The 72,089-nt window shown below is 35.1% G+C and overlaps 2 protein-coding genes across 2 annotated transcripts; both read right to left on the bottom strand.

Annotated features, from left to right (window-relative positions):
- Positions 1-38,240: 38,240 nt before the first annotated feature.
- LOC129232850 (zinc finger protein 239-like) lies at positions 38,241-39,190 on the bottom strand. The gene has a single exon (XM_054866949.1). It carries the CDS (start codon positions 39,188-39,190, stop codon positions 38,459-38,461), a length of 732 nt encoding a protein of 243 aa, XP_054722924.1. The 3' UTR covers positions 38,241-38,458.
- A 2,333-nt stretch (positions 39,191-41,523) lies between these two features.
- Positions 41,524-69,059, bottom strand: LOC129232849 (zinc finger protein 271-like). Its single transcript, XM_054866948.1, has 3 exons — positions 68,915-69,059; positions 68,122-68,186; positions 41,524-41,568 (listed from the first exon to the last, which is right to left on the bottom strand). Exons 1-3 carry the CDS (start codon positions 69,057-69,059, stop codon positions 41,524-41,526), a joined length of 255 nt encoding a protein of 84 aa, XP_054722923.1.
- Between the last annotated feature and the right edge of the window lie 3,030 nt (positions 69,060-72,089).

Genomic DNA, 72,089 nt, shown 5'->3' with positions numbered 1-72,089 from the left:
GTATAATTTTATATTTATATTCGTTTTCATAAAAGCTCAAGCTTCTCATTTTTTATATTTATTTAGTACATATTATTTCTTGTATCATTGTTCTTTGTTGAGTAAATTATAAAAAGCAATATCCGCAAAACAATACCCGCAATATTCTTTTGTGCAAATTGAAAACACAAATTAATTGAAATAAATTAAAATTATATTTGAATTGAAACTACTCTGGGCCTGGTTCCCTAGTTCCTCTGAAATTGAAAGCAGTATATAGCAAAATTAAAGCCATAATTAAATACTTTGCAATTAGAATAAGTTTGTAAACTGAAGAATGAATTGTTCGTCATAAGGATAATAAGGCTATTTTTTTCTCCTTAGCATACTGCCGTTTTATTCAATGTGCTAACTTACGCAAGTGCTTGCATTTTCTATTTCGCTTTTTAACGCTAACGTTAATAATTAAGTAGTTTTAAACAAACTGAATAATGAAATTTCAGGTTTTATTGATTCCCTAAACCGTTAAATAATTTTAAAAAAGAACTTATCTTTGAAAATAAAGCTTTTCGTATTTTATTCAAAATTCTTGCATGGCTGCTAAAAAAGGAATTTTAATTAAAAACCAACAAAGTTAAGACCATAAACATATTTAGGTTTTTCAAGCCCTTGTTCTGTTGCATCTTTTGCCACTTTTTTCAGTGTTTTATTTCAAATAGTTCGTGAGTTATGAGTGTTTTAGCAAACAGCTCCCCCCACTGCTTTCCCCCCTCCCCCGGAGTTGTCGACCATCCAGGGGGGCGAAGACATGTGGTTTCATATTGACTATAGTGCCTGTGACATTAATCAGAAATAATTTTGCATCAGGCCTTCCATGCATGCTCAAAATACCCCTTCAGATCTTGAACTACAATGCAAATCGTGTTCGAGCTTGCTACTCTCATTTTGTTTTTCAACGCGTTAACAGTACTTAAATGATTTTAACAAACTGAATAATGATATTTTGGACATTATTTGAAGAAAAAATCAAACAATTTTGATTTGGAATTTTTTTTGGTCAAAAAAAGTTTGTTTTGCGCATTTTATTCAAAAATTTTGCTTGTTTGCGAAAAATGGAATTTTACTCAGAAACCAACGAAGATAGGTCCATAATTATATTTAGCTTTTATGAAGCCCTTGTTTTGTTGCGTCGATTGCCACTTTTTTCAGTGTTTTATCTCAAATAGTTCGCGAGTTATGAGTGTTTTAGAAAACGGCTCCCCCACTGCTTTCCCCCCTCCCCCGGGGTTGTCGACCACCCAGGGGGGCGACGACATGTGGTTTCATAATCACCATCGTGCCTGTAACAATAATCAGAAATAATATTGCGTCAGCCTTTTCATGCATGCTCAACCCCCTTCAGATCCTGGACTATGACGGGGAATGGCATTCATTTCGCGCTAAGCGAAATTTCGCGTTAAGGGAGTTCATGTTAACGGGATTTGACTGTATTGTTCAAGACAGATTTTACAATCAATAAAAAAGTGCAAGCATATAATATACTGCAATCATTTACAATTCAGATTTAAATTTTGAGAATAATGAAGTTCGTTACGCTTCAATAGAGAATTTATTTTAATGTCTCCAATGTTAATAAAACTTATTTATTACAAATCAGGTAAAAAAAGTAAGTATAGGAAATATGAAACTTTTATATTATTAAATGGATTCTTGCTACAAACAAATTTTTTTTATAAGAAATATAAAAATACCTTTGCTTAAAAAATGAAAGCAATTAAAACAACGTTAAAAGCACAAATGTGCAGGAACACTGCAGACATGTGTTTTGGCATCAAAAGGAATGCCTTTCCCAATGCACAAAATGTTAGCGCATGGATTTAAAGACATCTAATAAAATCCAGATTTTTTTTTTGTCAGGTGTTACATTCATTAGCTCACATTTTATGCACTGGAAAATATGTTCCTTGTAATGCAGAAATATGTGTCTGTAGTGTTCCTGCACATCTGTGCTTTTAGTGTTGTTTTATTAGCTTTTAAAAATTAATTATGTTTGGTGAACTAGAACTATAATAGATTGATATAATTGTTTTAATTGTATCATACCTTTTATTTACTTGTTTATTTTTAATTTTAAAAGTAACTTTTTTGTAAAATTTTTGACACAAACAAAATCTTTGAAATTATACATAATTAAATTTCTGGTGGAACTTTGTTTTAAAAACTATCATACGGACCTGGAGGTCTATGATACAATTCGAATGAGTTCAAAATTCATCACGTGTGTGTTGGTGGTTCTTCTCAAAACATAATTGGTACTTGATACTCGGTACTTGGCCAAGTAATGAAAGGTCGAGTACTTGGCCAAAGTGCTACTTGGTATGTCTCTATCATCAGTCAATTCATTTCAGAGGGGCTCCCAAACCTGCCACTGGAAATCTATCACTCATTGGCTTATCAAATGTTACAGTGTCGCAGAAATTCAATTAAATGCTCAATTTTTAAACCAAACAGGTCACTGAACAAGACTTAGATCCATTAAAATGAAAAAAAAAGTGAAATAAATAAATTTTGTCATAAAAAGAATAACAACACATGCATATCTATACGAAAAATAAAAAAAGAAGAAAGCAATTTATGTTGGAAAACAACAAAAACATTAATTTTCATGAAAAATATTGGGGATATTTCGCTAACAGGGAATTTGGCGCGGTCGTCTTACCTTTGGCGTTATAATTTTATTTGGGTAACCCTGCTGATTTAGAGTAACCCTATGTAAACGTATATATATAGATGTTTCTGCTCTCTTTGTGTAGTTTTGCAACCAAAAATACCTCTTGCGCAGGCATTGAAGTCGAAAATTTACACCAATGACAAAAGATTGCCAGATTCCCAATCATCGAAATATTCCCAAAATTATTTTATGTTTGAAAGCTGAAGAGATATGAATTGACTCCCCCCCCCCCCCTTTGTATGCTTGGTCCGAATAAATGTTCCATCAAATTCCAAATTAAAGCACAAGGATTAAAAAAAAAAAAAAAATGGCAGCATAATTTTAATTAATATTTTTTTTTGTCAATGTGACATATTCCACGGGGATATTTCGATAATTGGGAATCTGGCGCGGTCGTCTCATTTTTGGCGTAAATAATTTTATTTTGGTAACCCTGCTGATTTATAGTAACCCTATGTGAATAGATGTTTCCTATCTCTTTATTTTGATTTGCAAATTAAAATACTTCTCGCGCAGGCGCTGGAGCCAAAAATTAACGCCAATGAAGAAAGATCGCCAGATTCCCAATTATCGAAATCTCCCCTATTAAACGTTAACGTTAATTCCCCCCCCCCCCCCTTTAGCTCTCAACTCGTTCAGGAGTTGGCTGATGAAAAAACAGAAGTGAAATATCGTACAAATTGCACGTTTTTGAGAGTAAGTATTCAAAAAGAAGCGTAACATACAAAATAATAATAGCAATAACAGTAATAAAACAAAACTTACTGTCTTCTGAACTTCACTAAGATGCTGAACAAGTAGCAAGTTCACTGTCACTTCAAACTTGAAGCAATTCCCCAGTCTTAAACAATATTATTTTAACGCCTCAAATGCCACTAAATCTATTCATTTCCTTGTTCAGATCGTCCAAAAGAACTTGCGAAAATTAGAAATGCAAATCTTACACGGTATTTATCTGCGTACAGAAACAATTTTAATATTTTTTCCGGATTATGAAAATCTACACGCTTCTAGTAAACAGAACTTACATTAAAACCCGCGGTCGCAGCTTAAAGGTGAATCAAAAAGGAGGGAGACAAACCTGGAGGATGCTGTCCTCGTTTTTTGGAACAGCATTGCTTTTGTCACACGCTTTTTCATGCATAATCTCCATTTTTAAATTTAAATAGAGTTCTACTGGGACCCTGAAACACGTTTTTTCAGCGATTTATAAATTCGTAATTTTAAATGGTCAAAAATTCATTCTCTTAATTAACCTTGCGTTCGACGAACCTCACCGGTCGACCGGTTAGTAACCATTTACTAACCGCAGCGGTCTATGATCAACCGGTTAGCATTCTAAGCTGTTGATTGGACTAAGTGATCATTAGCTGTCACGTGATAAACTAACCGGTCGCTACCAGTTGAGCTACTCAAACGTAAGCTAAAAGGCAACTTTTGAACTTACTCGAACTATTACACAAGTTATTTTTTAAACAATATGCTTTTGCATTGGCGAAATATATATATATATATATATATATATATATATATATATATATATATATATATATATATATATATATATATATATATATATATATTAAAAGTCTTAGAATATGCATTTCAAAACAGTCACATGAATACCGCTAATCATCTGCTTAAACGCTCAAAGCTTAGTTCAATTCAGAAGAACAAGAAAATGTTTCTTTTCCCTTGCTTTCTAACGATACTCCTATGAATAACGTTTTACGTCAGAATGGACAGTGAAACACTGCTTTAAACCTAATGCAGCATGAAATGACTCAAAAATGCATTTAAAACATTAGAGTTTTTCTTTATTATGGTCCTTTAAATGTCTCTTTAAACTTGAAGCGTCAGAACAATAGTAGAATAGTAGTATGTAGAAGCTTTTAAACAATATTTACATGAGTAGGGCTTTTCGCCCGTATGAACTCGCAAGTGTCTCTTGAAATCAGAAGCGTGAGAAAATGACTTCAAACAATATTCACAGGAATACTGTTTTTCACCAGTATGGATGCTCGAATGTCTCTTTAAACCTGAAACCTCCTCCTCCATTTTTGGTAGGAAGTTAAAAAATAACCGAGATAAAAATTTAATTCAGAGGAAGAATTTTGAAGAAAAAGTAAAATAGCGATAAAATGAAAAAGAAGACACAGTACCACTACATTACTTTATTTCAACTAATAAAACATACACTTTATATCAATAAATTTTTGTTTCATTACAAATGTGTTTTAAATTACTTTCCTTTTTTTTTGGATAGTAAAAAGATCTAAAATTTTAGACACATTTCAAAATTTTGATTACGCGTTTCCTGATAAAAAAAATAATAAGGCACGATTGAAATCACTGAACCCAGGCAGCGGTTTGCAATCTTTGGACGGCTAGGAATATATAGAATTCTTATAATGGGACACGCAGCAGCTATCAGACTTGATAATACTAATAAAGTCAACTAGTTTTCGGAAGAAAAGAAAAAGGACTCAGCAAAATGCCATCACTTCGATGTTCTAGTGCGAGTCTTACGGCATTCTGCTTTTGTATAATAAGAGTTCTAAATCTGAATATTAGAGTTTTTCTGCATTATGGTTCTTTAAATGTCTCTTTAAACTCGAAGCTTCGGAATAGGCTTTTAAACAATGTTCACATGAGTAGGGCTTTTCGCCCGTATGAAGTCGCAAGTGTATTTTTAAAGTTGAAAGGAGAGAAAATGACTTCAAACAATATTCACATGAGTAGGGCTTTTCGCCCGTATGAACTCGCAAGTGTCTCTTCAAATCAGAAGCGTGAGAAAATGACTTCAAACAATATTCACAGGAATGCTGTCTTTCACCAGTATGGACGTTTGAATGTTTCCTTAAATTTGAAGAGTCAGAAAATGCTTTTAAACAATATTCACATGAGTAGGGCTTTTCGCCCGTATGAGCTCGCAAGTGTTTCCGTAACTCAGAAGCGTAAGAAAATGACTTCAAACAATATTCACAGGAATACTGTTTTTCACCAGTATGGACTTTTAAATGTGGCTTCATTTCTAAAGAGCGAGAATGCTTTTGCATTGGCGAATTTTTTTTTTTTCTTTTTAAAGTCTTAGATTATGCATTTCAAAACAGTCATATGAATACCGCTAATCATCTGCTTAAACGCTCAAAGCTTAGTTCAATTCAGAAGAACAAGAAAATGTTCCTTTTTCCTTTTTTTTCTAACAATACTCCTACGAATAAGGCTTTACGTCAGAATGGACAGTGAAACACTATTTTAAACTTAATGCAGCATGAAATGAATCAAAAACCATTTAAAAGATTAGAGTTTTTCTTTGTTATGGTTCTTTAAATGTCTTTTTAATCTTGAAGCGTCAAAATATGCTTTTGAACAATATTCACATGAGTAGGGCTTTTCGCCCGTATGAAGTCGCAAGTGTATTTTTAAAGTTGCAGACAGAGAAAATGACTTCAAACAATATCCTCATGTGTAGGGCTTTTCGCCCGTATGAATTCGTAAGTGTCTCTTCAAATCAGAAGCGTGAGAAAATTGATTTCAAACAATATTCACAGGAATGCTGTTTTTCACCAGTATGAACTTTCGAATGTCTCCTTAAATTTGAAGCGAAAGAAAATGCTTTTAAACAATATTCACACGAGTAGGGCTTTTCGCCCGTATGAGCTCGCAAGTGTCTCTGTAAATCAGAAGCGTAAGAAAATAACTTCAAACAATATTCACAGGAATACTGTTTTTCACCAGTATGGACTTTTAAATGTGGCTTCATTTCTAAAGAGCGAGAATGCTTTTGCATTGGCGAAATATTTTTTTTTATTTTTAAAATCTTAGATTATGCATTTCAAAACAGTCACATGAATACCGCTAATCATCTGCTTAAACGCTCAAAGCTTAGTTCAATTCAAAAGAACAAGAAAATGTTCCTTTTTCCTTTTTTTTCCAACAATACTCCTATGAATAAGGCTTTACGTCAGAATGGACAGTGAAACACTACTTTAAACTTAATGCAGCATGAAATGAATCAAAAATGCATTTGAAAGATTACAGTTTTGCTTTATTATGGTTCTTTAAATGTCTCTTTAAACTCGAAGCGTCAGAATATGCTTTTAAACAATGTTCACATGAGTAGGGCTTTTCGCCCGTATGAAGTCGCAAGTGTGTTTTTAAAGTTGTAAGGAAAGAAAATGACTTCAAACAATATTCACATGAGTAGGGCTTTTCGCCCGTATGCACTCGCAAGTGTCTCTTCAAATCAGAAGCGTAAGAAAATGACTTCAAACAATATTCACAGGAATGCTGTTTTTCTCCAGTATGAATGCTCAAATGTCTCTTTAAACCTGAAGGCTCAGAAAATGCTTTTAAACAATATTCACATGAATAGGGCTTTTCGCCCGTATGAGCTCGCAAGTGTATTTTTAAAGTTGTAGGGAGTGAAAATGACTTCCAACAATATTCACACGAGAAGGGCTTTTCGCCCGTATGAACTCGTAAGTGTCTCTTCAAATCAGAAGCGTGAGAAAATGACTTCAAAACAATGCTCACAGGAATGCTGTTTTTCATCAGTATGGTTTCTTAAATGTCTCTTTAAATTTGAAGCGTCATTAAATGCTTTTAAACAATATTCACAGGAGTAGGGCTTTTCGCCCGTATGAACTCGCAAGTGTCTCTGTAAATCAGAAGCGTCAGAAAATGACTTCAAACAATTTCCACAGGAATGTTGTTTTTGGTCATCAGAGTGTCTCTTTAAATGTCTCTTTAAGGTTGAAGCGCCAGAAAATGCTCTTAAACAATATTCACATGAGTAGGACTTTTCCCGTTTGAGCTTTTGGCCTGTATGAACTGGCAAATGTCTCTTTAAATGAGAAGGGTCAGCAAATGACTTCAAACAATATTCACAGGAATGCTGTTTTTCTCCGGTATGTACTCTCAGGTGGTTCTTTAAATCTGAAACGTTGGTAAATGCTTTTGAGCAATATTCACAAGAATTAAGTTTTTCACCAGTATGGACTTTTAAATGTTTCTTTAAATCTGAAGCTGCCATTAAAAAACGTTTCACCGAAATAAGTCTTTGTTGTTGTAAGAGTTTTTTAAAGTCTCTTAAGTCTGTGCCGTCGGAAAAAGTCTCAGAACACTTACTACATTAATACATTTCTCCAGAGACACTGATCATTAAAGAGATTTGAAATTCAGAAGAATATGAACATTTTCTGAAAATGATTCACAAATTTCCTTTCAGTCATTAAGATTTTAAAGTGTATTGAGTTCGTTTTTTTGAAAAATATGATTTTTCTGAAAGTACTGAATGAATTTCAATTTTATAAAAACTGGCTTGTTCTATTTAACTTTAAGTGAGTCAATGGCGCCCACGCTCGTTTAAACGAAGTGAAAAGAAATACAGAAAGCAATAAGAATACATTTTAGTCTCATGGCATCAATGATGATTCAATTCGTCGGCGAATGGCGTCGATAATGACTCAATTCTTCGGCGAATGGCATCTATGATGAATCAATTTTTCGGCGAATGGCATCGGTGATGACTCAATTCTTCGGCGAATGGCAACGATGATGACTCAATTCTTCGGCGAATGGCAACGATGATGACTCAATTCTTCGGCGAATGGCAAAGATGATGAATCAATTCTTCGGCGAATGGCATCGATGATGAATCAATTCTTCGGCGAATGGCATCGATGATGACTCAATTCCTCGGCGAATGGCATCGATGATGAATATATTCTTCGGCGAAAGTTTCTCAGAAATCAAATGACGGGCATCCTGCCAGTGGCTGCAGCTTTTCCCCCACTTTTGTTTAGCAGAAAAAAATCTACGAAATGCGTATGGTCCTCGCGATCATAAATGCTTTTGCTGTAACCTTTTTTCCCGAGTAGGAAGAATACAATAAGAGTTTGAAAGCCGAATGACTACTTCAACTGCTGTTATTTCCTCCTACCAGCACTATTCATAATAAAGTAGAATAAATTACACGCGTCTCCATAAAAAGGTACTAACTAATGGCGGATTCGGTATTGAAATAGGCGATTGGAAAATGTTGCCTTCAATGATAGCTCTCGCAATGATGATTTAGCTGCACTCTCTGTCTAAACAAGAATCACTACCTAATTAATTTCAAGTTCGGTACATGCATTTCGAAATGAGTAACGATTTCTGCTATAGTTTCATGGATTGGCTAAGTTACGTCACACAAATCTTCATTTAATCTCAATGTCACTTAATTTTCCGACTTCATAGATGAAAGTGCGTACAGAAGTGTCCATTAGTGCGCAACGACTGGCATCGTACTTGTTCAATCCAACGCCAAGTAGTCCTGCTTATTGCTAAAAAAGAAATGGGACAAATTAGAGCAAACTAAAAAATATGTATCTATGTATACATATATACACAGGGTGTCCAGCAAAAGACTCCTTGGTTTCGAAATTAAATATCTCGAAAACTAAGGACGATATTGGAACAAAATAAACGGTATGTTTATTGTGAAACCCATAAAAATGATATAAAGGAACTTGTAAATTAGTTTTAAAAAGTTCCAACAGGTGGCGCTGCACGCTGTAATTGCAAACAAATCTCCATAAATAGTGCTGCGAAGATGTTGGACGATAATTTCTAGCGTATATAAAAGCATATCTGAGAGACTAAACTACTGCTGAAGCAACAAACCTCTTCACAGCACTATTTATGGAGACTTCTACTGCAATTACAGCGTGCAGCGCCACCTGTTGGCAATTTTTTAAGTTAATTTCCGAGTCCTTTGTATATGATTTTTATGGATTTCATAATAAACATACCGTTTATTTTATTTCAACATCGTCCTTTGTTTTCGAGATATCTAATTTTGAAATCAGGGAGTCCTTTGCTGGACACCCTGAACATACACACACACACTCATATACAGTCAAACCTCGTTATCGCGACACCCGGATTTCACGACACTCCGGATGTCACGTCACTTTTTCAAAGTCCCGAACCTATGCCACATAATTTTAACGTTAAGTAGCTCCGGATTTTACGACAGTCTTTTTGGTGCACCTCCGGTTACGACGACACTTCGAACAGCGCCGACTGGAGCAAATATTTCTTTGCAATTGTTAACTTTTCTGTAAAATAATGAAAACATCAGGAAATGTTTGTTGTAGGAACTTCGGACTCTGCAAGAGATTTGACCAGGCATGACACCTCAAGAATGGGGGGGGGGGGGCAAGTAGATAAGTTCTGAAAGGTACAGGTTTCATACTTTGACAAGAGGGACAATAGAAAGGAACTCAAAGCAGGTGGAGAGTCTTGAATTAGTTTCTTTCTTGCTGATACTTTCGTGGAAAAGAGTGTTAAAAATGCTATAGAAAAGTTATTTAGTTAGAAAAGTTTTTAGTTACACAAAAAATAATAATAATAAGTGAAGATTTCTTTAAGAAATAAATATTTTTTTTATATCTACCAATACTTCAAATTTACATTAGTTAAATCTAATTTAAAATGTATATATACATACTACTATTTTCTTCATTAAATCTAATTTTAATGTTAACAAATGTATAATTATGAATTTTTAAATATTCCGGTTATGACGTCGCTCCGGCTATGACGACACTTTGTTGACAGTCCCAAAGGTGTCGTGATAACGAGGTTCGACTGTATATAAATATATATATATATATATATATATATATATATATATATATATATATATATATATATATATATATATATAATGTTTTTTAATTCAAGAGACTATTTGTACAAGCTTGATTCGCTCTGAAAAATATTAAATAACACAGGTATGTGATTTTTTTGAGTGTTTTAATTAAGAAATTAAATACTTGTTTGGTTTCATACTTTTGTAGAACGAATCAAAGTTTGTATCAAGAGTTTTTTAGAATAATTTTTAAAAAAAAAACATTTTTTTTTTAAATATTTCATTTTAATGACCATCATTTTGACATTTGAGGGGCAACTTTTTATAATTTAAAACGTATTTAGGGTAAGGCACCAGTCACATACAAGGGTCCAGTAACAGGCAGTCGTAAGTTTTGATTCAAATAATAAGAATTTTAGGCGGGTAAAACTGATGTTGCTGTGGCTCAAGAATACGGTGCAGACATCTAGTGTTATCAGAGTGGGTTTTATGGACCAGCTGGTATTTACAAGGCAGTGTTGGTGCAGACATCTAGTGTTATTCAGAGTGGGTTTTACGGACCAGCTGGTATTTACAAGGCAGTGGTGGTGCAGACATCTAGTGTTATCAGAGTGGGTTTATATGGACCAGCTGGTATTTACAAGGCAGTGTTGGTGCAGACATCTAGTGTTATCAGAGTGGGTTTTTATGGACCAGCTGGTATTTACAAGGCAGTGGTGGTGCAGACATCTAGTGTTATCAGAGTGGGTTTTATGGACCAGCTGGTATTTACAAGGCAGTGGTGGTGCAGACATCTAGTGTTATCAGAGTGGGTTTTATGGACCAGCTGGTATTTACAAGGCAGTGTTGGTGCAGACATCTAGTGTTATCAGAGTGGGTTTTATGGACCACCCTGGTATTTACAAGGCCGTGGTGGTGCAGACATCTAGTGTTATCAGAGTGGGTTTTATGGACCAGCTGGTATTTACAAGGCCGTGGTGGTGCAGACATCTAGTGTTATCAGAGTGGGTTTTATGGACCAGCTGGTATTTACAAGGCAGTGGTGGTGCAGACATCTAGTGTTATCAGAGTGGGTTTTATGGATCAGCTGGTATTTACAAGGCAGTGGTGGTGCAGACATCTAGTGTTATCAGAGTGGGTTTTATGGACCAGCTGGTATTTACAAGGCAGTGGTGGTGCAGACATCTAGTGTTATCAGAGTGGGTTTTACGGACCAGCTGGTATTTACAAGGCCGTGGTGGTGCAGACATCTAGTGTTATCAGAGTGGGTTTTATGAACCAAGCTGGTATTTACAAGGCCGTGGTGGTGCAGACATCTAGTGTTATCAGAGTGGGTTTTATGGACCAGCTGGTATTTACAAGGCAGTGGTGGTGCAGACATCTAGTGTTATCAGAGTGGGTTTTATGGACCAGTTGGTATTTACAAGGCAGTGGTGGTGCAGACATCTAGTGTTATCAGAGTGGGTTTTATGGACCAGCTGGTATTTACAAGGCAGTGGTGGTGCAGACATCTAGTGTTATCAGAGTGGGTTTTACGGACCAGCTGGTATTTACAAGGCAGTGGTGGTGCAGACATCTAGTGTTATCAGAGTGGGTTTTATGGACCAGCTGGTATTTACAAGGCAGTGGTGGTGCAGACATCTAGTGTTATCAGAGTGGGTTTTATGAACCAGCTGGTAAAGGCAGTGGTGGTGCAGACATCTAGTGTTATCAGAGTGGGTTTTTATGGACCAGCTGGTAAAGGCAGTGGTGGTGCAGACATCTAGTGTTATCAGAGTGGGTTTTATGGACCAGTTGGTATTTACAAGGCAGTGGTGGAAGCAGTAAGGCTAGCAGACTCCTGCTAGCTTCTGGAGTGAAAGCGGTGTTTTTACCCAGAATGCATTACGCGGAACAAGTTCGTCCACTAGCCGCTAAGGATGCTGGGTAAAAACCGCTTTCTCTGGTACAATGGGAGAACCTCTTTTTACATGGAAACGGGGAATTTTTCAATCGGTTTTTTGTGGAGCCAGAGCGGGGACTTACCGGGTCGAAAAGTAAGTTGTGAACGCGGCTAGAGAGACATCCGGACAGATATCCAATCAAACTTTGAGCTTTATTATTAGTAGAGATAACGTAAGGAATAATAAAAATAACTTGAAGCACGATGGCCGAAGGGTACAAACCATAGACTAATAATAAGAGTAGACCGAGCTTCCCCAGACTTGCTGATGAAAAAATTGGTTCATGGATACATCTTGTGACTGGTGGGAGGCTTGGCGAAAACTTTGGCAGCATGGTTGCTAGATGGCAACATTATCTATAGTTTGGCACTTGACATGTATTTTAAGACCTAATGTGTTTTTCATTATAATTTTTTTCCAGGTGCAGAGATTGAACTGTTTTTCTTTTAGTTATGCATTACTTTGACATTAGTAATTTGTTATTTGATCACAGTTTTCAGTAACTTTTATTTCATTTGGAAACTGCTACGTCAGCGTTGGCGTGAACGTAATGGCGTAAACGTTTTACGTTAACGCAAAAAATGTACTAATCGGTATCTTACATTGAAATTGTAGGTAAAAATCTTACCGTTTGCCGATTCTTTTTGGGCGCTTGCATCTTTAATTGCTTAGAGAGTTATTGATATTGACTAAAGAAAATGCACAGTACTATCTAAACGAAAAACTCACTATATATTAACAAAATATTTACGACTTAAATTAACAAATTTACAAATCGGACTCCATAAAAGATCATTCTTCCGTGTTCCATTAATTCTATTTATTTTATTTCTCGCGGGCGTTGATCGTCTGCTACGATCAATGCCCGCTGTTGCCTAGGATATCCACCGGTCACATGGTTTGGTTTATGAGCAGCAAAGGGGTTGCCATTGCTCGGTCTACTCTTATTATTAGTCTATGGTACAAACATTTCAGTCATTTACCAACAACAGAGACGTTCCAGTTGAAACTTTGGAGCAATCTTTTGAGCGGGATAACGGTACATTTGGAGCCGGAATAGTAAGTAGACCATAAAACGAAATAATATTTTCACAACACAAGGTGGCGAGCAGAGTGCGGAACCCCCAAGTCTACCTAGAGCCGCTATATAGATAGGCCGACGCATCAGCTTAAGTTTAGCCATTTTCGATCGGATTTTTCATTGCTGCGCTGCTAGGGTTACCACATAAAAGTTTCGGATTTCGCCAAATTTGCCGAAAATAATATTTTATTTGATAAACAATTCACGTGCCGCTAATGATTGCTCACATTGAACAATCACCTAACGCGATAACTCGCCAGAAAGACAACCACTCAAACACGCGCTTCGACCCAAAAAGGCTAATCTTAAGCTGATGCGTCGGTTCGTATATATAGGGGCCTTAAGTCTACCTACACTGTTAACCCCTGTGCGCGGACCTCCACCAAGAGCCGCTATACAAATATATATAGGGACCTTAACCTCCACTAGAGTTTCCTCCGGCCTCGTCCTGAATACTAGTACTGTCTGACACTCGATTACATGGGAAGACAAATATCCGGTTTATAGGAGGAAATGGACGTATCTATTAGTTTATAGGGATGTTAGTTAGTTCTTTTTAGATGTGCGCTTTTGCCTTTCCATTATTTAGCCTTAGTTTTGTAAGAATGAAAATTTGCTCACAGCAACATTTTGTGATTTCGTAAAGTATGTTCGATCTGTATTCTCACGGCAAAAATTAATAGATTTATTGATTCACAACAAAGTTTTGAGCTTGCCATTTTGCTTTTAAGTTCCTGAGCGAAATGAAAATACTTATTTTCTTTTTGTTGTTTCCATGGTAAATATTTTTGTTTTCCCTTACTGTCTGACCATCGATTACATGGAAAGACTACTATCCGGTTTATTGGCGGAAATGGACGTATCTATTAGTTTATAGGGATGTTAGTTGGTTTGTTTTAGATGTGCGATTTTGCCTCTCTATTATTTAGCCTTAGTTTTTTAAAAATGAAAATTTGCTCAAAGCAACATTTTTTTAATCTAAAATATATTCGATCTATATTCTCACAGCAAAAATTAATTTATTCACAACAAAGTTTTTGAGCTTACCATCTTGCTTTTACGTTCCGGAACGAAATGAAAATATTTTATTTTATTTTTGTTGTTTCCATGGCAACTATTTTTGTTTCCCCTTTCCCCTTATTTTATTTTTGAGAAGGCAATAGTGACATTATAAAAACGCGTGCATCGAAATCCCATCGTTATTTTCCCTTCTCCCCGGCTGGATTCATTCAGATGGAATCGTCTTTACTTGGCAGATTGCCAAATTACATAAAATCCATGGTTCAAACAGTATTTTATTTTTGCTAATGCAATAAATGATTAAGGCACTAGTGACATTATAAAACGCGTGCATCAAAACCCGAAAATGAACAAATTGAAAATTTGTTTTCAAAATTACAGTACAGAAAGAAAGAACATTGTATTTTGCTATAAAATTTGCGTTGAGATAGCATTGATTAATAACATACATGTGTAACTCCCGGGCGTATGTAAACAACCTTTACTCAGAGATCTTATAATAGTTTTGAAACTCCTGATTGGCCAGTCGACGCAAATGTGTCAGCCATGTTTCCCCCCCCCCCCCCCCCCAACCAGCGTATTGACTAGATTTTCGTTTCTGGGAAGTTCTAAAATTCACGTTTGAATGTTTTCAATTTTCCCGCTTCCCTCGAATAATGTATAGAAGACATGTTTCTGTTTCGAAGTGAAACAATACAGTGACCTCTCACTTATACGCGACCCAAGGGGACAACGAAATTTTCGCGCAAAAGTGAAATTCGCGCATAAGCGAAAAACCCGAAAATAAGCTTAAATGCAATAAGTTTACATCAGTTATAGTAATACTAATAGTACTCTACTAATATAAATGAATCAATATGCACATAATTTCGGTTTATGCATTGTAATTTTTTAAAAAATGAAGTTGTACGTTTGTTATTTTTTATACAAGGCAACGTCAATGCTTACCGCTTGACCACGACTTTTAATGACGACAACCTTTTCATATGTAACCCGTTCTCCCCTCTCGATGTCAATCACAAGACTAATTCCACCCCCAATTGCTCATTTGTGCAAAAAAGAATGCGTGTTTGGATGAATTCGAAAAATGGAATAAAGGCGTGCGATACATTCAAAGAGACAGAACAAGAAGGGTACAAATTTTCTGATAAGCGAAGCGCAAACACGCGATTTAACTGAAACTTGAAAATTTTTTATCGCGCATAAGTGATAAGGTGCATTTTAGGTTTCGCGTATAAATGAACAAGAGTTAACATTGTTTCCTTATATCGATGGCCGGGCCCGTGAAAAAAACGCGTAAAAGTGAAAAAACGCGTATAATAGAGGTCGCGTATAAGCGAGAGATCACTGTAATTAGAGCTTGTAAAACAAGCTATACAGAATACGGATGATGTTTTCACACGACAGCCAATCAGCAGTCTCCAACTTTTTACATGATCTCTAGCAGAGTAAAGGTTGTTTATATGCCTCTCGGGTTCTGCTTCTGCTCGCTAACGCTCACCAACCCCCAAAGATTGCTTCGCAATCTTATTTCATTCGCAAAGATTTAAATCGTTTAATTAGAAAGAAACAGATTAAAAACGCATTATGAGCTCCGTTTGGAACAAAAAACATCCCTTCTCCGGGTTTCAAAATAATTTGTACCAACTTGCAGAGCGATAAGGGCTAAGGGGCTCCTGGGCATTGCAAAACTGCAGTTTTGTACGTTTGAAAAGTCGCTTTCATATTCGTGGTCTCTAGTAATACATTTTGCTCTTTAGCTCGGGGCTTGAACTGAGTCGAGCCTAAGATTTTCCGTTAGAATCGAAACCCTTTAAAGTTTGTGAATAAGAAAGAGAGAAACAAGCGGATCGAAAAAGACGTCTCTAGTGATACATTTTGCTCTTTAGCTCGGGGCTTGAACTGAGTCGAGCCTAAGATTTTTCCGTTAGAATCGAAACCCTTTAAAGTTTGTGAATAAGAAAGAAGAAACAAGCGGATCGAAAAGACGTAACTATAGCAATGCCAAATAAAACATCAATAATTTTAATGGAGATGAGATTATTCGAACTTGATTTTTAACGGCTTGTAACTTTTTTCCTTTCGAGATAGTAGCTTAGTTTTTCCACTATAGGTCGAGTTAGATCTGGAGTAAAAAAAGCCGCTCCTTCTAGTGGTGTCAAAAAGAAAACTGTGCGACAATTTCTTCGCTTCTTACTGATAGATTTAATGAAGAAAGTAGTGCCTAAATTTTAGCTAAGCCTAAAAAAGTTCGAGCTAAAAACGCAAATCACTCCCACCGTATTTAAGTTAGAGCATTGAAAGAAATTGCGTAGAACGCGGAAAATTCTACCCTTTTCAACGATACATAATATTAATATGTGCAAGTAGTTTTTACCCCTTTAATAGGCAATTTACGAGAAATTAGAGCTTAAAAAATTAATTACAAAATAACTATTTCAAATTAAAAAAAACAAAACTCCAAGAGCAAACCGCCGGGGCTCGAAATAACTTTGTACAGAACTTCAAGGGTGTAGTTGTTATGGGGTCTCTTGGACGCAGGCCTTCTTCCCAGAATTTATTTGAAACCTTACATTTATTTACTACAAAAAGATAATATACCACTAGGTGCATATAAATACCATCAAAAAATTTCCTTAATTTATGAATAAAAAAATCCGTTAAAATTAAATTTAATCATTTAGCAGTTTATTAAACAAAACGAACTTGCCAGTGAGATGGGCGACATTGCTCAGTTTTTGTTTAATATTCGGTGTACTTGAGGCCAACATGCATCCTAAGTCGTGCCCCAAGTTCCATTACCTTGCACTTTGTTTTACTAACCACTGAAGATTACAGTTCATGCCTTTAGTTCAATTTGATGCTCATGATTTTGTTAATTTTTTTCTGTACTTGAAGAATGATCTAATCCATGAACTTAGCTTTCTTCCTCTTCATCAGCCTGGTGCAGGCCAAGGCTTTCTCCGTCTGCTTCCTCCAGGCGGTACGACACGTTGCCAGGTTTCTCCACCTGTTCACTCCCAAAATTTTTAGGTCCTTCTCAACACTATCCAGCCACCTTGTTCCTGGTCTTCCCTTCTCCTTGTCCCCTCAATCTTCGAAAAAGTAAGCTTTTTAACCGGGTTCAGATCTGTAAGCCTAAATACCTGCCCCAGCCATCTGATTCTATTGGCTTTAATTACTTTTAAGATGTTGGGTTGTCTGTATTTATGGTAAATTTCAAAGTTATATAAACTTCTCCAAGCATCATTTTCTTTTACTGCTCCAAAAATTGACCGAAGGATCTTTCTTTCAAAAATGAGAAGTCTGTTTTATTAATTGCCCAAGTCTCACTAGATAAAATGATCGGTCTTATGAGGGTTTTGTACAGATTTATTTTTGTATTAATGGAAAGGAGATTAGATTTTAATTAGCTCTTTAAGCCAAAGTAGCATCTATTTGCCATCAAAATTCGATTTCCAATTTCAGCTTTAAACTCATTCTTACTGGTAACAAGCGCACCCAAGTAAACTGGGTGACTCCTTCAAAAGTATAGTTTCCTATATTAAGCGGCTGCACATCATGTCATTGAACTTAGCTTTACCCCACGAAAATTTACTTTATTCCCCTGGGGGCAACTACCCCCCCCCCCCCAGTTAAGAACCACTGTTCTTGATAAATGTTTTAAGAAAGATTGGTATTTATTGGCAAAAACAACTAAATTAATCAATGATCGATCCATGTTTTTATTTTCAGGTCCGCATTTTGTGAAAAAAAACTCGTTTATTTTTGTGAACAAATTCCTGTAATATCGTACGTTTAGCTGTCAGAAAGTTAATGCTGAAATCCCTTTGGCCAAAAGGCATCCACTGGGAATGACATGGAACTGGAGGTTTTTTTTACTGAGTTTCGCTTTTAGAAAAAATTGGTTGAGCTTAAAAGTGATGAAAGAACTGTTTTTACAAACAAAATTGGTCGAATTTTAAGAAACGACATTTTGTGAAGAAGCCGTTTTTATGATTTGGAATTTTGTGAAGAGGCCGTAAAGCGGACCCAATTTGAGTCTGAATCAATCCTGTAAATCGACGTCGGCATTTTAAAATAATAAGTAAATACATAAAACTGTTTTGATTTTCTAAAAATCCATTTTTATTTATTGGTTTTAGAAAACCAATAAATAAAATATAATTTAAAATAAAAACATATCTGAATTTTAAAAAATTCTTTATTTTGCTGTTTTTTATGCTACACAATTCTTATCATGTAATCATTTTATTCAAGTATAAAAGATTGTAAAGAAGGCGGATTAAAGCAAATAATAAGCAATACGTGAAATAAAGTAGATCTTTTCCCAGATTGCATATTTATATCGATAAAAAAAATAAAAACAAACAAATACTGAAGAAACTTCTTCAAGTTGTAGGGCTTCAACACTCTATCGCGATTTTTCGCTGCCGGTAAAGTAATTAAAATAACCTATAATAATATGCAACCTTCCTCGGTAGAAATAAACACCCAAAGTGAAGAAGAAAATATAGTTGACAACAGTTCAAAGCCAAAATTGTAGAAAAGTTAAAAAGATGTCAAACAATTGTAAACAGGAAAACAGCAAAAGAATGAAGGTGTAAGCTCATACCAATACAAAATAAACAAAATCTGAAAGGAAAATTCCTATAACACACGTTACAGTAAAATGGCTTTTCCTCGGTATGGGTTTTCAATTGTTCTTTGAGCTGTGCAAAGTGAGAAAAATCTTCAAAATACACTTCAAAAGAAAATGGCTATTCGCCAGCATGGGTTCTAAAGTGTTCCTTCAGGCTGGCGAGTAGAGAATATTTCTTAGAACACACTTCGCAGGAATACGGCTTTTCGCCCGTATGAGTCCTCAAGTGTACTTTGAGGTGCTCTAGTCTAGAAAATTCTTTTGAACAAATGTGACAGGAAAACGGCTTTTCGCCAGTATGGAGCCTCGAGTGTCTTTTTAGGTACGCAAGTTGAGAACATTTCCTTGAGTAAACTTCACAAGAAAATGGCTATTCGCCGGTATGAAGTCTCGAGTGTCTTTTTAGGTGTGCAAGCTGAGAAAATTTCCTTGAGCAAACTTCGCAAGAAAATGGCTATTTGCCAGTATGAAGTCTCGAGTGTCTTTTTAGGTGTGCAAGGTGAGAAAATTTCCTTGAGCAAACTTCGCAAGAAAATGGCTATTCGCCAGCATGGGTTCTAAAGTGTTCCTTCAGGCCCGCGAGTAGAGAATATTTCTTAGAACACACTTCGCAGGAATAGGGCTTTTCGCCCGTATGAGTCCTCAAGTGTACTTTGAGGTGTTCTAGTCTAGAAAATCTTTTGGAACAAACGTCGCAGGAAAATGGTTTTTCGCCACTATGGAGCCTCGAGTGTCTTTTCAGGTGCGCAAGCTGAGAAAATTTCCTTGAGCAAGTTTCGCAAGAAAATGGCTTTTCCCCAGTATGGATAATCATGTGCTTCTTCAACTTAGACCCATGAGAAAATGCTTTAGAACATACTTTACAGGCATACGGCTTTTCGCCACTATGGAGCCTCAAGTGTAGATTCAGGTGTTCTAGTCGAGAATATGTTTTGAAACAAAATTCGCACGAAAATGGCTTTTTGCCAGCGTGGAGTACCGAGTGTCTTTTCAGGTGCGCAAGTGTGGAAAATTTCTTTGAGCAAACTTCGCAGGGATATCGCTTTTCACCATGGGTTCTCCAGTGCGCCCTCAGCGTCGAGATCTGAGAAAATTTCGCGGCGCACATGTCACAGGAAAACTGCTTTTTGCCAGCATGCGTTCTTAATTGGTGGGCTTTCAGGTGCGACAGTCGAGAAAATTCTTCAGAGCACACTTTACAGACATAAGGCTTTTCGCCAGTATGGACCCTCGAGTGAACCTTCAGGTGTTCTAGTCTGGAATATTTTTTGAAACAAATTTCACAGGAAAATGGCTTTTCGCCAGTGTGGAGCGTCGAGTGTCTTCTCAGGTGCGCCATTGTATAAAATCCCTTTCGCGCAAGTTTCACAGTTAAAACAACTTCTCCCCTGTATGAGTTTCTTAGGTGCACTATCAAGTTTGAGAGTTGAGAAAATTTCTTGGAGCAAATTTCACAGGAATGAGGTTTTTCGCCGGTGTGGACTGTTAGATGTCTCTTTAAGTCAAAATCGGAACCAAATGCTTTTGAACAGGAACCACACAGATGTTTAGATCCGTGATGGATCACGGAATGATTGGCCATTGCGGAACAGTATGAAAAGTGTTGGTTAAATAAAAACGCACAAGGTGATTGGTTTACACAAAGATGGACTCTCAAAAAATCTTTTAGTCATCCAACGATTAAAGACCTTTTGTTTAGAAAAAAAAAAAAACAAGATGCACAAGGTGATTGGTTTACACAAAAGATGGATTCTCAAAAAATCTTTTAGTCATCCAACGATTAAAGACTTTTGTTTAGAAAAAAAAACAAGATGCACAAGGTGATCGGTTTACACAAAGATGGATTCTTAAAAAATCTTTTAGTCATCCAAAGATTAAAGACTTTTGTTTAGAAAAAAAACAAGATGCACAAGGTGATTGGTTTACACAAAGATGGATTCTCAAAAAATCTTTTAGTCATGCAATGATTAAAGACTTTTGTTTAGAAAAAAAAAAAAAACAAGATGCACAAGGTGATTGGTTTACACAAAGATGGATTCGCAAAAAATCTTTTAGTCATCCAACGATTAAAGACTTTTGTTTAGAAAAAAAACAAAAAAAAAAAAAAAAAAACAAGATGCACAAGGTGATTGGTTTACACAAAGATGGATTCTCAAAAAATCCTTTAGTCATCCAACGATTAAAGACTTTTGTTTAGAAAAAAAAAACAAGATCATTAAAGTGTATTGATATAGAAGCTCGTATATTTGTTGCCGCAGTAAGCATCAAAACTAGCTTTGCAGAATATAAAAACCAAACACCCAAAGGTACTTATTCGCAAGATATTGTTACAGAAACCCAGTTTTTTTAACCCTTCAGTTTACCTACACATCGTTTGCCTTGACGATCAAATTGTGAGAAAAATCTCGCCCGAATTTGACACAAACTTGAGTTCTTAAGAAGACTGTTTCATAGGAACATGTGTATTTTAGCTTCTTTGCAACATTTTCGCCACACACGATTCTCTCCTTTATATTATTTGTTTCTCTAAGCTTTGCAGCATCAGAGAATTTATTCTAACTTCAGACATGAATGACTTTTCTCTACATGGATGACATTAATCCTAATTTGCCAGTAGTAAAGTATGGAAATACTTGAGAAAAGCAGGTTACAAGAAAATGTATGGTCTATCTTGTACCTTTTGTAGGTTCAAATATCCAGACGAAACCTTCGCACAAACTTAGCAAAAAAGACTATCTGGCGGGCCAGAATTGTCACAAGTTCTTGTGATCGGCGTTTGATACAAAAGGCTCTCACAACAAAAATTGCCAAGAAAATGGTACTTGACTTCTGTCCTGCTTCAAAAGGCACGACACCTGGGAAAAAATTTTGCACAGAAATCATCAGAACACGAGATTCCACCAAGATGAATACTTCAGAGCATTATCAGCTGTTCAGAGCGGAAAAACTTTCACAAGAATCCACATAGATATTATTTTTAAGTTTCAAAACAATATATATTCTTCTAAAATACAAATAATTATCTCTCGCTAGTGAATAGATTTCTGGTTAGAGAGATTCGGTAAATCTTTGAGAAATATATTGTTATTTTCCGAAAGAACATCCAAAACCAATTTCTGTGAGCGTTGCACTCTGATCTTAGTGCTACCTCCTTTTCTGTTCACTGGATCAGTCACTGAGTTGATATCAAGTGACTGTGCGCGTTGCACTCTGATCTTAGTGCTACCTCCTTTTCAATTCACTGGATCAGTCACCGAGTGGATATCAAGTGACTGTGCGCGTTGCACTCTGATCTTAGTGCTACCTCCTTTTCAGTTCACTGGATCAGTCACTGAGTTGATATCAAGTGACTGTGCGCGTTGCACTCTGATCTTAGTGCTACCTCCTTTTCAGTTCACTGGATCAGTCACTGAGTTGATATCTGTTCATTTCAATTTTATAGCAGGAATTGACATTGCATTGATTTAACTGTCTTTTAAACAACTGTCTTTGGCGATTGCTCGAATCCCGTTCGAGTTCATTGTCTGAAATGAAATAAGATAAAAATGTGATAGGTGACGAAAAGAGTAAAAGTAATCAAAAAGATTTAAAAAGCAACACTGACAATTATCAAGTGCATAAGAAATATGAGTCAAACGAGGAAACAGAATAAATGATTTATGAAAATCAACGATTCTATGTGGCGTACGATGCACACGCCAGACAAAGCAATGCGTACAGGGCGAGGTTTGATACACGGACCTTCATGATGGTTATCCGGTGCTTTACCAGATATGTGAAACTTTTTTTTAATTACATTTCTAAAACATATTAAAGAAAAATTCTCATCAAATGTTGACCGAAGCAACATCTTTGTGCATCAAAATTTTTATCGCACAAGCAAAGCAGGAAAAAACTAGGGATCAATGCAGAAATAGCTGTTTAAAGTGGACCGTCGCCATCACAGCCTAAAGGGCTGTTCACTTATCGGTCGTCCGTCCCGTCCATCCCGTGACGGACTGCCGACGAAAACAGAGTAGCATTCACATACAGTTGCCGTACATTAATCACGAGGCTGAATTCACCCACCAGACAGAAGAGCCCGCTGCTTGGCAGAAAGCAATGAAATGCTGTCCTACCTTTCACGGCCGTCAGATATCAAGGTTCTTCTGATCGAAACCGGTCCCGTCCAAGGTGACTTGCTGTCATGGCAACCAGCAAAGAGAACCTGTTTCGGGTGGAAAAAATCGGTGCGGATGTGAAGGACGGCCGATGAGCGAATAGTCCTTTAGAATAGCGGGAAGGATCAAGCGTCCCTGCCATGGATGAAAGTAAAGTTTTCAAAGGACTATTATGTTGTAGCGGAGATTCACAACCACTTGCTATAACTATTTCCTGATTTTTTTTCAGTTCAAAATTAATATAATTAATAAAAATTGCCGGAAAGGAGAGAGGGGGAAGTTTTAAATGACCTCTCGTTGTCCCTGCTTACTTTGGAACCACTTCGTTTTCTCAAAGAGCGTTCATCTTCGTTCGAAAAAAAAAAAGTTTTTGAAAATTGTTCAAATTAGCGTTCTGGGGGGGGGGGCATGGGCCCTGTGGGTCCCCCCCCTGTGACAAAATATGGTTTGAATTTTTTAGTTATGGGGTTAAAAAAACAAGAGCGACACATGAATTGTACAAAAATGTGGCTTTTAACATCAAACCACATTTTATGGTGATTACTTTTTTATTGTGTTTTTTGTTCACTAAATCATTTAACCCCTGATAAAACATATGTAATGGCAAGAAAAGGGTGCGGCTGTAACTCTACAGCGCTTTCTTCGAAATTACTGTTCAAGTGGAGACTTACACAAAGCTGTGCAAAGACCTGAAGGCACCCAGCGTGAATGTTTCCTACCCCCTCCCCCCCCAACCCCTCCATACACACAGAAAAAAATCAAGTTGTTTATAACATTAATGCACCCGCAGGGTTGTAAGAGTTTCGGTCAGTGGTGGCTTTAACCATGGATAAAACTGGTTAAAACCGGCTTGGATAGAATCAGTTTTGACCATTGGATGTGGATATAAGAAATAATAAAATTTTTAAACAAAATAAATGAGTACATAAGTGAAAGACATATGAAGTTAATTTTACATCCTAGGCAAGTAATAAATGACGGCATCTTTAAGAAGGTTAGTCACTTCATAGGAGAAATATGTCATAATTCTTTAAAAATATGTTTTAAACGGCGCAAATAGCTCAATTTAACAGTTTTTTATAGTTTATGCAAACAAAATGAATTTCAAATTAAATCAAAGTATATTACTTATTTTCTAATTCATTATGGGAGGTTTTGCACAGCATAATGGGACGAAAATTACCCTATGTGTTATTCTGATAGGTATAACGCACATTGTTGTAAAGTTTCATTAAAATCCATTCAGTAGTTTTTGTGCGAAAAAATAACAAACATATTCACATTAAGATTGTGGCTAGGTAAAATTTGACATCTTATTTTTAAGTGTATGTTTATTGCATATGAAGGGGTGCCCATCCCCCTAAGGGCAAGGGTGCACCCCCCTGAATATTGAAACCCCCCCCCCCCAAATGCAAGAACTTTCCTAAAAATGACAAAAATCCCCCTTAAATCCCCCTAAAATTTCAATGCCACAGTCTACACCATGACCCCCCCCCCCCCGGCATACATGTCACTTTTAGTAACATTATAGCTTCTTATATTTTAATCATGGGTGTCAATTATAGATTGCAATACCAGAGGAAAAACTAAATACCGGTAATACACCGTCAACTCGGTCATTCCAGCCGAGGACTGCAGTTTCGTACTTATTAGCACTCATCAGCCCGGCATAGGAAAGTGACTGAGCTGGAGGTGGGAAACCTCTTAAGGAAGCCTAGAGTGCCAAACTAACTGGTAGCTAATACAGAATTAGAACTGACCAGATGAGTGACCAAAGCAAGGCATGGTAATTTCAGTAATTCTTGCCTTCGTCAGTCTTGCTTTCAATCTTCGAGTTGAACCGAACCATTGCGTCAATCACTCGTCTGGTCAATGCTAATTCCATATTAGCTACCAGTTTGTTTGGCACTCTTGGCTTCCTTAAGAGGTTTTCCACCTCCAGCTCAGTCACTTCCTAAGCTGGGCTGATGAGTGCTAATAAGCACAAAACTGCAGTCCTCGGCTGGAATGACCGAGTTTGTGGTGTATTTCATGAATTTCTGCTTTAGCCCTGGCTATGGGGCGTTAAATTACTGTAAATACTGTAAAAACCTGTATTCAGTATTTTTAAAAACATGATACAGGAATACCAATATTCGAAAATTATCAAAAGCATTATTTTGTTGTCATTATACATATTTTGTTAATAAAGTGCTGTAATTACGAAAACGTATTGTGAACAAATGCTTGAATAGAAAAACAATAATAATAAGAAACATAAAGCATATTGAATTGTCACTAAGACAACTCATTTTAACACACAAACTTCTTGAAGTTGAAAATACTCTTTCTGAGCTCACGCTAGTCGGTGGTACTGTTAATAATGTGTGATACACTTCTTCTAATTGCGTAGTATTTCTTAATTTTCAAATAATTTGATCTCTTTCGTGCTGGTTTAGGATACTTCTTTTTTTTCTTTCTATGTGTTTTTTTTTTGAAAAAACCCATTCAAAAAACCCATTATTTAGCCCACTTTTGGGTTTTTTTAAATTTCTGAGAAGTTTTTTAAAAAATTAATTAATTTAAATACTTTCACAATTTAAACTTTTTTTATTTGTTCTTCACCACAGACAATGGAAATAAAAAATGAATTTTGAGCTTTAATATTATTTCTTAACTCTGAACAGTATTAAAAAAATACTTCAAAGATTTTAAGTAAATATATTTAATTTTTTTTCTTTAACTGGTCAATAAATGACTCAAATTATCTTGACTAAGTCCTGTCACGTCTGATTTTCTCGATATTTGTAGATTGTATGGAGAAAACTACTCTAGCTAAAAGGCTTTCATGTGAATTATTTTCTGCAACTCAACACGTCACAAATCTCGAATAAACAAGGTATATAATTAACAGGTTTTACAAACGGTCGGACAGAAAACAGAATAGGATGTACAGTATTTTCGTTATCTGATGAAAAAGTTCAATATTTCTTACTCTGTACACAGAAGTAGAAAAACAGGCAACATAAAATTCAAGGAAATGTCTTGATTAAGCTGGAATTCAGTAAATAGGGATTTAAATTACTTGAGGTTTACAGTAGTTTTGCATAACAATATGACATACAATAAAGTAAAATGAAAAAAAAAGTAGTAATTAAAAATAAACAATAGATTTTATCACTCAAGAAGTAACTTTGCCTTAACTGCTGGTTATCATGGAAACTAAAAAATCTGAAACTTCACCATTCTTGGGTTTTGTCGTCTTTTTTACTTTTCTTCAGAAAACGCTGAATTTTAACTAGTTTTCCAGCTTTTTTTTACCCCAAGACAATTTCTGCGCTTTGTCCATATACTTACGCTACAATATGCTACAAATACCCCACATTTTCCCTAAAAGAAGACAACAAAACCCAAATTTCTTTTAAAAAACCCAGCTTTAGTTGGGTTTTATTTAAAAAACCCCCAAAAATCCTGGGTCCATGGGCTTTTTTTTAGAAAAACCCGGGTTTTTGCCAACCCTGGCTTCTTTTTTATTGAGTATGGTAAAAAAAGAAAAGTGTTGCTAATTGTAATTTCTCCTTGAGAGGCGACTCTTTACCAATATTAACATCATCTTGAACAATATCCTCCTGATCAGGATAGGCTTGTGTTTACTTTTGTATAAAACCTTTGGCTTGAAGTTTGCAATGAACTTAACTAAATTTAACCTTTTTAGTTTATTTCATTCGTATTTGATTTCTTTGCAAAATTCCTTATAATTATGTAAATACCTGAAAAGATTTTCCAGTTCACAATGCCTTACCTCTACACACCTTTATAAGGCACTACATAGACGCTATTATCCCGCCAATTATACACTTAAATACAGTAAAACCTGTCTACAACGATACTGTTGGGACCTAAAAAAATATCGTAATGGACAGGTCATCGTTATAGACAGTTTGATTATTCATGCTAACATTTTTCTGGGGCCAAAACAAAATATCGTAATAGACAGGTTATCGTTATAGACAGTTTGATTATTCATGCTAACATTTTGCTGGGGCCAAAACAAAATATCGTAATAGACAGGTTATCGTTATAAACAGTTTGATTATTCATGCTAACATTTTTCTGGGGCCAAAACAAAATATCGTAATAGACAGGTTATCGTTATAGACAGTTTGATTATTCATGCTAACATTTTGCTGGGGCCAAAACAAAATATCGTAATAGACAGGTTATCGTTATAGACAGTTTGATTATTCATGCTAACATTTTGCTGGGGCCAAAACAAAATATCGTAATAGACAGGTTATCGTTATAGACAGTTTGATTATTCATGCTAACATTTTGCTGGGGCCAAAACAAAATATTGTAATAGACAGGTTATCGTTATAGACAGTTTGATTATTCATGCTAACACAGGGTTGGCTTTCTGCGGGCAGAAACTAGTTTTTGCCGTGCCAGTGGCAGAAACTGGTTATAACCGGTAAAAACCGGCAAAAACTTTAAAATGTCTTTAATAACTCAAGTAATTAGTAAATGATATTTGTTTAAGTAAACTAAAAAATTAAACATCATTTCATCATTTAATTAAAAAAAATCCCATGCTAGGGCCCTTCATTTAGTTCAGAAAGGGAACTTTCCAATTGTAGAGGCTTGTAGTATTTGGATTAATTTAATAAAAGATAAAAAATCATACAGGGGGAAACAGGAGTGACATACAGAATTAAACAGGCATTACTGACTGTAATTTGCTCACTTATAAGCTTCCTCTAAATTGTTTGTGATTGAAATTATCATGTCATGTGCTTCAAGAAGAAAGTGCCAGAATTTTACTTGCCCAAATTTTGTACCTAATGTCACAGCTTTTCAAAACAAATTGGCCTCATTTCTCAAAACTTATTTTTCCAGGCAAATTTTTGCCACAACCCCAGTTACTACATGGTGGACCAGTTATACAATAGATGAAAGTTTCACGAACATTGCTTGCTCCTTGATGCATTGTCTGCTACCTCTTCTGTTTTAAAAATATTCTAAAATTTCTCATTTGTGCGTTGTAAATTGAGAACCTAATTTTTGAAACCACCTTTTCTAAGAGGCAATTGCAGGGTCCAAACAATGTAACATTTGATTTTGAATTGTGATAATTTTGTAATAAAATTACAGTACTTTGGTTAACTATTAATTATTTTTTCCATGCATTTTCAGTTGTATACCAAGAATCAATTTTTTATTTTGTGATTTTTTGCCAGTTTCTGCCGCAAAGTGGCAGAAAGTGGTTTTTGCCATGCCGGTTTTAACCGGTTTCTACCAGAGGTTTTAACCGCCTCGGCAGAAACTTGCCAACCCTGTGTTAACATTTTGCTGGGGCCAAAACAAAATATCGAAATAGACAGGTCATCGTTATAGACAGTTTGATTATTCATGCTAACATTTTGCTGGGGAAAAAACAAAATATCGTAATAGACAGGTTATCGTTATAAACAGTTTGATTATTCATGCTGACATTTTGTTGGGGCCAAAAAAAATATTGTTACAGACAGGTTATCGTTATAGGCAGTATCGTTATACACTGGTTTCACTGTAGCAAGATAGTATGAGCAGGGGCCAATCCAGGATTTTTTTCTCGCTACCTATTTTTGTGAAAGTATTGCATCATTCTATTTTTGTGAAAGTTTTTTTTTTATCAGCATTGTTTTTGTGAACTTTTAGAGGCATCCTCATTTTTGTAAAAGAGAAGTAGAATAAGTGAAATTTTAGTTCTAAAAGTGTATTTGTCGTTTAGTATTATTTTTAACAGGTTTCATTTTTTGGGGAGGGGGGGGGGAACTAAAAACCTAAGAAGTACGAAAAATTCCATTATAATTCCAGCTTAATGGACTATGTACTGTGTACGATATAGGAAATTATGTGAAAAACGGTCGCTCAAAACAGATGTTTAAAGATTGCGATAATATTGCATAAATACACTTTGATGAGAAACAGCTAAAAATTAGTTAAAATACTCCAAAAATATTTCTATTTAAGCGATTGTTCAGATAAACCTGCTTATAATTTTATTTTATGAGTATATTTTGTTTTAAATAGAGAAACAAATTTTATATTATAAAATGTGAATTTTTGTGAAATTTTCGATGTTTTTCTGAAGCTACTGATTTGATTACTTGATTTTTGTGAAAGTACCGATTTCAAAACACGATTTTTGTGAAGGTACCGAAAAACAGTAGCAAAATCAGCCTGTAATGGGCCCTGATGAGTCACACCAATATCCTGGAGAAACAAGTTACTATTTCCTACATTAAAAAGATTTTTCTTTTTTTTTTTGCTAGTAGTGTAGTAGCTAGTAGTGTAGTAACAAGTGGTAATTGATCATTCAAAGTTGACAACAGTTGACAAGTTTTTTTAAAAAATATCATAAAGTACTGGCTACAATTGAAGGTTGGAACAAATTATTCATAGCGCTAACACATTTGTAATTACACTTAGAATTAAATTTTACTAATTGGCACAGTGTAAAAGTAGAAATGAAACATCGTGCGCATAAACGCATGAATATAGAATTCATTATACCATCTAGGGATGAAAATACCATTTTATATTATTTCCACTACTTTTATTTATTGATATTCACTTAATTCGTGCTTTTGAAGTCAATTTTTCTCATTGAGAGATCGGCTTTGGTAGTGTCTCATCGAGAAAGAAATGCATATTTAAAGTAGCAGTAGATGCAGATGTCTAATAAGTTAAAATGAAAACTCCTTATTAAGAAACTTTTTATATTTTCAGCTAACACCAAAAATACTGGTACAGTCGAACCTCCATATATCGAAGTAGCAAATTGTCGGAAAAAAATTTGATATATAGAAATTTCGATAGAAACGATCTTATTTTATAATAAAAGTCTCATAAAACATTTAAAATTAAAGCTAATTTACATGAAGCTCAATTTCTAATTGATACGAGCATTGGATTAATTGAAAGTTAATTAAAAGAATAACAGAAATTATATTTTTGCACCTTCATACATCTTCATTCCTCTTCAATTCAACTTGATCCATAACATTAGGGGATTTTCGTTTTGACAATGTAATCGAAAGAAAAGTAAAAAAAATCAATCTACTTAACTTGAATGATTTTTACGGCAGTTAAAAAGACAAGGAATGACAATCAAGAGACAAAAGGGATAACTTGAAACTGATTTTACAACGTTACTGGTTACAACTAAGATATTTGAAATAAACTTGAGGGAATTTAAGACCTCCAGAACGAAACGACGACCTATCTGCACACCCCTCTACCCCAGATTCCTTTTGAGTTTCATAGCAGCCTTTAGTGAATATAATTTTCTCCCCTAACCTTCATTTTTCATGAGACAAAGTCTAAAGTGGGAAAAAAACCTACGAATGTCTCAAAAATAAATCGATATATAGAGATTTTTTCGACATATAGAAACAATTTTTCTATGTAATCAACATAGAAATTTACTGGGATTTCGATATGAGGAAGTTCGATATATGGAGGTTCGACTGTACTTTACCTCAGCTAATACCGGTATTTTGAAATTCCAAAATTGCTCCAAATACTGGTATTTCGGTATCCCGGCATTGCAATCACTAGGGTCAATAAAAAGAGACAGAGCAGGCTTGAGCTCCCCAGTTTCTGTCAATTTTTAAGAAAAATTGTGTTGATAAATATCAAAGTATTGCAGCGAAAGCCACTAACGATTATGGTTATGAAAAATTTACTAAATGACTTTAAAATTTCAACATTTTATTCTGCATTGAAATATTGAAAATGATTAACTCTACTTTGTGTCTATGAATATGTACCCTGATTCATGTAATGAGGGGAGCCTCCTCATTTTGGGCTCTCTGGGGTGATGCCCCCCCCCCCCCCCTCAGAAGGCCCTGTTCCTACAAAATCCTAAAAGGTTAAGGGCTCCTGCGTTCGGAGTATGCTTTTTAAAAAAAAATTCAAATATTTACTAACTGTATACCGTAGAACCTCCATTAAGGGACACCTCCGAATAAGGGACACCTCTATTTAAGGGACATTTTTTCTGGTCCCAGTCCCTTTGAATAGGGACTTCCATGTATTTACCTCTAATTAAGGGACACTCTGTTAGGGACAGTCAGAAAAAAAATGCAAGAAATAATGTATAAGCACATAAGAAATAGTGAATTTACTGGAATTCAAGTTTCACTTTTCCTCTAAAAATTAATTGAGGTAAGTTTGATATAAACATATGTAAAGGAAACAAGTTATGTATTGTAAAAAAAACTTGCTGAAATTAACATGCATGATTTGCCCTCTCAATAATTTATTCAAATAGGTTCAGGGTCGACGAAGGGTGCACAGCAACTAATTAGCTTGGTATATAAAACTTGAACTTTTTGAAAGTAGTAGACAGTATATTAGTATTACATTGTTAGTTACATAACATAAAGCAAATACATGTAATGAATTATTTCAAAATTATTTCAGTATGCTACAAAACTATGGCACTACAAAATACTTGATTAAATTTTAATTAATAAAATAATATAAGCTTAGAAATTTGAATAATTGTGTTTTTTATTTAGCATATATAAAACATTTTCAGTATTTAATCTAAAGTGTTGATAGTTAATGTTTATTGTGATATTTTTATACTACTAATTACACGGCATGCATCAAATCATCTACCTCCGAATAAGGGACACCTCTGTTTAAGAGACAAAATGTCTGGTCCCCTTAGTGTCCCTTATTGAGAGGTTCTACTGCAGCGGTTCCCAACCTTTTTTCCCTGGCGAACCCCTTGTGTAGTAAGTAATAGGTACGCGCATTTTTGCATACGACAAGAGTAGTGTTCGCCGCACTAAAATGATAACTTAACTAAACATAAAAAATTAACTAAAGATATTTCATATGCTCAGACATGCACTACGTAATGTTTCCATCAATTTTAACTGAATTTTCTGGTCAAAAGCTAAAGAGAAACCAAATCACCTGGCTTCAATTCCATCATTCTCAATGAAAGCGGAAAAACACGCGCCTCGTAATGACAGACTTAATTCTTGGAAAGTAAAATATGTCAGCCAATATGCTAACATTTTCGTGCAGAATGTATCGAATGTTTGAGAGACAACTGAATAAATGTTGAATAAAAAACCGCTTGACCTCAAGACTTTACAACAAACAAGTATCCTAAAATTGCGCCATTATAATATTATTTTTGCGAACCACCTTTATCTCCCTCACGAACCCGAACCCTCAGGGGTTCACGAACCACCGGTTGGGAACCGCTGTTCTACTGTATTTTTTTTAACTGAAGAAAGATTCAAACTTGGAAAATAAACAAAAAAAAAATTTTCTCATAATTTTTTTTAAAAATGGGAAATTTGAGCAAAAATTAAGCTAATTTTGCAGTTTACACCAACCATTTCAACTCAATATATTTAAAAATCCTTTCTAATGTAAATTACTACATTACTTAGCTGTATTCTGAACTAAAAACTTGGTGCCCGTCTCAAAATTTAGGAAAACATGGCAATTTTATTGAATTTCACAGATTTTCTTCCGAAAAACCCTCAATTTGGCCGTAAAATTTTTAAATACGGACGTAGATCTTAGATTATAGTTCCAAACATAGCTAGCAATCTGATAAACATTACATGAAAAAATCAGATTGATAGGTACAAAACATTTAGAGTTATGAGATTTGTCGTGACTGAAAATATTAAAAAAACTAGTTTTTCAGAAAATGCATTTAAAGATTTTCGAATCAATATTTTAGATAATTTTTAAAACTAAAATTCTCCATGTTACTAGCTTATATATTCGTTGACTATACTTGTGTCAATATATGTACTTCTCTTGAAGTTTTTCTCTTGTCCTGATTTTGAGGGTCTTTAGAGTCTTTAAGCTAAAAATCTGGTTATTTTGACATTACTTTCGGTGTACTTAATTGGCTGTAACTTCTTTTCTAATTATCGCAAAAAAAAAAATTTTAACATTTTTGGAGTCCCAAAAATGTATTCTTTTAAAATGTAAAACAAAAGAAAAACATTTTTTTTTTGATAAAAATGGTCATTTTAGGGCAGGCAGACCCCTTAAAACCAAGCCCAGTTTGCCACTGTTAGTAAGGGAAATAAAATTATTCCCCGAGCCAGGGTTGGGTTTTTTGCCAAAAGTTATTTTTGCCGGGCCAGTGGAAAAAACCATGGCAAAAATAGAAAAAACCAGCAAAAATGGAAAAAAAGGCAAAAACCAAATTGCAAATAAAATAGCATTATAGTGTTAATCAAGAAATAGTGACAATATAATATAAATAATGCACTTTAATATTTTAGTAATGTCTCTACATGTTACTCCTAATTTATAAGGTGAAAAATAAATAAATAACAAATGTTGGGATTGCAAAACTTAAGATTTTAAATAAATACAAATACAAAAGTGACGACCAGCAACAGGCTCTGGGCCCAGCTAGACTGGTCCTAGTCAATTTACAATCCCCAGTGAAGATCATTGGCCCTCTTGAAACTATCTACTCCCTTGCTCATCACCACCTCTTCCGGTAAGCTGTTCCGAGGTTCCACTACCCTGCTAAAATAATAATTTTTCCTAATATCCACGTTAGCCTGAGATTTAAATAGCTTAAAACAATGACCCCTTGTCCTGTTTTCAGTGCTAAACTTTAGCCCCGTAACATCTTTCATTTTAATAAACTTAAACAACTGGATCATGTCCCCTCGGTCTCTTCTTTGCTCAAGACTGTACAAAGCCTGGAATCGTAGCATAAGTGGGAAAGTCCATTCATTAGCCTTGTAGCCCGCCTTTGAACCCTTTCCAATACATTAATGTCTTTCTTAAGATAAAGAGACCAAAACTGAACAGCATACTCCAAATGGGGTCTTACCAAACTTCTATATAAGGGCAGAAGAACTTCTTTAGATTTATTTGAAATAGATCTATTGATAAACCCAAGCATCTTATTGGTCTTGTTGCTAGCAATGCTGCACTGTTGGCTAAACTTTAAATCCTGACTTATTAGGACCCCCAGATCAGTAACTTTGTCTGCCTGACTAATGGCTGAACCTTGCAAATAATAACTTGTACACTTATTTCCATGCCTTAAATGTAGCACTTGACATTTCCCAACATTAACAGCCATACCGTATTTATCAGCCCACTCTGTAATATGATCTAGATCCTCTTGCAGCTGATTTGCTTGTTCTTCATTTTCTACAGTCCCCATAACTAATGTTTGCTAAAACATTTTTTTTTCAGAATGAGCCAATTCCTTCAATGCTAAAACAAAGAATGTTTACTTAAGCTTAGTAAATTAATAAAAAAATTGAATTCTAATTATATATATATATATATATATATATATATATATATATATATATATATATATATATATATTTAATTAATCACTTTTTTTTTGATCCCACTAAGATTTTTAAGTTATTTAATTAATAACAGAATATTTACTTGAATATAGAAAAATATTAACTTTTCCTCACTAAAGAAATAATGCATTTTTTCTCACTTACTGGGAAAATGGATAGCCAAGAGAGGAATTTAAAAAGAAGAAAAAAAAGCTGATCAATATGTGCATTCTGTATTCACTCTACTTTTTAGTGATACTAGCTCACTCTACAGAAAATGGCAAAGCCTTTTATCAAAATCTTTTCATGCTTTTTTATATAAAAGGAAAAAAACTGTCCGTAAGTTGTTAACACAAAATCTATTTTTGCCACTTTGGCAAAAACCTATTTTTGCCGGGCGGTAAAAACCGTGGTTTTTTCCGCCTCTGGCAAAAACTTGCCAACCCTGCCCCGAGCATTTATCAACATCCTTTTCTTCCCCTTTAATATGCCGGTTAAGAAAATAAAAGCTTTCATAAATATAAAATAAGAGTGCGTAAAACGAAATCCGACATTTTCATTTCTAAAATCCAGTGGCTTCATGACTTGTAACACTGCCACAAGTTACAAACAATATTCTGCATTCAATTCTATCTAAAAGTCGCTGCATAATGAAGATATTGGCTCGGGAAAAAAGAAAACTAACCTGTTTTTGAAATGCTTAAAGATGTAGGGAAAATTTGAAGTTCTGTGGTCGAGGCGTTTCCTGGATCCCGACGGTTGATAAAACAAATGTAATTCCGAAGTCGAATGTCATACTGCATTCATTCCTCAATCACTTTTTCATTAGAAGCAAGTCTTGTACTTATAAAGCACAAAATTGTAACGCAGGCATTTATTAAGTAGAAAACTTACGACATTTAATTCAAACTTCACAAGCTCTACGATGCGAAATGTGAAATACGTAAACAACGCTTTTTCTTTTTTGACGGTTGCAGGTAAAAAGACGAAATGTATTTAAGAGCAAAAGTTAGGAGGAGAACGAATCTGAAGCATAAACTGGAGAACGAAACTTACTGGAGTAGTCCCAAAAAGGGACTCTATTTCATTCCGGCTAGAGTCCCTATTCCGGCAACTCGTTTCCTCCTGCTAATGTTGAAAAAAAAAAAAAAATAAATAAATAATTTGAATTTTGAGCTCTTGAATTTAAATTATGTTTATTGAATTTTGAGCTCTTGAATTTAAATTATGTTATATTTAAATTATGTTAATTATTGAAATTTAAATTATGTTTACGCAATCACGAGTGTGTGTGTATGTAGGCATGTGTGTTTATGTGTGTGGGGAGAATGTGTGTTTGTGTGTGTGGGGGGTATGTGTGTTTGTGTGTAGGGGGTATGTGTATGTGTGTGTAGGTATGTGTGCTTGTGTCTGTGTGCAGGTATGAGTGTGTGGGTAGTTGGTGTATGAGTGTTTGTGTGTGGTGGGGAATGTTTATGTGTGTAGGCATATGTGTTTGTGTCTGTGTGCAGGCATGAGTGTGATGAGTGTGTGTGCATGTGTAGGTGTCTGTATGTATGCGTGTGTGTATGTATGTGTTTGAGTGTATGTGTTTGTGTGTGTAGGTGTATGTATATGTGTGTGTGTGTGTGTAGTTGTGTATGTATGCGTGTAAGTGTAGGATATTGACGCAACCTGTAGACGGTTTTCGCTAGAGAAGCAGCATCGTGAGGAGCCGGTCGACGGTGATGCTGCAGAGGGTGCTGGCGGGAAAATAAAATCATAGCACATCAAAACAGTCAAGTGAGAACAATTAGCAATCGTGATTGCTCAAAAAAATGCTAAAGGTGTATTAGCGAAAAAAATCTCATTTAAACTAGTGTACTTCAATGATTTATAGGTAAAAAATAAGGTATTTAAACTTGTAAATTGCAGCAGCAAGAAAATTAACTGATCATGGTCTCAAAGGTCTTTTCACACAATTGCTGAATTCACGAAAAGTTCCGAATTTTTTTATACAACGTTCAAAAACTCTATTTTTTTCCCCTCTCATAAGACGAAGCTTTGTTCATACATCGTTGCATTGCTGAAACGCTTCAGTCACATCCAAATCCATTAATAGTATTTCTTCCCAACTGAACAATTTTGTCATCTTTCAATTTTTAGCGTTGGTATCGGGCTATTCGAAGTTTCAATAATTGAAACTTCGAATAGCTACGACCCTTATGATTGGAGCACTTTTGCTTGGACAACACTTAACCACTGATTTCCTAATATATTTTTACCTACATTATTTTTATATATAACTTGTGTGGAAACTTGATGATGGTAAATTGCACAGTTTTGGGCACGTTTTCGCTCCTGGAAACCCTGATTAGCTCACAAGTAATACCTTACAACTTTACTTAAGCGTTTCGTTTATAGCTTTGACTCTTTATTTATGATAACAATTTTTGGAAACTCAATGAAGGTAAATTACTCATTTTTGGGCGTTTTTTAGCCTCTGGCAACCTTGATTAGGGACATTCTTACGTTAGCGTTTAATTTACGCTTTTACTCTTCATTTATGGTAGCAATATCTGGAAACTTAATGGGGGTAAATTATCTCCCTCTTTTGGGGATCTTTTAATCCCTGACAACCCTGATTAGGGACCCATGAAAAGTAGGCAACTTCACTTACACGTTTGATTTCCTCCTTTTAGTCTTCATTTATGATAACCACTTTAGAAACTCCATGAGGGTAAAATACGTACTTTAAGGAACTTTTTAATCTTTGCAACCCCCTGATTAGTTCAAGTGAAAGAGGTAGATTAACAATTTTTGGAAACCCGATGAGGGTAGATCAAGCCTAGTGGGATCTTATACTTAGATACTTGAAATTTGATTATATTGTGAAAAATACAAGTACTTTAATATTGTTTAATAATATTTTTTAGTATGATCACAACTAAGTGACTGAGAACATAACTGATCAAAATAGTGCATTCCAATTTATTTCAAAAAAATATATATAATCATAACTGAAAAATAATTTAAAATTACAGAAATATGGTTTCTCGCCATTATGGATCCTCAGGTGTACCTTGAAATGTGAAGCGTCGGGAAATGCTTTTCATCAATGCTCACAGGAATACAGTTTCTCATCAGCATCGGTTCTCAAATGTACCTTGAAATGTGAATCGTTGAAAAGGCGTTTTATCAATGTTCACAAGAATGCGGTTTCTCTGCAGAATGGATCCTCAGATGTACCTTGAAATGTGAATCGTCGGAAAATGCTTTTCATCAATGTTCACAAGAATACGATTTCTCTGCAGAATGGATCCTCAGATGTACCTTGAAATGTGAATCGTCGGAAAATGCTTTTCATCAATGTTCACAAGAATACGATTTCTCTGCAGAATGGATCCTCAGATGTACCTTGAAATGTGAAGCATCGGAAAATGCTTGTCATCAATGTTCACAGGAATACGGTTTCTCTGCAGAATGGATCCTCAGGTGTACCTTGAAATGTGAAACGTTGGAAAAAGCTTTTGAACAATGATCACAGGAATACGGTTTCTCGCCAGTATGGACTTTCAAATGTGAAGCGTCGGAAAAGGCTTTTGAACAATGTTGACACTGATATGGTTTCTCGCCTGTATGGGTCCTCAGATGCACCTTCAAATGTGAAGCGTCGGAAAAGGCTTTTGAACATTTCTCACAGGAATACGGTTTCTCTCCAGAATGCATTCTCAAATGTCTATTTAAATCAGAACCGCTGGAAAATGCTTTTGAGCATTGTTCACAGGAATACGGCTTCTCTCCAGAGTGCATTCTCAGATGTCTCTTTAAACATGAATCCCTGGAAAATGTCTTTAAACAATGACCACAGGAATACGGTTTCTCGCCAGTATGGATCCTCATATACACCTTGGAATGTGAATCGTTGGAAAAGGCTTTTTATCAATGTTCACAAGAATGCGGTTTCTCTGCAGAATGGATCCTCATATGTACCTTGAAATGTGAAACGTTGGAAAAAGCTTTTGAGCAATGATCACAGGAATACGGTTTCTCGCCTGTATGGGTCCTCAGATGTACCTTCAAATGTGAAGCGTCGGGAAAGGCTTTTGAACAGTGTTGACAGGGATACGGTTTCTCTCCTGTATGGGTCCTCAGATGCACCTTCAGATGTGAAGCGTCGGGAAAGGCTTTTGAACAATGTTTACAGGGATACGGTTTCTCGCCTGTATGGGTCCTCAGATGCACCTTTAAATGTGAAGCGTCGGAAAAAGCTTTTAAACATTGCTCACAGGAGTACGGTTTCTCTCCAGAATGCATTCTCAAATGTCTATTTAAATCAGAACCGCTGGAGAATGCTTTTGAGCATTGTTCACAGGAATACGGCTTCTCTCCAGAATGCATTCTCAGATGTCTTTTTAAACATGAATCCCTGGAAAATGTCTTTAGACAATGAACACAGGAATACGGTTTCTCGCCAGTATGGATCCTCATATGTGTTTTTAAATTTGAAACATCGGAGAATGTTATTGGACACTGATTACAGAAGTATCGATTCTCTCCGGTGTGGATTCTGAGATGTCTCCTTAAGTTTGAGGCGTTGGAAAATGCCTTTGAGCAATACTCACACAAAAAGTTGGTTTTAGAGACGTGATGGATCTCAGACTGACATGCCATCGCGAACGAATATGAAAGTGTCCCTTGATAAAACGCACAAGATGATGGATTTTCAAAGATCGATTTTCAAAAATTCGTTTAGTCTTCAAAACCACAAGAGCGTAGCTGAGTCTCTTTCCAGTTTCGAAAACAGAGACCAGTATGCTGACAAAGAGTTTTTTTTTAATACTGAAAATTGCCTACTTTAACGTAATTTAATGCCTTTTTGCGTGCGTCAGTTTACGAAAACAAAGAGATCAGTATGATGTCAAAGATTTTTTTTTCTTAGTACTGAAAGTTTGCCTACTTTAATGTAATTGAATGCCTTTTTTATTTTTATTGAAGCTCTTTTTGCGTGCGTCAGTTTTACGAAAACGAAGAGATCTGTATGATGTCAAAGATTTTTTTTTCTTAGTATTGAGAATTTGCCTACTTTAATGTAATTGAATGCCTTTTTTACTTTTATTCAAGCTCTTTTTGCGTGCGTCAGTTTACGAAAACAAAGAGATCAGTGTGATGTCAAAGATTTTTTTTCTTAGTACTGAAAATTTGCCTACTTTAATGTAATTGAATGCCTTTTTTATTTTTATTGAAGCTCTTTTTGCGTGCGTCAGTTTTACGAAAACGAAGAGATCTGTATGATGTCAAAGATTTTTTTTCTTAGTATTGAGAATTTGCCTACTTTAATGTAATTGAATGCCTTTTTTACTTTTATTCAAGCTCTTTTTGCGTGCGTCAGTTTACGAAAACAAAGAGATCAGTGTGATGTCAAAGATTTTTTTTCTTAGTACTGAAAATTTGCCTACATAAATGTAATTGAATGCCTTTTTTACTTTTATTGAAGCTCTTTTTACGTGCGTCAGTTTACGAAAACAAAGAGATCAGTATGATGTCAAAGATTTTTTTTTTTCTTAGTACTGAAAATTTGCTTACTTTAATGTAATTGAATGCCTTTTTTACTTTTATTGAAGCTCTTTTTGCGTGCGTCATTTTACGAAAACAAAGAGATCAGTACGATGTCAAAGATTTTTTTTCTTAGTACTGAAAATTTGACTACTTTAATGTAATTGAATGTCTTTTTTACTTTCATTGAAGCTCTTTTTGCGTGCGTCAGTATACGAAAACAAAGAGATATCAGTATGATGTCAAAGATTTTATTTCTTAGTACTGAAAATTTGCCTACTTTAATGTAATTGAATGCCTTTTCTACTTTTATTGAAGCTCTTTTTGCGTGCGTCAGTTTGCGAAAACAAAGAGATTAGTATGATGTCAAAGATTTTTTTTTCTTAGTACTGAGAATTTGCCTACATTAATGTAATTGAATGCCTTTATTACTTTTATTAAAGCTCTTTTTGCGTGCGTCAGTTTACGAAAACAAAGAGATCAATATGATGTCAAAGATTTGTTTTCTTAGTACTGAAAATTTGCCTACTTTAATGTAATTGAATGCCTTTTTTACTTTTATTGAAACTTTTTTTGCGTGCGTCAGTTTACGAAAACAAAGAGATCAGTATGATGTCAAAGATTTGTTTTCTTAGTACTGAAAATTTGCCTACTTTAATGTAATTGAATGCCTTTTTTACTTTTATTGAAGCCCTTTTTGCGTGCGTCAGGGTTAAGTTATCTCAACTTTTTAGATGTCTGGTGCAAACAAGGTGCAAAGAAATAGGGACGTTTGCTTATTGGTATTGATGGTTACACAAAACACGGTCAAACGTGTTACACGTATCAAATGAGAAGTTTCTTCGCAGACCTTTTGATAAAAAACTTCTTGCTTAATTTCACAGCTGATTAGCAAAGTCTCTGCTCATGTAAACATTCTTGTCATAGGGATAAACCTTTAGTTTCGGAATCGAAAGGAGTACTTTGTACATTTCTCACGTCCACTTTAATTTTGATGGAGTAGTGGGTACAAAATGAAAGGCGCTCGCCACAAAATAAACTGAAGGTTCTAGATAAATTTCATGTAAATCGAGACGTTGCCAGTTTCATTCATAAGTTATAAACAAACATTTTATCGTAATGAATAAAGTTTTGTTCAATAATGATAGTAGAATGAAGAGATCTTTACTTAAACAAGAACTACTACTATGAGTTTGAATGCTTGCACAGTTTGTGACATTTGCTGGCTATATCAAGAAAAATGAATCCGAACTTGGAACGGCCTGCACTTGACACGATATGCAGTAGTTTTCTGTTGCTTGAATCGGTTAAGGAATGTATACAACTCTTTCAAAGTCTTAAACTTAAAATTTAGGGAATTTCACGATTGTTGCATCTTTAAAGACGATCACTTCGGCATGATTATTTAGAGGAAAGCAGAAACAAAGGTGTGTTTTGAAATATAGAGCGTATCAAAGTCCGGCATCATACTTGTTGAGTTCCAAGAACAGGCAATCCTGAAAAGAAATGAAAAGACTTAAGAATTAAGAGTTCTTAAAAGAAAAAAAATACTTTTACGTACAAGCAGAGTTGATTAAGGTGAAAAAACAACGTAAATAAAGCACAAATATAGGAGAAAATACAGCATATAGCTATTTCAAGGCTACAATGGAGCCTCTTCATCTCTCTTTTTGTCTCCTGGCTTCTGATTGGTTGTCTCTCCCCTTGCTTTGAGCCCAGAGCGTACATGCTGTTCGCTGATTGGTTGTTTGATGTCTTTGTCGAATGGTTCCAGTGTTTTAATTGGTTGGCCCTCTTTGTTATAAATACCGGTGTCCACCTGGTTGTTGTCAGTTCTCTCGCAACTTCCGGTAGGTTGGTGAGCTTTTTGCACTGATGAAGAGGCTCCATTGTAGCCTTGAAATAGCTATATGCTGTATTTTCTCCTATATTTGTGCTTTATTTACGTTGTTTGTTCACCTTAATCATATTGTAGCACAAAGCTTATATGATAATTTTTCATTTAACAAGCAGAGTTGCTAGGTGTTTATCAACTGACGCATCTGTACAGTTTTAACCATGGTTTTGTCTGTCAAGTGAAAAACTTACCCCTTTAAACTGTCTAAAACTGTTCAATGAGCGATATCTGCTACTGCAATAACATTGGGACACACATTTATTTTGTAAATTAGTCGTGACTTTCGTAACTACTCAAATCATTTCCAGAGTACTATTTTACTATGAAAAATGTAATATGTAACTATTAAATTAGTTCGCTAAGCACAATTAACTGTTTTCACTAGATAATTCAGTGCGGTAGAGTATGCAATTTTACTTACTTCCTATAGCTAATACAGGGTGCGAGAAAAATTACTCCACCGTTTTGCGAAGCAAAAAGAAAAAAAAAACTTTTCAATCCACAGACTTATAATTTAATTAACTGCCACCGCTACTTTATTTATTAGCATTTTTTTAACAATTTGGTTCAGAAAACGATTTTCAACACACGGCGGCGTTTAGCAAGAAGCTGATTGCTATGCTATAGCAAGAAATCGATTTCGAAAGTTCCAAGCTGCTTTTTGGCACATTGGAAGAGTGTTCACCTGCTCGATTGTTTGGGTTTTAACCCCTTCAGACCTGGTGTCCGGTATACCGTACATACACTTTAAACAGCTGCTAATCATTTAATAATTGATTTAATTAGTTGATTTTTTTTGCATTTGACTCTTTACATTCTACTGTTATAATCTGTGAAATAATTTTTCGTTTTGGGATTGACAACACTGACATATAAGGATTGAGAGGTAGAGAGTGGCTCATTTTTCCAACCATGGATTTTCATCTGAAAAGCCAGGTTTTTTTCCTGATTTTTTTAAAAATATATAATTTTTAATTAATCGTTTCAAACACTTATATTATGTTTTATAATTGTTTGTAGAACATTTTATAATGAAGTTTGTTCGGTATTTTATCGTTTTTGTATATGAAATATTGATTTCAAAAATATTAGTCCGGAATATTGGACGTGCCGTAACTCTTTTAATTTTTCTCTTACAAACTCAAAATTTTGTCTATAAGATACCCTTTACCATAGTACACTGTGTACCAAACATCAACATTTTTGGTCCAATATTTCATAATTCCGACTGAAGGGGTTAAGGCCCTTCAGGGTGATAAGACGATGGTTAAAAACTTTTTCTTTCACCTATGTCCACAAGAAAGAGTTGCAAATGTTGAAGTCAAGTAATGGCGCGAGCGCCACAACGTTACCTCTTCGACAGATAAAGGGCCGTTCACTTATCGGCCGTCCGTCCCGTTTTCTGACGTGACGGACTGCCGACGAAAACAGAGTAGCATTCACATACGGTCGCCGTAGATCAATCACGTGGCTGAATTCACCCACTGGAGAGAAGAGCGCGCTGCTTGGCAGAAACCAATGAAATGCTGTCCTACTTTTGACTGCCGTCATATATCAAGGTTCTTCTGATCGAAACCGGTCCCGTCCAAGATGACTTGCTGTCATGGAAACCAACAAAGAAAACCTGTTTCGGGTGGAAAAAATCGGTGCGGATGTGACGGACGGCCGATGAGCGAATAGCCCTTTAGAATAGCGGAAAGGATCAAGCGTCCCTGCAATGGATGAAAGTAAAACGATTTTAAAGGACTATTATGTTGTAGCGGAGATTCACAACCACTTGCAATGACTATTCCGGTCCCGTCCACGATGGCTTGCTGTCATCGGACGGGAAAACCAGCAAAGAAAACCTGTTTTGGGTGGAAAAAATGGGTGCGGACCTGACGGACGGCCGATAAGTGAACAGCCCTTAAGACGAGCTGGGAACATTGGGTTGCCAACTTAGGGGTTTTCCCCCTAGCTTTAGGGGGGAAATTTTAGAATGGGTTTTTTTAGGGGGGTAAAATTTTTAGGGTTAAATTTAGGGGTTTAAGTTTTGGAGTTTTATCAGGTAAAAATGTTTTTTTTAAACATTTGGGAATGCAATGTTCGACTATTTTATTTCATTTTTTTACTTACATACATTTTTTGAGGCTTTTTGAACCATTTGTTTTGATCAATGTTTTGTTTGAAATGACATAAAAATGAAAAAAAAAAAAAAATGCCTTAACTCACTCAGCATCAAAAATAGCAATGGTCACGTGACCTTTTAATTTGTCACGTGTGACGTCACAGTAAAAATGTCACGTGACTTTATGACGTCACATGAATCTATCCAATCGCATTTAGGGGTTTTATGAGTTGAGTTTAGGGGGAAACACTTTTAGGAGTTGGCAACCCTGCAACATTCGCCTTAGTTTTGCCAGGGAGAACCTAAGGCGCTCGCTAAGTGGTGGGGTGACGCGGAGAAACGTTTTACCAGGTACATGAGAGCAAAATGGGGTGTCCTCCGAATTGATTTTGTTACTCAAATCCTGCAGTTGGAACTCAAAGAGAAAAAAAAAATAATTTGAATTTTGATATCTTGAATTCAAATTATGTTTTTCGCAATCACGAGTGTGTGTATGTCGGCGTGTGCGTTTGTATGTGGGCGGTATGTGTGTAGGGGGTATGTGCATGTGTGTGTAGGCATGTGTGTTTGTGTCTGTGTGCTGGCATAAGTGTGTGGGTAGTTGTGTGTATGTGTGTGCAGACATGTGTGTTTGTGTCTGTGTGCTGGCATAAGTGTGTGGGTAGTTGTTTGCATGTGTGTAGGCATATGTGTTTGCGTCTGTGTGCAGGCATGAATGTGTGGGTAGTTGTGTGTATGTGTGTAGGTGTCTGTATGTATGTGTTTGTGTATGCTTTTTGTGTGTGTATATGTGTAGGTGTCTGTATGTATGTGTGTATGTGTTTGTTTGTGTATGTGTTTGTGTGTGTATGTGTTTGTGAATGTGTGTGTAGGTGTATGTGTACGCGTGTGTTTGTGCGTGAGTGTGCGTAGTTGTGTATGTATGTGTGTAGGACTTGCATGAAAACATAACGCTGAGCTGTGACAGTATCAGTACTGTCTGACCATCGATTAGATGGACAGGCTAATATCCGGTTTAAAGGCGGAAACAGACATATCTATTAGTTTACAGGGGTGTTGGTTTTTTACAGATGTGCTCTTTTGCCTCTCTGTTATTTAGCCCCAGTTTTGTAAAAACGAAAATTTGCTCACGGCAATATCATTTTAATCTAAAGAATATTCAATCTATATTATCACTTTTAAAATTGATTTATTTATTCACAACATACTTTCGAGCTTACCATTTTGCTTTTACATTCCCGAACGAAATGAAAACATTTTATTTTCTTTTTATTGTTTCCACAGTAACTATTTTTGTCTCCCCTCATTTTATTTTAGAGAATGCAATAAATAAATAAGGCACTACTGACATTATAGAACGCGTGTGTAGACATCCCATTTTTATATTCCCTTCTCCCCTGTCACATTCGTTCAGATGGATCGTCTTTACTTGGCCGATTGCCAAATTACATACAATCGATGGTCAAACAGTATGGCCATTTTCTTCAAAAGAAATAAGGCCCAATGTTCCCAAATTTGGATAGGGAAAACCAAACTGATTTTTGGTGAGTGAAAAGGTCTCTCGTGGGTTTGCTTTGGGTTGTTGCCAGCCCAGTACACTAAGTTTAGCTTGTTAGCAATATTAGAGAACGGCCATTTTCCAGAAAATAACGCACGGTGAACCCACGATGTTCTTTCATTAAAATAGTGCAGCCTATTAAAAATGGTTGAAACTAACGCCTACAATGAGACCAAACCGAGCACCATCTAATGGGCAATGAGCTTTACAAACTCGAGAGAACACTTTATATAGGAGATAGTTCTGTATATAGTGTATATATAAGTACATATATATAGTGCAATATATACAGTGTAGTACACAGTATACAGTACTACAGTATAGTGTATACTGTAGTACTGTATATAGTGTACTACTGTATATAGTGTATGTACTGCATATAGTGTATATATACAGTACACATATATAGTGCAATATATACAGTGTAGTACACTATATATTGCATCCACGCTCTATATAGAAGAAAGTATTGCACTACACTGTATATAGTGTATGTACTGTATATAGTGTATATATACAGTACATATATATAGCGCAATATATACAGTGTAGTTCACTATATACAGTACTACAGTATAGTGTATACTGTAGTACTGTATATAGTGTACTACACTGTATATATTGCATCCACACTGTATATACAAGAAAGTATTGCACTACACTGTATATAGTGTATGTACTGTATATAGTGTATATATATATAGTACATATATATAGTGCAATATATACAGTGTAGTACACTATATACAGTACTACAGTATAGTGTATATTGTAGTACTGTATATAGTGTACTACACTGCATATATTGCATTCACACTGTATATACAAGTATTGCACTACACTCTATATAGTGTATGTACTGTATATAGTGTATATATACAGTACATATATATATAGTGCAATATATACAGTGTAGTACACTATATACAGTACTACAGTATAGTGTATATTGTAGTACTGTATATAGTGTACTACACTGTATATACAAGTATTGCACTACACTCTATATAGTGTATGTACTGTATATAGTGTATATATACAGTACATATATATAGTGCAACATATACAGTGTAGTACACTATATACAGTACTACAGTATAGTGTATATTGTAGTACTGTATATAGTGTACTACACTGTATATATTGCATTCACACTGTATATACAAGTATTGCACTACACTCTATATAGTGTATGTACAGTATATAGTGTATATATACAGTACATATATATAGTGCAATATATACAGTGTAGTACACTATATACAGTACTACAGTATAGTGTATACTGTTGTATTGTATATAGTGTACTACACTGTATATATTGCATCCACACTGTATATACAAGAAAGTATTGCACTACACTCTATATAGTGTATGTACTGTATATATTGTATATATAGAGTACATATATATAGTGCAATATATACAGTGTAGTACACTATATACAGTACTACATTATAGTGTATACTGTTGTATTGTATATAGTGTACTACACTGTATATATTGCATCCACACTGTATATACAAGAAAGTATTGCACTACATTGTATGTAGTGTATGTACTGTATATGGTGTATATATACAGTGTAGTACACTATATACAGTACTACAGTATAGTGTATATTGTAGTATTGTATATAGTGTACTACACTGTATATATTGCATCCACACTGTATATACAAGAAAGTATTGCACTACACTCTATATAGTGTATGTACTGTATATAGTGTATATATACAGTACATATATATAGTGCAATATATACAGTGTAGTACACTATATACAGTACTACAGTATAGTGTATATTGTAGTACTGTATATAGTGTACTACACTGCATATATTGCATCCACACTGTATATAGTGTATATATACAGTACATATATATAGTGCAATATATACAGTGTAGTACACTATATACAGTACTACAGTATAGTGTATACTGTTGTATTGTATATAGTGTACTACACTGTATATATTGCATCCACACTGTATATACAAGAAAGTATTGCACTACATTGTATGTAGTGTATGTACTGTATAGGGTGTATATATACAGTGTAGTACACTATATACAGTACTACAGTATAGTGTATATTGTAGTACTGTATATAGTGTACTACACTGCATATATTGCATCCACACTGTATATACAAGTATTGCACTACACTCTATATAGTGTATGTACTGTATATAGTGTATATATACAGTACATATATATAGTGTAATATATACAGTGTAGTACACTATATATAGTACTACAGTATAGTGTATATTGTAGTACTGTATATAGTGTACTACACTGTATATATTGCATTCACACTGTATATACAAGTATTGCACTACACTCTATATAGTGTATGTACTGTATATAGTGTATATATACAGTACATATATATAGTGCAATATATACAGTGTAGTACACGATATACAGTACTACAGTATAGTGTATACTGTTGTATTGTATATAGTGTACTACACTGTATATATTGCATCCACACTGTATATACAAGAAAGTATTGCACTACATTGTATGTAGTGTATGTACTGTATATGGTGTATATATACAGTGTAGTACACTATATACAGTACTACAGTATAGTGTATATTGTAGTACTGTATATAGTGTACTACACTGTATATATTGCATCCACACTGTATATACAAGAAAGTATTGCACTACACTCTATATAGTGTATGTACTGTATATAGTGTATATATACAGTACATATATATAGTGCAATATATACAGTGTAGTACACTATATACAGTACTACAGTATAGTGTATATTGTAGCACTGTATATAGTGTACTACACTGTATATATTGCATCCACACTGTATATACAAGTATTGCACTACACTCTATATAGTGTATGTACTGTATATAGTGTATATATACAGTACATATATATAGTGCAATATATAGTGTAGTACACTATATACAGTACTACAGTATAATGTATACTGTAGTACTGTATATAGTGTACTACACTGTATATATTGCATCCACACTGTATATAGTGTATATATACAGTACATATATATAGTGCAATATATACAGTGTAGTACACGATATACAGTACTACAGTATAGTGTATACTGTTGTATTGTATATAGTGTACTACACTGTATATATTGCATCCACACTGTATATACAAGAAAGTATTGCACTACATTGTATGTAGTGTATGTACTGTATATGGTGTATATATACAGTGTAGTACACTATATACAGTACTACAGTATAGTGTATATTGTAGTACTGTATATAGTGTACTACACTGTATATATTGCATCCACACTGTATATACAAGAAAGTATTGCACTACACTCTATATAGTGTATGTACTGTATATAGTGTATATATACAGTACATATATATAGTGCAATATATACAGTGTAGTACACTATATACAGTACTACAGTATAGTGTATATTGTAGCACTGTATATAGTGTACTACACTGTATATATTGCATCCACACTGTATATACAAGTATTGCACTACACTCTATATAGTGTATGTACTGTATATAGTGTATATATACAGTACATATATATATAGTGCAACATATACAGTGTAGTACACTATATACAGTACTACAGTATAGTGTATATTGTAGTACTGTATATAGTATACTACACTGTATATATTGCATTCACACTGTATATACAAGTATTGCACTACACTCTATATAGTGTATGTACTGTATATAGTGTATATATACAGTACATATATATAGTGCAATATATAGTGTAGTACACTATATACAGTACTACAGTATAATGTATACTGTAGTACTGTATATAGTGTACTACACTGTATATATTGCATCCACACTGTATATACAAGAAAGTATTGCTTTACACTCTATTTAGTGTATGTACTGTATATAGTGTATATATACAGTACATATATATAGTGCAATAGATACAGTACTACAGTATAGTGTATACTGTAGTACTGTGTATAGTGTACTACACTGTATATATTGCATCCACACTGTATATAGAAGAAAGTATTGCATTAGAGAAAGTCTTCGAGGGAGGGGAATGTGAGGCAAAGATAAATATTTACTATTCTTTTAGCAAAACCTATCTGGTAATCATTTACCTATGTAGTAACAAATGTAGTCTACTCCAGTCAAGAAATTACCTCCGAAATTTAACGAGCTGATGTGTGCATCACATGACTTCCTTTTACTCCTATTTAATGTCATTTTCTAATTATTGGCAGATTTAATATGATTTAATAGTTTACTCTCTAAATATCACCAACAGTGGCCAAATTGAAACCAGATTTAAAAAAAAATAAATAAATAAATAAATAAAAATATGAATTTTGACATCTTGAATTCAAATTATGTTTTTCGCAATCACGAGTGTGTGTATGTAGGCATGTGTGTTTGTGTGTGGGGGGGGGGTGTTTGTGTGTACGGGGTATGTGTGTTTGTGTCTGTGTGCTGGCATAAGTGTGTGGGGGGGGGTATGTGTATGTGTGTGGTGTGAGTAGGCATACGTGTTTGTGTCTGTGTGCAGGCAGGAATGTGCGGGTAGTTGTGTGTATGTATGTGTATGTGTATGTCGGCATATGTGTTTGTGTCTGTGTGCAGGCATGAATGTGTGGGTAGTTGTGTTTATGTGTGTGTTTGTGTGTGTATGTGTTTGTGTGTGTTTGTGTATGTATGTATTTGTGTGTGTAGGTGTATGTGTGTAGGTGTCTGTATGTATGCGTGTGTGTGTGTGTGTAGTTGTGTATGTATGCGCGTGTGTGTAGGACATGGATGCAACCTGAAGATGGCTTTCGCTATAGGTGCAGCATCGTGAGGAGCCGGCCAGTCCACGGTGACGGTGCAGAAGGTGGCGGTGGGAAAATAAAATGATAAGACATCAAAAACAGTCAAATAAAAGCAATAAGCAATCGTGATTGCTCAAAAAAAAATTTAAAAAAATCGCCAAATTTGTCGCCAAGTTGGCGACAAAACTTGGCGACCAAAAGACTGGTGATATATCGTCAAGTGTCGCAAAATCGTAACACCACTTGAGTTTACATCAAAATTAACAATGATTTCCCCCCGAAAAGGGGCAAAAGACCCGCTTTGGAGCATACGAATGCAACCAAAAAGGAAGGTGCACAACTAGACCCCACTAGGAGTCTACGTACCTAATTTCAACTTTCTAGGACATTCCGTTCTAGAGTCTCTCTGTCCGGATCTCTGTCTGTCTGTCAGGATCTCTGTGACGCGCATAGCGCCTAGACCGTTCGGCCGATTTTCATGAAATTTGGCACAAATTTAGTTTGTAGCATGGGGGTGTGCATCTCGAAGCGATTTTTCGAAAACTCGATATGGTTCTTTTTCTATTCCAATTTTAAGAACAAAATTAAAATAAGATGGACGAGTAAATTACGAAATTATCATAACGTGGAACCGTAACATGGGCACAAGCCAATTGGCGAGATGCGAAATTATCATAACGTGGAACCGTAACATGGGTACAGGCCAATTGGCGAGAAAATTCACCATACATTATTTGCAAATATACAGGCGAACCAAAAGACCTTTTAATTTTTCTATTACGGGCAAAGCCGTGCGGGTACCACTAGTTTGTAAATAAAACTCTACGCAAAGAAAATTAATTAAAAAAAGATTTTATTTTTTTCTATCGAAAACCTTTTTTCCCCCTCATAGTTTTTTTTAAAGGGTTTGCAAATATTTTCTTTTTCTTCGGTACATATTTAAAAATAGGTCACATCCTTGTTAAATTATTGAGCCATAAGAAGTAAACTATCTCTGTTTCCTCTACATCATCTTAGTCACTCACATGATTGAACAAGTCTTTTTTCAAAAATTTCACCTCCGCCTTTCACCTATTACCATTTATCACTCTTTCTACAAAATATTGTAACTCACAAGAAAATCCATAGATTTCTTTTTTATTTTACTAGCAATCACTTCCCATATTTCTGAATCTCCCCCCCCCCCGGTAAATTTGTGGCATTGTAAATTTGTAATTTGACTGTATTGACTAAACTGCTTTCCTCTTCTGTTTTGAATTGATGTATTTTTCGAATAATAGGCAATTATTTTCGAAATTTAGGCTCAAGCATTACTAAATTATGTAAGAATGAATAATGAATAAAATTAATAAAATATTTTATCATTCATAAAAATTTAAAGCACTGGGCAGTTTGATATTGCTTAAAAGGATTAAAATAAAAGATATCTGTTTTCAGGCGTATTAAATTTAAAACTTTGCAGCCATTTTAAAGTTAAACATAATGTCAGTCAGTTACCGTATCAAGTGTGTCAGTCAGTTATCGAGGAATTTTCGGTTTTCCGGATATAAACCTCCAATTCTACTTATCCAGCATTTAAATACTCTTGATATAGGCAGAGAATATGAATTTTAGAAAATTTTCACCAATAATTTTAATGCTTAGGTGAAAAAGTTGATTTTTTATGGTAACTGACTGACATTCACATAAACTGATTTTAAGATAGTTTCTCAACGAAACACTATAAAGATATTTTTGATGTAATCTTCCAGTACAAAACTGTATTATAAGTAAAACAAAACACTCTAACTATTTTTTCTTTTGGTTAGAATTTGTTTTAGGAAAAATTAGATTACTACATGCAAAATTTTCCCCAAAAAATCCGGAAAGGACATAGGCATATTTTACGGGTTATTTTCAGTAAGAAAGACAATAAATTAAAATTTAACTTGGTACACTATATTGCAAGTTTTTAAATGATATACAGTACTTATAGTTTTGTTAATGTTAAATTTTAATAGGAATTGTCCAGTACAATGCTTTGCAACAACATTTACACGAAGGCGAAACTTCGCTAGAATAGATATTAGTGTCTAGGGGTCTAAGGACCCTTAACCTTCAAAATTTTCGACTTTCCGGAGAAAATATATGTTATGCATGTTTTAATTCTGAAAAATTTGATACCTCATTGATTACCATACGCAAAAAACTTTTCAAGTTATCGTACCAATGCGTAAACTTTCCCCATAGAGATTTATGTTAACAGCAGCTGTTTAAACCTCTTTTTCTCAGGTGCCGGTTTCTTCGACTTTCTCGTTTTGCGCGCATGATATTTCGAAAAGTTTCTTATATATTTCCGTAAAACTTTTCATGCATGTTTGTCTGGTATATTTTTATGATCTGAACCTAAATTTTAACTAAAAATTAAAAGCAATATTTAAAAAAAGATATATTTGCCCAAACTTTTGGAAATTTTTGATATTTACTTATAAAATTGAAAAAAATAAATAAATATATATATATATATATATTTAAATAAATAAATTTAGATTCAGGTCATAAATATAAACCAGATAAACATACATGAAAAGTTTTACGGGAATATATAAGAAACTTTCTGAGATATCACGCGCGTAAAACGAGAAAACCGAAGAAACCGGCACCAGAGAAAAAGAGGTTTAAACAGCTGCTGTTAACATAAATCTCTACGGGGAAAGCTTACGTATTTGTACGATAACTTGAAAATTTTTTTGCACATGGTAATAAATGAGGTATCAAATTGATCAGAATTAAAATATGCATAACATATATTTTTTCCGGAAAGTCGAAAATTTTGAAGGTTAAGGGTCTTTAGACCCCTTTATCAAAGGCGGCCATGAGAATACTGTAGTAAACAAAATCGCGTTTCTTCCCTGTAAGAAAAGAGAGACACCTTCAGGGAGACAGCAGCCATTCCAATACTGTTTTGAAGCTGGATGCAACAGAGGCAAAGTCTTTGTTGACTTAAGCACAGGCCCGTACCAGAACTGTATGAAAGGAGAAATTTTAATGTTTTTAATCTTTCCCCACTTCGTCTGGACAGCACATCATTGTGTCAAAGAATTTTGTTATAAAGGCCATAGTATTTATTTGTTTGTTCTTTTTTTTTTTTTTTTTTTAAGTCAATGTGGGTTCTCAAATGCTCTTTCAGGTCTGCAAATTGAGAAAACTCCTTTCTTCACAGGAAAAAGGCTTTCCGCCACTATGGGTTCTAAAGTGCCCCTTTAGGTTTCCTAGTTGAGAAAATTTCTTTGAGCAACGTTCACATGAATATGGTTTCTCGCCAGTATGGCATCTCAGATGTGTCTTTAAATCTGAAGCGTTGGTAAATGCCTTAGAACAAAGTTCACATGAATACGGTTTCTCGCCAGAATGGGTTCTCAGATGTGATTTTAGGCTAAAAAGGTGGGAAAATGCCTTTGAACAATGTTCACATGAATACGGTTTCTAACCAGAATGGATTTTCAGATGTGATTTTAGGCTTTCAAGGTGGGAAAACGCCTTTCAACAATGTTCACATGAATACGATTTTTCGCCAGAATGGGTTCTCAGATGATATTTTAGGCTTTGAAGGTGGGAAAATGCCTTTGAACAATGTTCACATGAATACGAATTCTCCCCAGAATGGATTCTCAGATGTGATTTTAGGCTTTCAAGGTGGAAAAACGCCTTTGAACAATGTTCACATGAATACGATTTTTCGCCAGAATGGGTTCTCAGATGATATTTTAGGCTTTGAAGGTGGGAAAATGCCTTTGAACAATGTTCACATGAATACGGTTTCTCGCCAGTATGAGTTCTCAGATGCTTCCTTAAATCTGAAGCGCTGGAAAATGCACTTGAACAATATTCACATGAATGCAGTTTCTCGCCAGTATGGGTTTTCAGATGTGATTTTAGGCTACAAAGGTGGGAAAAAGCCCTTGAACAATGTTCACATGAATACGGTTTCTCGCCAGTATGGGTTCTGAAATGCTTCTTTAAATCTGATGAGGTGGAAAATGCCTTTGAGCATTGTACACAGGAATACGGTTTTTCGCCACTATGAATTGTCAGGTGCCTTTTGAAGTTTTCTTTGCGAGAAAATTCCTTTGAACATATTTCACAGGAATATAATTTCTCTCCAGTATGTACTTTCAGATGCATTTTTAAATGATAGGCGCGGTTAAACGCCTTTGAACAATGTTCACATGAATACGGTTTCTCGCCAGAATGGGTTCTCAGATGCGATTTTAGGCTTTGAAGGTGGGAAAACGCCTTTGAACAATGTTCACATGAATACGGTTTCTCGCCAGAATGGGTTCTCAGATGCGATTTTAGGCTTTGAAGGCGGGAAAACGCCTTTGTACAATGTTCACATGAATATGGTTTCTCGCCAGAATGGGTTCTCAAATGTGATTTTAGGCTTCCAATGCGGGAATATGCCTTTGAACAATGTTCACATGAATACGGTTTCTCGCCAGTATGGGTTCTTAGATGCTTCTTTAAATCTGATGAGGTGGAAATTGCCTTGGAACACATTTTACATGAATACGGTTTCTCGCCAGTATGGGTTCTTAGATGCTGCTTTAAATCTGAAGCGGTGAAAAATGCCTTGGAACACATTTTACATGAATACGGTTTCTCGCCAGTATGGGTTCTTTGATGCTGCTTTAAATCTGAAGCGGTGAAAAATGCCTTTGAGCAATGTTCACATGAATGTGGTTTCTCCCCAGAATGGATTCTCAGATGTGAGTTTAGGCTTTGAAGGTGGGAAAACGCCTTTGAGCAATGTTCTTTTGAATATGGTTTCTCCCCAGAATGAATTCTCAGATGTGAGTTTAGGCTTTGAGGGAGGGAAAAAGCCATTGAACAATGTTCACATGAATACGGTTTTTCGCCAGAATGGGTTCTCAGATGATATTTTAGGCTTTGAAGGTGGGAAAATGCCTTTGAACAATGTTCACATGAATACGAATTCTCCCCAGAATGGATTCTCAGATGTGATTTTAGGCTTTCAAGGTGGAAAAACGCCTTTGAACAATGTTCACATGAATACGATTTTTCGCCAGAATGGGTTCTCAGATGATATTTTAGGCTTTGAAGGTGGGAAAATGCCTTTGAACAATGTTCACATGAATACGGTTTTTCGCCAGAATGGGTTCTCAGATGATATTTTAGGCTTTGAAGGTGGGAAAATGCCTTTGAACAATGTTCACATGAATACGAATTCTCCCCAGAATGGATTCTCAGATGTGATTTTAGGCTTTCAAGGTGGAAAAACGCCTTTGAACAATGTTCACATGAATACGATTTTTCGCCAGAATGGGTTCTCAGATGATATTTTAGGCTTTGAAGGTGGGAAAATGCCTTTGAACAATGTTCACATGAATACGGTTTCTCGCCAGTATGAGTTCTCAGATGCTTCCTTAAATCTGAAGCGCTGGAAAATGCACTTGAACAATATTCACATGAATGCAGTTTCTCGCCAGTATGGGTTTTCAGATGTGATTTTAGGCTACAAAGGTGGGAAAAAGCCCTTGAACAATGTTCACATGAATACGGTTTCTCGCCAGTATGGGTTCTGAAATGCTTCTTTAAATCTGATGAGGTGGAAAATGCCTTTGAGCATTGTACACAGGAATACGGTTTTTCGCCACTATGAATTGTCAGGTGCCTTTTGAAGTTTTCTTTGCGAGAAAATTCCTTTGAACATATTTCACAGGAATATAATTTCTCTCCAGTATGTACTTTCAGATGCATTTTTAAATGATAGGCGCGGTTAAACGCCTTTGAACAATGTTCACATGAATACGGTTTCTCGCCAGAATGGGTTCTCAGATGCGATTTTAGGCTTTGAAGGTGGGGAAAACGCCTTTGAACAATGTTCACATGAATACGGTTTCTCGCCAGAATGGGTTCTCAGATGCGATTTTAGGCTTTGAAGGCGGGAAAACGCCTTTGTACAATGTTCACATGAATATGGTTTCTCGCCAGAATGGGTTCTCAAATGTGATTTTAGGCTTCCAATGCGGGAATATGCCTTTGAACAATGTTCACATGAATACGGTTTCTCGCCAGTATGGGTTCTTAGATGCTTCTTTAAATCTGATGAGGTGGAAATTGCCTTGGAACACATTTTACATGAATACGGTTTCTCGCCAGTATGGGTTCTTAGATGCTGCTTTAAATCTGAAGCGGTGAAAAATGCCTTGGAACACATTTTACATGAATACGGTTTCTCGCCAGTATGGGTTCTTTGATGCTGCTTTAAATCTGAAGCGGTGAAAAATGCCTTTGAGCAATGTTCACATGAATGTGGTTTCTCCCCAGAATGGATTCTCAGATGTGAGTTTAGGCTTTGAAGGTGGGAAAACGCCTTTGAGCAATGTTCTTTTGAATATGGTTTCTCCCCAGAATGAATTCTCAGATGTGAGTTTAGGCTTTGAGGGAGGGAAAAAGCCATTGAACAATGTTCACATGAATACGGTTTTTCGCCAGAATGGGTTCTCAGATGATATTTTAGGGTTTGAAGGTGGGAAAATGACTTTGAACAATGTTCACATGAATACGGTTTCTCGCCAGTATGGGTTCTGAGATGTGATTTTAGGCTAAAAAGGTGGGAAAAAGCCTTTGAACAATGTTCACAAGAATACGGTTTCTCGCCAGTATGGGTTCTGAGATGCTTCTTTAAATCTGATGAGGTGGAAAATGCTTTTGAGCATTGTACACAGGAATACTGTTTTTCGCCGCCACTATGGATTATCAGGTGTCTTTTTAAGTGTTCTTTGCGAGAAAATTTCTTTGAACATATTTCACAGAGATATAATTTCTCACCAGTATGTATTTTCAGATGCCTTTTTAAATGATAGGAGCAGTTAAATGCCTTTAAACAATGTTCGCACAAATGATTGTTTTCAGATTCAAGGATCTCAGACTGATGAGCCATTGCGAAAGAATATAAAGTTGTTCCTTCGTAAAATTTCGAAAATGATGAATTTTTTTACTAAGGAAAGCTTCTCTTGTTTCAGTTTCCCTGAGCGCCAATTGCCATACTTTGCACTGATAGTTAAATTTTCATGAATATCTTGTCATAAAATTGACACAAACTTAATTTTTTAAAGAGTAGGCTTAATATGTATATGCGTAGAGTTTCTCAAAAGAATCTCCTCTATACAAAAATACTATTGCATCAATTTGCAGTTTTTAAAGTTCTATTTTTAGTTTCAAAATCAAAGTGGCCGGTGTGCTGCCAAGGATTTTTTTTTAATGCATAAAGAATTTTTACATTTTTATGCAATTAAATGCCCTTTTAAAATATCTGAAATACTCTCTTTGTGCGCGTCAGTGATCAGTCAATATAACTTTTCAGACAATCGTGGAAACAAACACACAGTAACACACAACTGTTTTACTCATGGCAGCGATGTTTGTACGGAACACGGTCAAATGTATTACAGAGATCAAATGAGAAGTTTTTCGTCATACAGCGACGTTGCTTTTTTTTTATCAGCAGCTTTTCGGTTATGGTTCACAGCGGACTAAAAGAGGCTTTGTTCATGCAAATTCTCTTTCTTATCATAAGATTTTAAGGTTTAGAACTGAAAGAGCATTCTGGATATTTCTTCGTCTAATTTAAATTTTGTGGATCACAAAATGGAAGATGCTTATCAGACAGTAAACTGACGTTTGTAAACTTATTTTCTGACCTTCATAACAGATGAACTCAACTGTTCATACTGATTTTTTGATTCAAGGATGTTATTAGGATTAATAGTCATTTACCTTCATAAGAACTACAACTACACGAATTTTAATGCATGTGAAGTTTGAAATATTTACTGGCGATATTACGAAACGTAAATCCGGACTTGGAGCAGCCTGCGTTTTACACAACATACACTGTAGCCTTCCGCTTGCTGCTGCCACAATAGGCTAAGGAATATATTTAAACGAAAAATTTTAAAGGAATTTTCTATCGAAGCATTTCCTCAGACGATCCTTTCAATATAAGTCTTCAGATGAAAGCAGAAACAAAGGTACGTAGTCAAAGTTCGGTTTCACGCTGGCTGCATTCCAATAATATGAAATCCTGATCAAAGCTGAAAACAAATAAATCAGATTTTTTATAGAGCATTAAAAAAAAAAAAACTTATATGTACAAGTTATACAACGGTTTTATTCGGTTTTAACCATAGACTAATAATAAGAATAGACCGAGCTATGGCAACCCTTTTGCTGCTCATAAACCAAACCATGTGACTGGTGGGTATCCTAGCAACAGCGGGCGTTGATCGTAGCAGACGATCAACCGCCGCGAGAAATAAAATAAATACAATTGATGGAACACGGAAGAATGATCTTTTATGGAGTCCGATTTGTAAATTTGTTATTCTAAGTTGCAAATATTTGGTTAATATAGTGAGTTTTTAGTTTAGATAGTACTGTGCAATTTCTTTATTCAATTTCAATAACTCTCTAAGCAAGCGCCCAAAAAGAATCGGCAAACGGTAAGATTTTTACCTACAATTTCAATTTAAGATACCGATCAGTATATTTTAGCGTTAACGCAAAACGTTTACGCCATTACGTTCACGCCAACGTTGACGTAGCAAATCTGAATGAAATAAAAGTTACTGAAAACTGATGAAAAACTAATTACTAATGTCAAAATAATGCATAACTAAAAGAAAAACAGTTCAATCACTGCACCAGGAAAAAAAAATGTAATGAAAACCCATTACGCCTTAAAATACATGTCGAGTGCCAAACTATAGATAATCCTGCCATCTGGCAACCATGCCGCCAAAGTTTTCGCCGAGCGTTCCACCAGTCACATGATGTATCCATGAACCAATTTTTTCATCAGCAAGTCTGAGAAAGCTCGGTCTACTCTTATTATTAGTCTACGGTTTTAACTATTGGTTAGCTGTCATGTCAAAAAACTGACCGTTAAAGATATTAAAAACTTGTTCACTGAGTTCTTGCACTGAAATTATGTAGCAGCAATTTCAGTGCAAGAACTCAGTTTAAGTATATTAACTCACTCACTTTAAGTATATTAGTTATTGCTTTGCTCACTTAACTACTCAAAATTTTATCAGGATTTCAGAAGTGTCGGGAAAAGTGAAATAGTTAAGATGACTGAGCTTTTCCAAAATGAATAAATTGGAAATTTGTTTTGAAAATTACAGTAGATAAAGAAAGAACATTATACACTTGCAGTAAAACAGCATTTTTATTTTTGGCAGTAAATTTGAGCTCTCAAAAAAAGGGTAAATTTTTCAGGTTAAAAAATTTTGTTGGGAAAGAGAAAAATTAAATATTTTTCTAATGAAATACTTCTTTTTTGCTTATAAAAAATATTTTTGACCAAATAAATCTGTAAATAAAATTTCTAGAGGATAAACCAACAGTTACTGAAACAATAAACGAAAAATTAAATAAATTAATTAATATATGCAGAAAAATAAAAGAGTGAATGGAATACTTAAAAAAGTGAATGAATGAATAAACAAGTAAATTACTAAAAAAGGAATACAAAAAAAAACTAACAAAAAATGAATGCATAAGTGATTTAGTAAATGACTGAGAAAGTAAACAAAACAAACTACAGTAGAGTCTCGATAATCCGAGTCTCGAAAGTTCGAGGTTCCGCTTAATTCGAGGAGCTTACTTCTTATTTTCATTTACATTCTTTAATTCGAAAAAAAAAAAGATTTTCATAAAAATCTGAAAATATTTTTTTTATTAACTAGATACAGTAATTAATAAAAAAGGCATTGATAGGTTTTTGGCAATAGCATTTTTAAAGTGGCACGATATACGTGTCGTCCACGACTGCACAATATGAATTACGAAATGCCTTGAAGATGGTAACTTGATGCGTGAAAGTAACATTGATTTGTCGCAAGAAAGTAAACAAAACAAACTACAGTAGAGTCTCGATAATCCGAGTCTCGAAAGTTCGAGGTTCCGCTTAGTTCGAGGTGCTTACTTCATATTTTCATTTACATTTTTTAGTTCGAAAAAAAAAAATGATTTTCATAAAAATCTGAAAATATTTTTTTTATTAACTAGATACAGTAATTAATAAAAAAGGCATTGATAGGTTTTTGGCAATAGCACTCCTAAAGTGGCACGATATACGTGTAGTCCACGACTCTACAATATGAATTACGAAATGCCTTGAAGATGGTAACTTGATGCGTGAAAGTAACATTGATTTGTCGCAAGAAAGTAAACAAAACAAACTACAGTAGAGTCTCGATAATCCGAGTCTCGAAAGTTCGAGGTTCCGCTTAGTTCGAGGTGCTTACTTCATATTTTCATTTACATTTTTTAGTTCGAAAAAAAAATGATTTTCATAAAAATCTGAAAATATTTTTTTTATTAACTAGATACAGCAATTAATAAAAAAGGCATTGATAGGTTTTTGGCAATAGCACTCCTAAAGTGGCACGATATACGTGTAGTCCACGACTCTACAATATGAATTACGAAATGCCTTGAAGAAGGTAACTTGATGCGTGAAAGTAACATTGATTTGTCGCAAGAAAGTAAACAAAACAAACTACAGTAGAGTCTCGATAATCCGAGTCTCGAAAGTTCGAGGTTCCGCTTAGTTCGAGGTGCTTACTTCATATTTTCATTTACATTTTTTAGTTCGAAAAAAAAAATGATTTTCATAAAAATCTGAAAATATTTTTTTTATTAACTAGATACAGTAATTAATAAAAAAGGCATTGATAGGTTTTTGGCAATAGCACTCCTAAAGTGGCACGATATACGTGTAGTCCACGACTCTACAATATGAATTACGAAATGCCTTGAAGATGGTAACTTGATGCGTGAAAGTAACATTGATTTGTCGCAAGAAAGTAAACAAAACAAACTACAGTAGAGTCTCGATAATCCGAGTCTCGAAAGTTCGAGGTTCCGCTTAATTCGAGGAGCTTACTTCTTATTTTCATTTACATTCTTTAATTCGAAAAAAAAAAAGATTTTCATAAAAATCTGAAAATATTTTTTTTATTAACTAGATACAGTAATTAATAAAAAAGGCATTGATAGGTTTTTGGCAATAGCACTCCTAAAGTGGCACGATATACGTGTAGTCCACGACTCTACAACATGAATTACGAAATGCCTTGAAGATGGTAACTTGATGCGTGAAAGTAACATTGATTTGTCGCAAGAAAGTAAACAAAACAAACTACAGTAGAGTCTCGATAATCCGAGTCTCGAAAGTTCGAGGTTCCGCTTAGTTCGAGGTGCTTACTTCATATTTTCATTTACATTTTTTAGTTCGAAAAAAAAAATGATTTTCATAAAAATCTGAAAATATTTTTTTTATTAACTAGATACAGTAATTAATAAAAAAGGCATTGATAGGTTTTTGGCAATAGCACTCCTAAAGTGGCACGATATACGTGTCGTCCACGACTGCACAATATGAATTACGAAATGCCTTGAAGATGGTAACTTGATGCGTGAAAGTAACATTGATTTGTCGCAAAGAACATGTAAACATGCCTTTTGGAATTTTAGAATACCTGATGATAGTCAAAAAGGAAGGTTCAAAACTTGACGCCTCACGAGTAATCTCTACATAGTATAAAATGAAGTCCCCAAAAAGCGTCTGTGTGTTTGAACTCGCAAAACTCGAGAACTACCCGGCCGATTGCGCTGAAATTTTCACAGTTTGTTCCTTTAAGTCCTGAGAAGGTTTGCAGACCAGTTCGAATAAAATTCGATTAAAAGTTCTTTTTTTATTACAATTTACCTCCAATTTTCACATAAATTCTCAAATATAGGGCTGAAAAATTACTTGCACATATTTATATTATATATCGTTAGAAAGGGTAGAACTTTCCGCGTTCTACGCAATTTGTTTCAATACTCTAACTTAACTTAATTACGGCGGGAGTTATTTGCGTTTTTAGCTTGAATTTTTTTAGTCTTCGTTGAAATTTAGGTAGTACTTTCTTCATTAAATAAATCAATAAAAAGTGAAGGAATTGTTCCACAGCTTTCTTTTTGACGCCATTGGAAAAAGCGGCCTTTTTTACTCCAGATCTAACTCGACCTTTGGTCGAAAATATAAGCTTTTATCTCGAAAGGCAAAAAAGTTACAAGCCTTTTAAAATCAAGTTTAAGAAATCTCGATTCCATTCAAATTGTGAACCATTTTCTTTCGCATTTTAATTCCTTAAACGTATTTTATTTTGTGTTTCCATGGTTACGCATTTTAGATTCATCTTTCTGGATTTAATTTCTTAAAAGTATTTTAATATCTGTCGTCATTGCTTGGAGGGAAATCATGATTTTTTTTAATTTATTTTTTACACCCGATTGTTGAATATACGTCACTTGACACAACTTTTATTTTCAATGTAGACCGGGCAAAGCCGGGCAACGCAGCTAGAGTATACTAAAGACAAAACAGAAGGCTTTCTAAGACTAACCGTTTTTGTGATATGCGAGTTACATATGCTCGCAAGCACACAGATACAAACGTTTTGACAAAACTCATTGAAATGGATTCGGGCAACGATTCGATCAAAATATATGTTTGGTTGCCTACAAATTTGTATACAAACTTCGTAGAAAAAAGTCCAAATTCGTTTAGAGGTAGTTTAAAACGAAATTTATGTTGAAATTTCAGTGATGATTTTTCACGACAACAATACTGCCTTTCTTTTTATAAGGAAGTAAAAGGGACTACTTCTTATATCATCGGAAAAGTGTAAAAAATTAATCTGGAAGAATTTTCCGGATAATTCGAGTTTTCAGTAATCCGACATGGCATGAGCCCCAATTACCTCGGATTTTCGAGACTCTACTGTATTTCACTTTGCCCCGCACGCACCTGAGTAGTTGTACAAAATATTTAAAATACAAATAAGCTTAATATTAACTAAATAAGTACTTCAACGAACATTAGAAGGTCTTCATTAATGTTTAAAATGTTAATAAAAGAAATTTATTATTTTATAATAGCAAAAACAGTTTTTGACTAACAACAAAATATTACAATGTGAATGCAATTTTTGAAAATTACCTGTATTATCATATGCTTTAATCTTTGGTGGTATTTTTTTTTTTTTTCTATTTCTTGACTGGAATAGGCTACATGTGCTACTTGGTTAGTGTGTTACTAGATAGGTGGCGCTGAAAGCAGAATAACTATTTTAGCATTACATTTTGCCGCACATTCTCCTACTATTTTACTGAGAAAAATTGCGTAATTAATCATTAAGTTAGTTTGCTAACCAAAAATAAAACTGAATAGAAGAAAAAACATCATGAAATGAAGCAAACAAAACACAAAAAGTTCAAAAATGGAAATATAAAGACAAATAGAAGAAAAGGGGGAAATGTCAGCCGCATTAGAAAAACAAGAAAAATAAATCACGCAAGATAGATTTAAAAAAAAAAAATGCATGGGGAAAGGACAATATTAAAGATATGAAAACCAGACAGTGGAAAAATACGGAACAGCTTCAAGATCATTAACTAATTTAGAACTGTTCTTCAAAATATGGAAAGATTCCCAAAAGTCAAGATTTGATGAATTGGGGAATTTTTGGATAATTTGATAAGAGTTAAAATCGTGATTGAAATCCCAGCAATGTTGGCCAATACTAGACTTCTTTAATTGCTGTTTTTTCCCATAATTTTGATGCTCTTTCAAGCGAAATTTTAAAGCACGCCGAGTCTGTCCAATATAGGCAAGTTTACAACTACAATTAATTTTATAAATTCCACAATAATTAAGAGGAAGAATGGGATCTTTAAGAGAAGAGAATGAAAGTTTATTAATAGGAGAGAACACCACCAGGAATTGGAAACGTTTTAGAATCTTAACAACCTGATAGCTCACAGATGGCATGGCTGGCAAAACAACCAAATTCTTTCTGATGAATGTTCGGTTAGGAACATTAGTTTGGGATTTATTGGTCACGTGACGAAACCAGTGATTGGGCTTTCTGGATAGGAGGTGGTGACTTATCCCGGATTCTCCTAAATCAAGTGCCTTTGTTTATTTCAAAGAATTCATAGCATGCAAGACTACTAAAAATTTTGTTTCCTAAAATTTGACTCATGAAATACTTAAATAAGAAATTAATATTCATGTTTATTACTAAGATAAGGAGTATTGAATGAATCCCATGCAATCTTAAATGTATAGTAGGAAAGAAAGGATGAATTTTTTAAATTTTTAGTAGACACTTCTTTTTGGAAAAAAATATGGGAAGCGAGAAACTTAATAGTTATTGTAACGTGATTTTCGAATTTTTTATATTCAACTGTTTTTAAGAATAATTTGTGTTTATATATACCGGACTTTTAGGACTGATTAAGAAAACTTCTTGAATAAATTTGATTAATATCTTAAACTGTTTCATTTTAGAGCTTTTTTTTTTAGTGTTAATTTCATTGTTCTAATATACAGATAACTTTAGTTTCTTTAAGTATTTTAAAAGTTACTTTTTTGAACAATTTATAGGCATAAATGTCCATTCCTCGTATTAAAAATAAAAAGTTGAATCCTTGTATACAAAATAATTATATCTATTTTTGTTGTTAATAATAAATTGGGAATACATAATGTTTTCACAGAAAAAAGAAATTAGCGTATCTCAATACCAAAAATGGTAGCAACTACTTTACACCAAATGTCGTGTAGTGAAACACCACAGATAATTCTTAGTGTAATCAAACACCAAGACGAATTTTTGGTGTTATCAGAAACCAAGAATTCTTGCTGTTTGATAACACATAGAATTATTTGTGATGTTCCACTGTAGAGTAATTGCCGCCATTTTTGCCGTTGAGATACACTAAAATTTTTACAGTGTAGGACAAAAAGGAGATCCCGTACCCCCGTATGAAAAAGAATTCAACTATAGACAAGCTATCGCTCAAGAAAAGGGGGAAAGAGCCTTTAGAATTACCGCCCCCTCCCCTTTTGATGCAAAAACATCAGTAATCATATTCTTTAACTAAAATGCTCTAACACAGTTCAAAAACCTAAAAAAAATACTTTGCAATTTAAACTGTTTTGCCATAAAAAAAAAAAAATACATTGAAGTTACATTAACAGCGGATTTCAAATGTAAAATAGTTTCGCAACGACATTGTTTATCGCCAATTACGTAAAGCGACTTTCAAATTAAAAAAAAAATCAATTAACATACGAACGAGTTTAACCTAAAGTAATAACTGTAAAACATCCGTAAACAATAATGACAACAGCGCAATAAACAAATCACAAATCCCCCGGTTGATCTACTCGAACCTATCCATTAACCGAAGATGACGTCACTGCAGAAAGACATTTAAGAAAAAAATTCAAAGTTAGCCTTGAAAATTGTCTGAATTAGAACCGCTTATATCTTTTGTTCTAATTAATATAGAGAAACGGAACAAACATGCTCTTGTTTAGATAAACAAACCCTTTCCAACGATATATAATGTTAAGGGGTGGCGAGATTGTTTTCCCCAAAATAAGCCGAAAGCCGTGAAACTTGACCTTAATTTTGAAAAAAGTAATTCGAAATTCGGAATTTGGGCTTCGAGGTGCAGATTCGCGGGGTGCGATCGAATTTTATGCCAAGTTTCAGGACTGTAGGTGCCATGCGGGGGTCTTCTGGCCATCGGATATGAAGAAAGAAAGAAACACCATCACCTTTACAAATTTAGATTATGATTTTAAATGTTTCGTTCAAGTTGTCAACTGCAAGCGAGACGCAACAAAATATTAGTTCATTTCGTTTATTTATTCAATCATTCACTAACTTCCTTATTCATTTACCACGTTATTCACTCATTTATTTTTCCACTTACATGACTTATTTTCTTCTTTATCGTTCCTTTTATATATTCGTTTACTTCATGTATTTGAGGAAAAACGTTTTAAAGAAACAAATAGAAATAAAATGAAATTTATTTTATTGGAAGTAGATTTTATTTTGCACTTCGCGAAAAATTAAAACTAATATTTCAATACACTTTTATTACATAGCACAGGGTTCTGTCTTTGTGTTCTATAACCTCCGAAACAAATTCCTCATTCGTTCATTTCGAAGAGTAACTATTTCACAACCTCATGTTTCCCTACTATAAATATAATCAAGACTGGTAAAAGAAAGACAATAAAAAGTAGAGCATTTCATATTCTGTGAAAGTTTGTAGCAATGACTTCGAAAGACATTTAAACGAAGAAGGATTTTTTTTCAGAGTAGATATTATACTGTCTTTATGAAAGGCGACCATGATCATATTCTTTTGAACAAAATTGCTTTTCTTGCTGGTAAGAAAATAAAGACACCTTCATGCAGATGCAGTAATTCTAATACTGGTTTCAAGCTAAATGCGACGGGGACAAACTAAGTTTTTGGTTGCGAGCACTAGAATACAAGATGTGCAGCCGCTTAATATTAGAAACTATACTTTTGAAGGAGTCACCCAGTTTAAATACTTGGGTGCACTTATTACCAGTAAGAATGAGTTTAAAGTTGAAATCGGAAATCGAATTTTGATGGCAAATAGATGCTACTTTGGCTTAATGAGCCAATTAAAATCTAAGCTCCTTTCCATTAATACAATAATAAACCTATACAAAACCCTCATAAGACCGATCATTTTATACGGTAGTGAGACATGGGCAATTAATAATTCAGAGGAAAATAGACTTCTCATTTTTGAAAGAAAGATCCTTCGAGCAATTTTTGGAGCAGTAAAAGAAAATGACGTTTGGAGAAGTTTATATAACTTTGAAGTATACCGTAAATACCGACAACCCAACATCTTAAGAGTAATTAAAGCCAATAGAATTAGATGGCTGGGGCATGTATTTAGGCGTGCAGATCTGGACCCGGTTAAAAAGCTAACTTTTTCAAGGATTGAGGGTACAAGGAGAAGGGGAAGACCAGCAACAAGGTGGCTGGATAGTGTTGAGAAGGACCTTAAAATTTTGGGAGTGAACAGGTGGAGAAACCTGGCAACGTGTCGTAACGCCTGGAGGAAGCAGACGGAGAAAGCCTTGGCCTGCACCAGGCTGTTGTGCTGATGAAGAAGAAGATATTATACTGTCTTTATGAAAGGCGACCATGATCATATTCTTTTGAACAAAATTGTTTTTCTTGCGGGTAAGAAATTAAAGACACCTTCATGCAGATGCAGTAATTCTAATACTGGTTTCAAACTAAATGCGACGGGGACAAAGTCCTTGTATTTCAGCACGAACCCGTAACAGAATAGAATAAAAAAAGGAGTTTTGATGTTCTTTCCTCCTCGCCCCTTTTCTCTGAAAAATATATCGATATGTAACACATTATTTTGGTATAAGGCCCATAGTGTTTATACGTTGCTTTTTTAAAAAAGCCAGTATGGGTTCTCAAGTGCACGTTAAGGTTTCCTAATTGAGAAAAATTCCTTTGAACAATGTTCACATGAATACGGTTTCTCGCCAGAATGGGTTCTCAGATGCGACTTTCGTCTTCCAAGCTGCGAAAATGCCTTTGAATAATGTTCACATGAATACGGTTTCTCGCCAGTTTGGCATCTCAGATGCTTCTTTAAATCTGAAGAGTGGAAAAATGCAATTGAACAATAATAACATGAATAAGGTTTCTCGTCAGAATGGGTTCTCAAATGCGATTTTTGTCTTCCAAGCTGCGAAAATGCCCTTGAACAACGTTCACATGAATACGGTTTCTCGCCAGTTTGGCATCTCAGATGCTTCTTTAAATCTGAAGAGTGGAAAAATGCCCTTGAACAATAATCACATGAATACGGTTTCTCGCCAGTATGGGTCCGTAGATGTGGTTCTAATCTACGCAGCTGGGAAAATACCTTTGCACAATGTTCACATGAATACGGTTTCTCTCCAGTATGGGTAAACAGATGTAATTTTAATCTTTGCAGGCGGGAGAACGCTTTAGAACAATGTTCACATGATTACGGTTTTTTTCGGCAGTACGGGTTCTTAGATGCTGCTTTAAATCTGAAGCGGAAAAAAATGCCTCGGAACACATATTACATGAATACGATTTCTCGCCAGAATGGGTTCTCAGATGCGATTTTATGCTTTTAAGACCGAAAAATGCCTTTCAACAATGTTCACATGAATAAGGTTTCTCGCCAGAATGGGTACTCAGATGTGACTTTAGGCTTTGAAGGTGGGAAAAGGCCTTTGAACAATGTTCACATGAATACGGTTTCTCGCCAGTATGGGTTCTCAGATGCTGCTTTAAATCAGAAGCGGTGACAAATGCCTTGGAACACATTTTACATGAATACGGTTTCTCCCCAGAATGGATTCTTAGATGTGTCTTTAAATTTGAAGCCTTGGTAAATGCCTTTGAACAATGTTCACACGAAAACGGTTTCTCTCCAGAATGGGTTCTCTGATGTGATTTTAGGCTTTGAAGGTGGGAAAACGTCTTTGAACAATGATCACATGAATGCGGTTTTTCACCAGAATGGGCTTTCAGATGATATTTTAGGCCTCCAAGGTAGGAATATGCCTTTGAACAATGTTCACATGAATATGGTTTCTCGCCAGTATGGGTTCTTAGATGCTGCTTTAAATCTGAAGTGGTGGAAAATGCCTTGGAACACATTTTACATGAATACGGTTTCTCCCCAGAATGGGTTCTTAGATGTTTCTTTAAATTTGAAGCGTTGATAAATGCCCTTGAACAATGTTCACATGAAAACGGTTTCTCTCCAGAATGGGTTCTCAAATGTGAGTTTAGGCATTCAATGCGGGAAAATGCCTTTGAACAATGTTCACATGAATACGGTTTCTCGCCAGTATGGCATCTCAGATGTTTCTTTAAATTTGAGGCGGTGGTAAATGCCCGTGAACAATGTTCACATGCATAAAGTTTCTCGCCAGAATGGGTTCTCAGATGTGAGTTTAGGCTATCAATGCGGGAGAATGCCTTTGAACACTGTTCACATGAATACGGTTTCTCGTCAGTGTGGATTCTTAGATGCTTCTTTAAATTTGAAAAGGTTAAAAATGACTTTGAGCACTGTACACATGAAAACGGTTTCTCTCCAGTGTGGGATCTCAGATGTGTCTTTAAAATTGAAGCGTATGAAAATGCCTTTGAGCAGTGTACACATGCAAACGGTTTCTCTCCAGTGTGGGTTCTCAGATGTTTCTTTAAATCTGAAGCGTTGGTAAATGCCCTTGAACAATGTTCACATGAATACGGTTTCTCGCCAGTATGGCATCTCAGATGTTTCTTTAAATATGAAGCAGTGGTAAATGCCCGTGAACAATGTTCACATGCATAAGGTTTCTCGCCAGAATGGGTTCTCAGATGTGAGTTTAGGCTATCAATGCGGGAGAATGCCTTTGAACACTGTTCACATGAATACGGTTTCTCGTCAGTATGGATTCTTAGATGCTTCTTTAAATTTGAAAAGGTTAAAAATGACTTTGAGCACTGTACACATGAAAACGGTTTCTCTCCAGTATGGGATCTCAGATGTGTCTTTAAAATTGAAGCGTATGAAAATGCCTTTGAGCAGTGTACACATGCAAACGGTTTCTCTCCAGTGTGGGTTCTCAGATGTTTCTTTAAATCTGAAGCGTTGGTAAATGCCCTTGAACAATGTTCACATGAATACGGTTTCTCTCCAGAATGGGTTCTCAAATGTGAATTTAGGCATTCAATGCGGGAAAATGCCTTTGAACAATGTTCACATGAATACGGTTTCTCGCCAGTATGGCATCTCAGATGTTTCTTTAAATCTGATGAGGTGGAAAATGCCTTTGAGCATTGTACACAGGAATACTGTTTTTCGCCGCCACTATGGATTGTCAGGTGTCTTTTTAAGTGTTCTTTGCGAGAAAATTTCTTTGAACATATTTCACAGGGGTATAATTTCTCGCCAGTATGTATTTTCAGATGCCTTTTTAAATGATAGGAGCAGTTAAATGCCTTTAAACAATGTTCGCACAAATAATTGTTTTTAGAGTCAAGGATCTCAGACTGATGAGCCATTGCGAAAGAATATAAAGTTGTTTCTTCGTAAAATTTCGAAAATGATGAATATTTTTACTAAGGAAAGCTTCTCTTGTTTCAGTTGCCCTGAGCGCCAATCCCCATACTTTGCACTGATAGTTAAATTTTCATGAATATCTTGTCATAAAATTGAAACAAACGTAATTTTTTAAAGAGTAGGTGTAATACGTATATGCGTAGAGTTTCTCAAAAAAATCTCCTCCATACACAAATACTACTGCATCGATTTTCAGTTTTTAAAGTTCGATTTTTAGTTTCAAAAATCAAAGTGACCGGTGTGACGCCAAGGTTTTTTTTTTTTTTTTTTCAATGCATAAAGAATTTTTACATTTTTATGCAATTAAATGCCCTTTTAAAATATCAGAAACACTCTCTTTGTGTGTGTCAGTGTTTAGTCAATTTAACTTTTCAGACAATCGTGGAAACAAACACACAGTAACGCACAACTGTTTTACTCACGACACCGATGTTTGTACGAAACACGGTCAAATGTGTTACAGAGATCAAATGAGAAGTTTTTCGTCGTACAGCGACGTTGCTTTCTTTTTATCAGCAGCTTTTCGATTATGGTTCACAGCGAATGAAAAGAGGCTTTATTTATTTAAGTCCTTTTCGTTGTCAAAAGATCTGCAGTTTCAGAACTGAATGAGGATTCTGGAAATTTCTTCAGTCTAATTTAATTATTGTGAATAAGTGTAACACAAAATGGAAGATGCTTGTCGGACAGTAAACTGACGTTTGTTAAAATTATTTCCTGTTAATGGAGACGTTACTTTTTTCTTTCATAACAAATAAGTACTCAGTTACTCAGACTGAATATTTTTCATTCATTGATGAAGTTGGGATTTATACATCTTTACTTAAGCAAGAACCACAGTTACACGAATTTGAATGCTTGCAAAGTTTGAAATATCTACTGGCGACATCACCAAAAGTGAATCCGGACTTAGAACTGCCTGCATTTCACACAACTCACACTGCAGCCTTCTGTTTGCTGCTGCCGCAATAGGCTAAGGAATACATGTAAACTTAAAACTTGGGGAGTTTTCCCAAGGTTGCTTTTGCTTCGGCGATCACTTCGACATGAGCCTCGTGACGAAAGCAGAAACAAAGGTGCGTAGCTATATAGGGCGTGTCAAAGTCTGGAATCACACTTGCTGCACTCCAACAATATGACATCCTGATTATAGCTGAAAACAAATGAATTTAATTAAGAATTATGGAGCATTAAAAAAAAGAAGATAAATTAATCTGAATTTTGGCTTCTTGAATTCAAACGATGTTTTTCGCAATCACGTGTGTGTGTGTGTATGCGTGTGTGTTTGTGTATGTATGTAGGCGTGCATGTGTGTGTAGGTGTGTGTGTGTATGTATGCGTGGGTGTTTGTGTCTGTGTGCAGGCATGAGTGTGTGTGCATGTGTGTGTAGGTGTGTGCGTGTCTGTGTGCAGGCATGTGTGTGTGTGTGTGTGCAGGTGTGTGTATGTACGTGTGTTTGCAGGTGTGTGTATGCACGTGTGTTTGCAGGTGTGTGTATGTACGTGTGTTTTCAGGTGTGTGTATGTACGTGTGTTTTCAGGTGTGTGTATGTACGTGTGTTTGCAGTTGTGTG

This window comes from Uloborus diversus, unplaced genomic scaffold (assembly GCF_026930045.1).
Source record: "Uloborus diversus isolate 005 unplaced genomic scaffold, Udiv.v.3.1 scaffold_14, whole genome shotgun sequence".
NCBI classification, from domain to species: Eukaryota; Metazoa; Arthropoda; class Arachnida; order Araneae; family Uloboridae; genus Uloborus; species Uloborus diversus.
The sequence above is the reverse complement of the archived record's forward strand: the minus strand, read 5'-3'. Positions and strand labels throughout refer to the sequence as shown.

Excerpts from the sequence above, each read along its gene's own strand:
- LOC129232849 (XM_054866948.1), bottom strand. The coding sequence starts at position 69,059 with ATGTGTTCCAAGGCATTTTCCACCACTTCAGATTTAAAGCAGCATCTA. Across the intron at positions 68,187-68,914 it reads TCATCTGAAAGCCCATTCTG|ATTTAAAGAAGCATCTGAGA; the intron begins GTGAAAAACCGC and ends TCCACTCTTCAG. Across the intron at positions 41,569-68,121 it reads CATGTGAACGTTGTTCAAGG|GATTGCCTGTTCTTGGAACT; the intron begins GCATTTTCGCAG and ends ATTTCTTTTCAG.
- LOC129232850 (XM_054866949.1), bottom strand. The coding sequence starts at position 39,190 with ATGGCATGTCAGTCTGAGATCCATCACGTCTCTAAAACCAACTTTTTG.